Source organism: Mesoplodon mirus (genome assembly GCF_964341445.2).
Source record: "Mesoplodon mirus genome assembly, chromosome: 17".
NCBI lineage: Eukaryota > Metazoa > Chordata > Mammalia > Artiodactyla > Ziphiidae > Mesoplodon > Mesoplodon mirus.
In genome coordinates, this window is record NC_138993.1 from 76419650 (window position 1) to 76491738 (window position 72089).

The 72089-nt window shown below is 45.5% G+C and overlaps 1 protein-coding gene and 1 long non-coding RNA gene across 3 annotated transcripts; both read right to left on the bottom strand.

Moving 5' to 3' along the window:
- Positions 1-19778: 19778 nt before the first annotated feature.
- ANKRD10 (ankyrin repeat domain 10) lies at positions 19779-53514 on the bottom strand. Of its 2 annotated transcripts, none has more exons than XM_082602325.1 (6): positions 53127-53514; positions 49492-49644; positions 45441-45532; positions 33711-33946; positions 24923-25163; positions 19779-21390 (listed from the first exon to the last, which is right to left on the bottom strand). In XM_082602325.1, the coding sequence occupies exons 1-6, from the start codon at positions 53334-53336 to the stop codon at positions 20931-20933; spliced, it is 1392 nt and encodes a 463-aa protein (XP_082458451.1). In that variant the 5' UTR covers positions 53337-53514; the 3' UTR covers positions 19779-20930. The 2 variants fall into 2 exon arrangements, with proteins under 2 accessions (XP_082458451.1, XP_082458450.1); XM_082602324.1 differs by having other exon boundaries at positions 19779-21406; positions 25074-25163; positions 53127-53512.
- Positions 53515-64974: 11460 nt separating this feature from the next.
- Positions 64975-69864, bottom strand: LOC309792512. Its single transcript, XR_014291722.1, has 3 exons — positions 69759-69864; positions 68745-68939; positions 64975-65099 (listed from the first exon to the last, which is right to left on the bottom strand). It is a non-coding gene; the product is annotated as an uncharacterized lncRNA (long non-coding RNA).
- Positions 69865-72089: the final 2225 nt, after the last annotated feature.

Below are 72089 nucleotides of genomic sequence, written 5' to 3' on the forward strand. Positions count from 1 at the left end.
AAAAGAAATTCTATTTTGGGGGGCTTCCCTGGTGGCGCAGTGGTTGGGAGTCTGCCTGCCGATGCAGGGGACACGGGTTCGTGCCTCGGTCCGGGAAGATCCCACATGCCGCGGAGCCGCTGGGCCCGTGAGCCATGGCCGCTGAGCCTGAGCGTCTGGAGCCTGTGCTCCGCAGCGGGAGAGGCCACAACAGTGAGAGGCCCAAATACCGCAAAAAAAAAAAAAAAAAAATTCTCTTTTTATGTTTTATAATATATATTAGCATGTTTCCCGTAACCTATAGATATGCATAGACTGGGGTGCATGCTCCAGCATCATTTGTTAATGGAGTGAACAATGAAGACAGTTTGGAGAACAGTGGTTCGTTTAATGCTTTTCTCAAGCAAAATGCTTCTGGTTTTAAAGCATATTCTACCAGGCTTCCTAATCTACTGCCAGTTCTGCTAACATAAGATTTATAGAGTGGAACATCTAAATCATAAACACAGTCTTATCTTGCTCATGTTTTGATCAGTGATAAGAGTCTTGCTGTCTTTCTGAATTTGTTTTCCATCGCCAAGAACTTCTGAGCTGCTTTGTAAAGATGGAGGTTCCTGGCAGGTGGCGAGGGAGGTACCCCAAGAAAAGTATGAATTGGCAGCTCCTCCCTCAAATCACATCAGAGAAGCTCAGACTGGGGTGGGCTCCAAGGGGCCTTCCTGCCTCCCAGACCTTAGGGCTGAAGAGTCTCTGTTTTGCTGCTTGGTTCTACCTCATTTGAAAATCTCATAAATGCCTGTACTATCGGTTCATAGACTCAGAGGTTTTAAAATCCCACCTCTACTTAAAAAAAAAAGAAAAAAGAAATTCTGTTCTTCTTTGCCAGTTCAGTGAGAAATACACTACCACATTTTACAAGTTTGATTTCAAGCTTGATTTCTTCTTTTGTTGTTTGTTAAAATTTAAAGTAATTGTTTTCTTTTTAAAAAACTTTGTTTTGTGTCTTTTAAGCTTGATTTCTTTATTTTGCATACTTGCTTCATTTTCAAAATTAATATCATGGCCCCTGCTATTATAGTCTAGGCTTGGTAATCTAGGTTTTTCATTCTATTTAAAGAGTAATGTGATTGGGTGCGATAAAGTATCTTCTCAAGTTCCGGAAAGGGTTAATGAAACTCTCCTCATCATTTTAAAATGTACTTAAAACTGAGATGTCTGCTTAAGGCCGTCTCCCTGCTGTTCCATGGGAAAGACATTTTGGAATCTAGACCCTTTGATAATTTGTGGTTTAAAATTTGTATCAAATGAAGAAAATGTAGCTCCTTAGTCCAGGTGCCTTTCTAACACAAGTCATTCCTAAGTAAGTTTTTTGGTCTTTCAAACATAGCTTGAATGTTGCCAGGTTTTATCTGACAAGTAAGCAAGTGTGGCCCTGAAGGCACTAGGCATAGACCCTAAGGCACGTGTGACCCCTCGGTGCCCCTGCCTCCTTGCCCCGCCTCTTCTGGTCCCCACCCAACGCCTTGCAGACATCTAGGGGGACCAGCACGCCTCTGGGAATCTCTCCTCCTACCGTCTTGCTGGCTCCTTCTTCAGTGAAGTTGGTGCAGTTTTCAGTCAACCAACAGGTGCTCATCAGACCCAGACATAGGGGCCCAACCCTTGGGTAGGAGTGAGTTCTCTGACAGTGGGGCTCCAGCCACGGAAAAGCTGGCTCAGCAGAAGCATAACTGGCCAGACTGTGAGTCCCCCAGCAGATCCACCAGGTCGTGGGCTTCCGGGCAGTCGCCTTTCTGCAAAGAATCGCAGCATGGTGTCTGAAACAGCCCGGCAGGGTTCCTCACCAAAGACTTGGTGTTTTCATCTGGAAGTGGGGACAGTGGGTAATATCACCTGCCACGCTTAATCTAATGGGGTTATTGTGAAAACCAAATACAAAAATGGGGACGAATACCTGCACTTTGTAAGTTACAAAGCTTATCCACTCAAGTTATTGCTCAAGTCTAGGAGGACTCCTCTCCCAGCCCTTCTCTGTCAACCCAATGCTGGCTGGCTTGGGTGGTGCCTCATCTTGGGTGTTTATGAAGCCGACCTACCCAGGGCTCCCACCTCCTTACTCTCTCCTAGCTCTTCCCGGAGCCCCGAGCAGGGACCTTCAGGTTCCTGGTCACCATGGTGGCTTCCACCCACACCTCCCACCAGTGTGCTCCCTCGACCCTCCCAGCCCTCCCCTTTCTCCCCCATGAAAAATCTCATCATTCTCAATGTCTTTTCCTCATGGTCTTACTTTCAGATTTTTCATCCAAAGAGCTCATTTAGATGCAATGGATTTCTAGATCAGTGAGGAGACACCTTTGAACTTGGGGAAAGAATCCGACCGTTCACTGACCTCCAGATGACCCGGCATCAGCTGCATTAGCCCTTGGATTTCAAGCGCTCAGTGTCCCCTGGATCCATAGTTAGCAAAATCCTATGTAGCCAGAATCCTATTTAGGATTTAGTTTGCTAAATCCTAGTTAGCTAAATCCTTTGCTAGAATTCTATTTTAACAAGCTCAGAGAAACTTTCCAGGTACTTCTCTGAAGGCACCCTCCTCTGAGGGGGGTGGGAGGTGGTAAGGGGGTGTAATTGGCAGACAGGGCAAGTGCCTTGTGAGACCTGTGGGGTGTGCTTCCTGACTGTCCCACAGCATCACTTCCAAGCACAGTCTCAAGGAAATAATCAGACATGTCTGGAAAAATTGACATAGGAAGATATACATGGCAGTTTTAGTTATAATTTATGTCACTATTTATAATTATTTTAGAGAAAAGTTATAAAGAACCGAATTATTTAGTAATAGGAAAATGAAGTAAATATGTATGCTTGGCTGGATAGTGGGAATACAGTGCAGCCATTGAGAATTTCTGTTTGGAGAACACTTAAAGGATGAAGAAGTCTATGTACTCTGGGACTTTAAAAAATGACAAAACATTATATAAACATTTTTGTTCCAAGACGAAACTTTCTGTGTGTGTGTCTATCTCTCCCTTCTCCTGAAGACCAGTTTAAATGACCAAAGAAACATGAAAATAAAATTTTAACTATCGTACGTACAAGTGACCCTAAAGCAAAAAACGTGTCAGGGCTTAACCTCCCCCCTCCCACCTCGAGGGTGGACAGGACTTAGCCACTTGCTTCCACACAACAGAGTCTGGAAACGGGACAAAGGTAACTTCACAGTGAAGACGTCCTGTACCCCAGTATGACGTGGGGAGAAAGAAGGCACCTTCCATATTCTTCCAGAAAACGCATAACCCTTGTCTAAACACAATGAAAACAGAGAAACCCACGCTAAGGGACACTCTACAAATTCCTGAGCATCGCTCACCAAACTGTCAAGATCACAAGGGACAAAGGATGACTGCAGACCTGCACAGACCAGAGGACACCGAGGGGCTATGGTGACCAGACGCAGTGTGGGGTCCTGGACCGGATTCTGACACAGAAAAAGGATGTTCACAGAAAAACTGGTGAGATCCAAATAAAACCTAGAACTTAGTTAACAGTAAGGTACCAATGTTAAGCTCCTAATTTTGACAAATGTACCATAGTTACGTTAGAGAAACTGGGGGAGGGGTATATAGGACTCGCCTATCTTTGCAACTCTTTCTGTGAATCTAAAATTATTCCAGGAGTTCCCTGGTGGTGCAGTGGTTAAGAATCCGTCTGCCAACGCAGGGGTCATGGGTTCGAGCCCTGGTCCGGGAAGATCCCACATGCCGCGGAGCAACTAAGCTCGTGTGCCACAGCTACTGAGCCTGCGCTCTAGAGCCTGCGAGCCACAACCACTGAGCCCATGTGCCGCAACTACTGAAGCCCGTGCATCTAGAGCCTGTGCTCCATAACAAGGAAGCCATCGCAATGAGAAGCCCACGCACCACAATGAAGAGTAGCCCCTGCTCTCCACAACTAGAGAAAGCCTGCATGCAGCAGTGAAGACCCAATGCAGCCCCAAAAATTAATTAATTAATTAATTAAAAATAAATTATTCCAAAATAATAAATTGCTTAAAAATGTAAATCTTAATTTAAGACAGCATTGAATTCATTTTATTTATTTATTTATTGTTTTTAAATTTTTTTTGGCCAAGCCGCAGCTTGTGGGATCTTAGTTCCCCAACCACGGATCGAACCTGGGTCGCCTGCAGTGAAAGTGCTGAGTCCTAACTTCTGGACCACCAGGGCATTCCCAAACATTGAATTCAGAATAGAAAGAATTACACAAGTTAAAGTGTGGTGCTTTATAATTATAATGGGAGCAATATCCGATGAAGATATAACAGTTGCCAATAAAGCAAAACCATAGCATCTCCCTTCCCCTTCTCCTGGGTCAGTGGCAAGGATCGCCTGGTGTGACTAGTGCATTTGGTGGGGCCGGGGGCTGAGAATTCAGTGGCTCAACCAGCAAGTTTGTCAGGGCTGGGCTGGGGAGGGCGTCTGTGTGGTTGGCCCAGCAGTCTTGATGCCAAATAGGTGGTCTGAATGGCCAGGAGGTTTGCCTTATAGGCAACTGAGCAAGTAAGTAAATGCATGTGGATAAGCAGAGCCATGTTCCAAACACTTGGAAGATTACAAATATGGAAAGGGGGAAGCTTAAATGATCTCTGTTGTATTGAATTAGAGTTAGTCATGTCCATAGGAACTCATGGCCTTTAATATGTATAGACAGGGAAATCGATACAGCATGCATATATGCTTCCTAGTTCTGCCCACTAAAGGGCTTAGAAGCAACGTCAGTCCAGTGGCAATGAGCACACACAGCACCCAGATCTTGGCTTCTAATACCATTGTCCACTGAAAGGAACTGGGGCTTCCAGAAAAATGGCTGATTCCAGCCTGCACAGGGAAAATACAGCTGAGCCTGGAATGCCGTGGGTCAGAAAGTAAGAAAGTACCAAAGATGTTGGGAACGTGTCAGAACAACACAGGAGCCATCTTGAAGGAGCTTCTGTGGGCCAAGTCCGAGCATCAAAATAAATAAGGATCATAAGAGATTATGACCCGTTGAATAGTAAGAATCCATGGATCTCTTCTGACATAAATAAATAAATGAATAAGTATATAAATAAATGTCAACCAGTAGAAGTAGAATGAGTGGTGGAATTAGAAAATCAACATTTGGCTTCATCGTGGTGATACTTCAGGAAGATTCATCACTGACGTGGAAGACGATACATCATTTCAGAGTACCTACCGCCAAGCTGTTACCTTCACAGTGGAGCAGCCTGGCAACCTCTTAACCAAGGGAGGAAAGTTAATCTCACTAGCAATGAGGCAGATTGGCACAGGCAATCCTGAAGAGCAGCATCAGTGCGGTAGGTCTAATTGCTGTATATCAAACTGTGCGTCTTGAAACAGAACACACCTTCCTGTTTAGTGTCTACCGAAGAGTCACAAAATTTGCTTGTGTTATATATTAGTCCCCAAAGAAAACCCCAGTAGAATAAGTATAGTTGATGGTGGTTTATTTCTGTGAGCAGATGCAGTTTTGAGTAAATGGGCTTTAGTAGCAGTTCTATCAACCAATTTGGGCCCCTTAAGCTGGTGGGCTACAAGCATTTTTTAGCTTTAGAGTATTTTGTCTCTGAAATAATGCAGAGATGGGCAGCCCTGTGTTTATCCCAAAGCCACTTTATTTCAAGTGATGTTCAGAGGTCCAGGGGTGCACAGTGTCAGACTGCTGGCAGAAAATGCCTCATTACATTCTCTGCCCTTGTGCTGGCTACGTGGAGGGTCATTAGTTTTCATCTTCATTTGTGTGCTGCTGTTTCTTTTGTGAATGTCATGAGTGTTTTAAAAGTGTATTTGTTGATTCTTTCTTCTTAACATTTAAAAAATACAGTGTTTATAATATTTTTATAAAAGGTAAATGTCTACTTTGTCATTTTCTATTTGTAGTTGCCTACAAAATATTACTAATTAATATATATGTTACTTTTATCATGAGAAACAATAATTATATTTTTAAGTCATTTTCTTAACCTTCTGTAAGTTTGTCCGTTACAAGGTGAGTCTGCAGGAACCTTGGGGGATGGGGCTTGGGATGATTTGAACAGTAAGTTCAGTGAGTGAGTAGAGGGAGGAGCCGTGTTTTCGACCCTTAGAGGCCAGACTCCCCCGCAGCCGTGGTCCTCGTGGTTCCTGAGGACGTGTTGCTTGCTCTCCTCCGGGAGGGATGCTGTCCGGTGAGTCTGGGAGCCGGCGGGAGGCCTCAGATCTGTGATCGAATATGGTCTGTCCCAGGCTTTCAAAATGGGTTAAGAATCAATTGAGAGTTACTCTTATGGGAAAAGGTTAATAGAAATTTTAACGAAAAATTTGACTTTGACGGGATTGGAACTCAGTGGCTTTGAAGTTTGAAACAAAGCCTTTTCCCGTAAGACTGTGGAGTCTCAGGTCAGTTGCTGTCCAAACTGTCACGTGGGAAAGCGCCCCAGGGGCACCAGGTTGGTCCCTGGATGCCGGCAAACATACTGAGCACGACGGGGTCGGGGGGGGGGCAGGGGATTAAGGGCTGTGTGCCCTGGAAACCAGAAGACACTTCGTACACGGTCACATCCGGGGACTTCCCAAAGGTCGGCTCCATAGGAGAACTTCCCAAACGCTGGACTCAGCATCTCAGCCCCGCCGGGCTCCACGCCTCCGCATCAATGTCCTTCCTTCCCGAAGTGCTCTTTTCTGCTCACATCTCCCTGCCTGGGCGCCTGGACAGCAGCCCAGAGCCCCGTGGGGACAGCACAGCCTCCTCCGGCCGCTGGGGCCTCGTCCGTCCCACGCGCCCGCCCGCCGAGCCGGGGCTCTGCCAACCCCTGGTGGGCCTCCCATTGCTGGAGAGAAACACACGGCTGACTCCTTTTTTGCCTGACCCCAGTTTCAGCATCCCCCGGCCACTTGGCAGTTGCCTCCCTGTAGGATGTACTGGGAGAAAGGAGGGCTCTCACCCCACCTGAGTCAGCACCGTCAGCCACAGCTGCCTCTGCTGTGCCATCCACACGCCGTGCCCTCACCCGACGGGCCCGCGCCCCCCTGCGCATCTCACCCCGCCTCAGCATCTGGTCTCACCCTCCCCTGCGTGGGCCCTCTCCCCCACACCTTGCTGACGAGTCCTGAATTACAGGCTGCAGAACTTGGGGGCTTGTCGCTTTAGAGAACCAGGCGGTGATGCTGGCGGCCGCACAGGAGGGTCCACGTCTGCTCTGGGCGGGTCCGCCTCCCGGGCTTGGCCTGTGTCAGGGAAGCAAGCTGCCTGGAGGGAACCAGGAGTCTTGGTCGACCTGAGGGCTCAGAGGGGTTCAGGGGCTTAGAGCAGGAGCAAGGAAAGGTGAGAGGCCCTAAGGACAAAGGTACAGGGGCCCAGCTGGGGCCTTCGGTGCTGGGGCCTCAGCAGAGCACAGAACACTGACGTCTGCTTGGACGGTAACTCCCCGGGGTGCGCAGGAAGTGAGGTGCTGGTGAGACAGAGAGGCTCGGGGAGAGGCGGCTCGTGGAAGCCGCCTGAGCCTGGCCTGCCCACACCAGTGTGGCGGGGAAACGAGAGGTGTGGACGGTGCTACGTTGCCCCTGGACCTGCAGCCACTGCTGGGGGTGGGTCCTTTGCCCCGGGCACTGGGTTAGTTGCAGACACTTGGGGAGGAGCCACGGAGGGGATTCAGGGGGAGTGGGACTTTTTTTTTCTTTTTAACTTTTTAAAAAAATTTATTTTTATTTATGTTTGGCTGTGCTGGGTCTTCGTTGCTGCATTTTCTGTAGTTGCAGCGAGCAGGGGCTACTCTTCATTGCAGTGCGCAGGCTTCTCATTGTGGTGGTTTCTCTTGTTGCAGAGCACAGGCTCTAGGTGCGCGGGCTTCAGTAGTTGTGGCTCGCGGGCTCAGTAGTTGTGGTGCACGGGCTTAGTTGCTCCGCGGCATGTGGGATCTTCCAGGACCAGGGATCGAACCCGTGTCCCCTGCATTGGCAGGCGGATTCTCAACCATTGCGCCACCAGGGAAGCCCCGAGAGGGGCTTTAGGCTCTCGTTCCCTTTTGCATTTTAAGGCCAGGCAATCCTGAGTCCGTCTGGTGTCCTTTTTCTTTCCAGTTTCCGCAAACGCACCTGCCTGTGAGGCCCTGGCTTGTTCTGCGTGTGCACTGTGCCTCCTTGGGCTTCCTGCGATGGGCCTCTCGGCCTTGACCTCGAGAACGCACTTCACAGACAAGAGCGCTTTGCCAATTTACACTGTGCTTTTGGATACACCTCTAATCACCAGGGTGAGCAGTCAGTGAAGCTAGTGGACCCTGGATGTCCAGAGTGAGGCCAGAGAAGTCCTTCCAAACATTCGAACCTGTGTCTGTAGTTAAAGGCCTGCAATCTTGCATCTTTGACCAATCGGGGCTTGAGGAAGGACAGTGGGAATGGACTGCAAGCCTCTCCCCTGTGGTTTTAGCCCGCAGGCCTCGGGGGTGTTCTGCTTTCCTGAAGGTCCTCATGAACACTGGCCCATTGGGCACTTTCAAACCACAGAGTGCGGTCTCCAGGGCCCACCAGAGGATGGACACGGTGATATAGATCATGGAGCCCAGGAGAATATGCCCTGAGGATCTTTATGAATTGACTGTTAAATTCTTCGCTTTTCTTTTTTGTTTGTTTTTGTGGTACACGGGGCTCTCACTGTTGTGGCCTCTCCCCTTGCGGAGCACAGGCTCAGCGGCCATGGCTCACGGGCCCAGCCGCTCCACGGCACGTGGGATCTTCCCGGACCGGGGCACGAACCCGTGTCCCCTGCATTGGCAGGCGGACTGCCAACCACTGTGCCACCAGGGAAGCCCGGCAAGTTTTTAAAGATTAGAATATCCAGCACTCAGATAAAGAGGCCCTTTCCAAAAAAGGTAAGTTGGTTTAAAATTTTCCCTAGGAAAACTTAGGTATGCATTTCAAAAGCCAAAAACTACCCTCCTCACTTGACTCAGCAGCTCCGTATCAGACATTTACCTCAATACTAATAACAGCCAATGTTTCTGGAGGCCTGTGAGCGCTGTTGTGATTGCTTTACGTGTATTTGTTAATTTAATTGAAAAGAAACACCATGAGGTAGAAATCTTTATTAACCCCATTTCCTGGTGAGGAAACGGAAGCCCAGAGCAGCGGGGCACTGGAACGAAGCAGTTGGTCAGGGTGCCCGGACATGACGGAGCGTGAAAGTGGGAAACTTCTGAGGCTCCAGCGTCGCGTGTCTGTGGGTGGGACCGCGGTGAGTGGGGGGTCACTTCCTCCTGGCTGTGCGCCAGCGCCTGGCGGGTGGGCACGTGAGCAGAAGCTGTGGCCGGCCCAGCCGTGTGTCCTTGGCCTGTAATGAAATGCTGACTCCCTGTCAGACGTGGTCCATGAAGTGCTTTCTGGTCCTCGTGGTTGAATCAGAGACAACATTTATACACTGAAGATTTTCCCTAGGGGATTCGTTAATTCAGTTGCCACCGAATGGGGATGTTCTTTTGTTTTTGTTTGCTTTTCATTTAAAACCTTGCTCCGAAGTGTTCGTTTTCTGCCGCCAGCTCTAATTTTACAAAAAAGATGTACTGGTTTGCAGCAAAAGGGATCTTCTGTTAACTGACTGGCCCAAGGCCGCCAGTTCCTAGCAGAGGCTGAGGAATAGACGTCTGGGATCTGATTCTGAGTGTCATGCTTTATTCACTGAGGAGTGAGCTCTATCTTAAAAAGGTGTTTTTCTTTAATAACACTTTAAAGTGCATATTTGCTCTGGGGACAGCAGAGGGCTAAAGCTTAATGAGCCGTTCGGCTCCGGCAAAATAACGGGCAGAATTTCAGAAAGAAACCAGCCGTCATGCATGTTCTGGGTTTGTTTCCGCCTCCTTTGTTAGACTCTGAGGACAGTGTCTGCCTTCTGCTCCCAGATTCCTCAGCTCAGGGCACCTGTCAGTGTCAAGTGGTGACACTTCAAGGTGCCCCTTGGCCCATAGAAATACCTGGCAATCCTGTTTGTTAAGTGGTAGCGTCCAAACAAGTCCTTGTATCCTCACAAGCAGGTAATTGTTTGAAAAAATAATACACATGCATCAAAATGAAAAACAATATTTCAGTCATCCTTATGTAAGAACAATTTCCAGCTAATGGGCGAGCACACCTAGTTGTTACCCCTCAGCTTCTCTGTCCTTGGCACTTGGGGAACCACCACCCTCTTTATCGTGGGGCACTGCCACTCCCATTTCCTGGTCCACGTTGATTTTTGCCTGGTTCCTGCTTCTTAGCACAGCAGCTGAAGGAAACCCAGCTCCACAAAGGCATGGAGCTGCTATCTGATGTGAAGTTGTGGACTCCTTCAAGCTCGTCGTTCCCTGGAGTATTATCGAGTATCCTTGGAAGTATAAAGCATCCCGTGGCACACTGGGGAGTGTGGTGCCCCCCAGGGTTCCTTGGCACACAGTCTGGGAACCACTGGCATAAGCTCAGTGTCAAATTTGCAGCCACTGATTTAGGAAATGTACAGGCGTGAAATCGGCCCCAGGAAGTCTCCTTGTCCGATATTCTGTGACTGTAAAAAATTTGTACATTTGTTGAAAACACTTCTCAGTGGCAACAGAGGTCAATCAAAATTCTTCACACCTTCCTTTGTATGAGCGCACATGATATGAGTTCATCGTCCAGGCCTTCCTTTTGGGTGAAGAAGGCCAAGTAAGAGTGAAAACAATATTCTGAACTGCTTCTTCCTTTTTCTTCTTTTTTGGCTGCACTGCACGGCTTGTGGGATCTTAGTTCCCCAACCAGGGATTGAACCTGGGACACAGCAGTGAAAGAGCCAAGTCCTAACCACTGGACTGCGAGGGAATTCCCTATTCTGAGCTTCTTAGCTGCATTTTCTTGTGTCTGGCTGGTCCTGAAAATCGTGCTCCAGCTTTCTTCCTTTTCTGAAGGCGGCTCAGGCCCAGCGACTGGACCTGACAGCTAAACCCCAACAGTGAGAACTGGACAAGACAGGAGGAGTCTAGGACCCTAGGCTGGACAGTGAGCATGAGAGTGTCCCCTACACTAATGACAGGTCCGTCTTCACCTAGTTCTCAAGCACCATGACCAAGTTCCTATGCCTATTGACATGGTGGGAAATTATCAAGCAGTAAAGGAAATTGACTCTATGGAAAGCCTCATTCATATTTTTCTTGACTGAAAATGCAAATGGGCCCCTGAGGGACTAAAGTTCCTGGAGCTGCAAAGATTTGATCATGTGTAGAAGACGGTCTATGTGAAAAAAAATACCTGAATTCCTCGCCTGGGTTTTATAAAAGGAGATTCGGACAGACGAGGCTCCCTCTCTCATATTCTCACTTGGGGAAAGAATTGATATTATAATTAAGCCTCAACTGGGTATAAGTCTCTCTTAATCCACGTCCTTAATTTGAACTTTGTATCATTCACCAGTTTTTTTAGCCTTTTTCAATTTTAGAAACCCTTCCTCTAATGCCCCAATGCTCCGTGATCTTGTATAAGTGTTTCTGCCCCCTTCCCCCAAGCTGGGAATTCAGAGCTCACCAGTGTGAGTGAGGAGGAGATGAATCTTCACGTAGACGTGTGGAACATCCCTTCTGCAAGGCACATATTCATGGTGGTGCCCAAATGTGAGATGACGAATGCATTTCCATGAAATCCCATTTAGTACGTGACCCATGATGTTGGCAAAGAGGGAGAGAGAAGAAAACATCTCAAGTTAAACCCAAAGGAAATGGCCAATTATATACAAAGGGATCCTCTTTAACCTGTTCTTAAAATGAACTTTTTTTTTTTTTTTTTTTTGCGGTACGCGGGCCTCTCACTGCTGTGGCCTCTCCCATTGCAGAGCACAGGCTCCGAACACGCAGGCCCAGCGGCCATGGCTCACGGGCCCAGCCGCTCCGCGGCATGTGGGATCCTCCCGGACCGGGGCACGAACCCGCGTCCCCTGCATCGGCAGGCGGACTCTCAACCACTGCGCCACCAGGGAAGCCCTGCCTAGTATTTTTGTATGTAACGCACCACAACTTACTGATCCATTTACTCCTGGTGGATCGATGCCCAGCTCTTCCCTCCCACCCACGGTTGGTATTGCCTGGCTTCTAATTATGAAGTGGTAGCTCATCTGGTTTTAGATTCTCTCGATTGCTAATGAGGTTGAGACCTTCACATACGTTTATGGGCCATTTGTGATTCCATCTCTGCAAACTGTCTGATAGTGTTTTTTGAGTATTTTCCTATGAGGTTATTTGTGTTTTTCTTGTGTGTGTATGTGAATTCTATGCATATTCTGGATATTAACTGTTTGTGAGTTACATGTGTCGCCAGCATCTTTTCCTAATCCTGGCTTGTTTTTTTATCTTTTTTTTTTTTTGTTCAAACAAAAATTTTTTTTTTATTGTGGTAAGAACTACCCTCTTAACAAATTTAAAGTGTGCAATACAGTATTGGCAACTATGGGCATAATTTTGTAGAGCAGATGTCTAGCGCTTAATCATCTTGTTTTTTAATCTCTTGATGGTATCTTTTGATGAGTAGAAGTTTTTAATTTTAACATAGTTCAACTTATCAGTTTTGTTCATGATTGTGTGTGTGTGTGCGTGTGTGTGTGTGTCTTCAGATCCAAATGCACCCCATGGTTACACAGAGAGTCTTTTTATTATCTTGTAAAAGTTTTACAGTTCTTTTTCGTATTTAAGTCTTTAATCCACGTGGAATTGATTTTTAATATGGTGTGAAATAGGGGTATAACATCATTTTCCTCTGTGTTTAATGTATTGCCAGGGTACTACTCATTAAATGGTACTTACTATTTATCAAACAGGGCGCACCTGCTCCAACACAAATCTGTTTCAGGTATAAAGGGGCTTGGTTCTTGACTCCCTGTGCTGTCCTGCTGTCTGTCTGTGTGTCCTCTTGCCCACCCCATGCTGTACTAGCCAGTCAGCTCTCTGAGTTGTCCTCCTCCTGGGAGGGTACCTGCCCCAACCTTGCTTTTCTTCCACACAGTCTCAGCTACACTGGGTCCTTCATTTTTCCATATAAATTTGAGAATCAGCTTTTCAAGTTCCATAAGAAATAAAGCTCGTTGTGATTTAGGTGAAATTCTATTGAATCTACAAGTCTGTTTTTACTTTTTTTTTTTTTTTTTGCGGTACGCGGGCCTCTCACTGTTGTGGCCTCTCCCGTTGCGGAGCACAGGCTCCGGACACGCAGGCTCAGCGGCCATGGCTCACGGGCCCAGCCGCTCCGCGGCATGTGGGACCTTCCTGGACCGGGGCACGAACCCGCGTCCCCTGCATCGGCAGGCGGACTCTCAACCACTGCGCCACCAGGGCAGCCCAGCACTGCTACCATTTTAATATGTCATTTTATCATCTTTTTATATATAGTCTATTATATACAAAATACCTACTGAATACATGTATACATGTACAGAACATATGTAAATATAACACATACCTATATACGCAGAATATTTATATATGCAGCAGACCACATGCTATCAACCCCACATGCCCACTTTTTTCTCTTCTCTGGACTCGGGACGCTCTGTCTTGGCCCTGTGTCGTGGCCTCTCCTGCACAGGACCTTGCAGGCAGAAGCACTGCAGAGGCGGGGCTGGAATGCCCGTCATTCCACAGACGCTGCTTCCCTGCGCTGGTGCCCTGGCGGGAGTGTCCTGAGGAGCCTGGCGTGTGCACCCCGGGGTGGGATGTGGTTTGGAAGACAGACTCTGAACGTGACAAAAGGCAAAGGAATCTTAACCACTTGGTTTTGCCTTATTCCCCTACTTAGGTATCCAAAGAAGTGATATTTGATCAAAACCCATGTCTAAATAAGACAAAAATAGCTCTTTTGACAAGTACAAAATGAAACTTCTAAATGTTGATACAGCATGCTTTTTCACTGAATTGTGAACACTTTTTTCCTTCTTAACTGGCCATAGAATGATGGGATGTACCATGTAGACTGTGGATGGGCTGGTGCAATCCACCGGCATTAGCACTAGGGTCAGTTCCTGGGGGGCGTGATCCATCTGCCCAGTCGCCTGGCTCACAGCAGGTGGACAGCTGGAAACCCCGTCCTCCCTCCCACAACTGGGAATCAGCTGTGCTTCTGTTTTGACTCTGACATGAGTCATCAGTGACTCCCCCTAATTATCACGCCCAGGCTGAGGGTTGGTGGTGCGTTTTACGTACCATGTGTGTTATCAAAGACGCACCCTGAACTCCCCTCGCCTTCTTGGGGATGGGAGTTCAGTGGACATCACCCGGTGGCCAGGAAGGTGATATGGAGGGTGCCGCTGCCCCCTGCTGGTGGAGATGGACATTGTCAACCATCAAAGCAAAGGCAACCAGAGTTTCCCATCCCAGGGTTATCTTTTTCCCACAAGCCACACAGCTCATTTGATGCAGAATCTGGGATTTTCCGGTAACACTGAAGTGAAAACCACCTGGGTACACAACTCCAGAGCAATGGTGGAATTGCTACTAGAGTTAAGCTAGTCTCAAGCAGAATTTATTTTTTTCCTACCGCTCACCAGGTATTAAATATTTTTGGTGAAACTTTGCTTTTCCTGGACACTGGACATTGTAACTGTTTCAAATGTATTATTTTGTTATATACTGTGTATTCACTTTTATTAGAGTATTTTTGTAACATGTACTATGGCTACCTTTTTAAAGAATCATTTAAGGTTTTTTTTAGTCTGCCTTACATTTTGTACCAGTTTTTAGTAGTACATTTTGCTCTGTCGATAGGAATTTTATATACATTTATTCTAATTTGTTTCACGTTGTGGCTTGCTTTTTATTTATTGGTATTTCATGAAGTACAATTCCCGCGATGGCTTTTAATGGCACGTGAAGCATTTGTCAACTTACTAGTACATTTCTTGTGTTTACTTGTGCCCTATTTAACAAGATTTCCAACACAATATGTTTATGTTTGGCTCTGTGGCTTTCCATTTCTCTTTTTCAGGTTTAAGTCACCGTGATTTAAAAGGTATCATCCCAACTGGACTCTAATGTCCAGTATAACTTTATGTAGGTTTGCTTCTGTCATAACCCTTGAAAATAGCGTTCCATACATAAATGATTAAAAAAATGCTTAACATATTGTTTTTCAAAAATGTCCTTGTTGGGTTAGGAGCCCATATTCTGGGTATGCGTGGACGGGCCTGTGTCTCCCTCCGCCTGCTGCCCTGTGGGGTTACGATGGGGAGGTGATGTGTCGCCTGAGTATGGGGCTGTAAATGACCTTTGCGGATCAAGGGCTTTGGGGGCTGCCTCTCTGCAGCAGATGGCCACGTCCTGCCACTTTCCCTAGGGAAATCCTCAGAAATAAGGAATTATTGTCTCCAAGAGTTTGTTCAATTCAGAGATAAATACATACTGGACTGGGAATACAGGCGTGCAAAGGGCCTGCACATCGCAGGGACCTGCTCTGGTTTCTCTGACGTGTGAGGTGTGCAGACCCGTGGGAGCGGCTTTCTGGCTCAGAGCTCCCGTTGCTGTTCTAGCCACTTCCCACCTGCAGGGGACGGCACGGGTGGACCCTGCTGGGGACTGGAACAGGGCTTCCCCTTCTGCCAGTTGGTCTCTGGCAGAAGAAATTGCACCTTGCCCTCCAAGCTGTGGTTGAACCGGTTCGTGTAAATCAGAGACCAGCGAAAAGCCAGTTTGGGGAGAGATGGAGAATCCAGCAAATGGGGAGAGCGGTGGAGACCGAACACTGAACTCGGAGAAACAGCTGCCTTCTCAGCAGTCTCTGGTTCCAGGCGCTTCCGAGGCTCCGGTGCGCCCCAGCGTTTGTGTCACCAGCCAGCCCTGTACGAAACGTCATTGCTGCCTCGTCTTGCTTCTGGGGGTCTGAGCTTGCTTCCAGGGGCCTGAGCTTGCTTCCAGTTCTGACACGAATGGATACAGTGACTGATGCTTGTCTGTTTGACGCTAAAGAAACATGCCTTGTGCAAGAAATCAGGTCGTTTAAACATCGTCAACTGCCATTATTAGATATCAAAGGTTATTTTCATAATGGATGATCATTTATTATAATTTGAAAAACTAAACATCAAACCCCCAATGAATTGACTCTAATATTAATGCAGTAGTATCATTGGGTGGGGAATATTCTGGAACCCTGGGCTGTTTGCTTTTTGTTTAACAGAAGAGAGCCGGCTTTAAAGCAGCTGAAGGATTACGGTATTATTCGGAAGATGGGCCGGCCGGCAAAGGGAGCAGAAACAAGGAGGTTCAGGGTCCCTCCAGTGCGTCCTGCACAGGTTCCCTCGGCGTGCTCCCCCTCCTCTGGACAGGCTCCCCTGACAACCCCACCGCCCGTCCTAGGGGAGCTCATCCCCCGTGGACCCTGTACTCCCCCCTCGTGGCACAGAATCATGATTCCCTGTTTACTCCTGTGTCCCAGAAGCAGGGTGAGCGGCTGGAGGTTAGGGGACACTGTGCGCCCTTTGCCCCGCCAGCCCGCACCCGTGAGGGCTGAGAGCAGAAGGAAGCCTGGCTTTGGTGCAGCCCTCCGTCCTGGCCCAGTTTCACCCCCTCATCAGCCAGCACCGGCAATGCCCCCCACCACTGGCTGCACTGACGCCCCCATCCGGAGCCTGTCCCTCCTCCCCCGAGGGTTTGCTGCCTGGATCACCCTGGCCTTTCACTCCGCTTGGGCTGTTTCACTGCTCACGGTGACTGTACCGTCTTGTCCCCGCGGTGCCTGACTAGCCGACACCATCAACTCCATCAGAACTCCCCCCGCCCCCCGGCCTCCCGTCCTCAGCTTAAATCCCAGCCACTCCAACCGCTGCTTCGTCCAGCTGGCTCAGCTGAACCGTAACGCGGTTCAGCCCAGTCAACTCGGCCCTTCTGCCCAGGATCACCGATGGCTGCAGCCACAGGTTGGGATGCCCGTGTCTCTTGAAAACCACCTGCCCAAGCTGGGGGCTCACAATTCACCAGAAACAGGAGCCATCAGGGGACCCACCCCTTCTCACGTGCTCACCTGGGCCTCCAGCCTTCCCGCCTGTATCTTCCATCTTCAAACTCTCTCTTGATGTCACGTCCGCTTCTCCCTACAGCCTACTTCCTGGCTCCTCTTTTCAGGAAGACTCTTCAGAAAGGTTTCAACATTTCTGTCTCCAGTTAGTCTTCCTCCGTTCTCTGTTGCTCTCAGTTGAAAAAATTCAATCTGCAGAAAGGCCTAAAGAGCCATTCAAAGAACCCCGTCTAGATCCCAGCATTTACCCCTCAGTTGCTGAGGTCTCATCGGCCCAAACGCTAACAGCACAGTTGATCCAGCAGTTCTCAAACTGGGATGAGCAGACTCCCCGGGACCCTGGGACCATTTCAGGGACCCAAAAGGTCACGGCTATGTTATCAAGATGTGAGTTGCTTTCTCCTGTGTTGACATTTGCACTGTGGCTCAAAAGCAATGGTGAAAGCCTTAGCAACGACTGTCCTGATTACCGTTATGTTCTTCACTGGTGTGCAGTTTAAAAAGGCCAATTTCACTTAAAAATGTCCTTGATGACGCAAAAAATACATATTACATCTCAACCACTGGGTACATGTCTTGTGTGATGAAATGGAAAGCATGTGGAACCAAGTACAATATTGCCTCCAGGAAAAGCACTTGCCTGGCTGGTTGTGTTACAACGTAACCAGTTGCTTTCTTTCTAGAAACATCATTTTTATTTGAAAAATAACTGACAATGGTTATTAAGACTTTAATGACTTTTTATGTTTGGCAGATGTGATTTAAAAAAAGATTAACCAAGTGAGCCTGCCACTTCAAGGAAAACAAATGACAGTATATGTGACGAATGATGAAGTCAGCTTCTGACTTCTATAGTTAGTGATATTAATAGGTTTTTCTAAATATTAAATGAAATGTTTCAACATCTGGACGATCTTCAGACCTCAGTTAAAGAATATTTTCCAGGAATTCTCTGGCAGTCCAGTGGTTAGGACTCCATGCTTCCACTGCAGGGGGCATGGGTTCGATCCCTGGTCGGGGAACTAAGATCCCACTAGCTGTTCAGTGCAGCCAAAAAAAAAAAAAAAAAGGAAGATTTAAAAAAAAGAATATTTTCCAAATAGCTAAGGCATGATGTTATAAAATCATGCATGGATTAGCTGCCATTCAAAGTACAAGATAAACAGGTTTAATGTAATTGAGTACAAGAAATTCATCCAGACGGTTTCTGATTCAACATTGCAGCAAACCTTTATGAAACCATTGCTGTAGAAACCACCTCTGTAGAGTTTTGATTTTGTATCCAATACCCGTGATCAACTGCAAAGGCTATTAAAATACCTCTCCTTTCTCAATTACTACATACTTCCACACATTTACAGAGACCTTTCTCTCACAAGTGTTTTATATTATAGTTTCCAGTGTAGAGGTCTAGAACACCTTTTACGACATGCTCCTAGGTACTTTATGGTTTTGATGTTACTGTAAGTGGACCTATTTATTTCACTTTCCAACTGCTTTGCCACTAGTATTTAATACAAGCACCTAAAAGGCTCTTCAGGCCAAATGTGAAGAACCAGTGAACTACTGTGAGTTCAGCATGAACTGAATTTTGGTGAGTTGAGCAAAATTTGAGCTTATTCTTGGTCAATGTGAAAATGACGGCTGCAATTTTTTAAAGTATTAGAACATCTGTTTTCTTCTTAAAGTCCTAATTTAAAAAATTATTCCCCAATTATAGATGAAGTAGACAGAGTAACGAACCTTCATGCACCCAATGTTGATATCAGCTCAGCCCAGATCTTGTTTTTGTCCCATTCACTCTCCAGCCCTACATTATTCTGAAGCAAATTCCAGGCAAGATAGAACTCCAGCATAACAATCTTCTTATGTATTTCTAAGCACTTTGTCAGTGACTTTGAACCACAATGTATCACCCACCCACTGAAGCGTGGAGGTTGCCCAAGTATAGATTCTATGCAATATTCTTATCCCCAAGAAGCAGTCATATTCTCCCCAATTCCATGGCTAACCAAATGTTCTGATCTTTAGCGTATTTTAAGAGATTCATTTAATATTTTCCAGCAAATATTAGTTCACCATGAAGTCTTTGAGATACTTTCAAATATAGTCCACGCAGGGAATGAGGGAACGGCATTAGGTTTCCTCTGTCTTGAAACTCGGCCACTTGGGTGGCTTCATGATCAGTCCCTTAAAAAGGTTTCCGAGGTCACCTGCGTCCAGGCGTGATGACTGACCCTGCACGGGAGAAGGCGGAGGTGACACGGCAGATGTTCTGACTTCTGGTCTCAGCACAGAGTAATTTTTGTGACACTTCTGAAGGCTCGTGCTCCTTCACTTGGTCAGTAGGTTTTTCCATAATGTACAAAAATAAACATTTTAAATAACATACTAGGCATGCCAGAATGGCTATTCTGTTGCCGTTATTAACTATAATTTATATACTTAAAAGGCTTACATTTATTAATACGTACCAGCCCAAAGAAGTTTGGGAAACTATGGTTGTGGTCTTTTATGAAAATAAGCATGCAGGGACAATACTGTTAGCTGACAGCAATTTATACCTCCCCCTACCCCCAAGAGAGATCCAGTCAGACAACGTGTTCATAAAATTAGAGCATGTGAACCAAAAGCAGTGAAAAGGACTACATGGGAGGGTCAGAAGAGTAAATGGAATCTTACAAGCAAAATGAAAGGCAGCGGTAAAAGTCTACCGCTCCAGTTCCTCCCACGGACCACCCTCCCGCAGGGAAGCATACCCAGAGACACATCGGGTGTGAGCTTTTGTTTATTCCATGTGTAAAGGACAATTTAAAAACAAAATGTTAGTAACACTCTGAGAACATTGGTTTTGTTCATCTGACACATCCTCTATCTTCACCAATTTTTATTACAAAAATCAGAAAAGTAAAAATTCATGACAATATTTGCACAGTGTAACCACTAGTTGCCTAAACAAAAGCTAATTTCTATAAAACCATAAACTTAATGCAGCTTTATTAAGAGAGATTCAAAATTCCCTCAGTTAACTGGATATATATAGTGGTATATATTTTAAAGCAGAAAACCCCAAAAAACAAAAACAAGGAAAAAAGAAAATATAAGTGAAAAGAGTCAGTTAAATATTTTGACCTGACACTCCCCTACAAAGAGGAACTTCCACTACATATAAGGGAAACCATTATCTGTGGTAACAATCCTAGAGTCCAAGTAGGAAATGTGGAATAAAAACACATCAAATCAGAAGTCAGTCCCAGGCTGCAGGTGCTTTCAGTGAAATCCAGGGCAGTGAGCTACACCATTAAAGAAGGGACCACTCATGTCCCCAAACCAATACGTGTGCCTACAAGTAAGACCTTCACCACACGGCCCGTAGCAAAGTTCCAATGAAAAGACTTTGAAAAAGGCAAACGTTCTTTTCTTCATACAAATCACTGCAAGAAATCTTTGTAAGGCTGTACCTTGCATAGGGAAAGAGTTGTCTTCTGTCAAAAATTCTACTGGAGAGAGTAAAAGCGAGCTCTTCAAAATGATGCCCACGTGCAAAGGGGTAAATTACCAGGCACCTCATTTACTGTCTGCAATTTATCCTGATCAGATACAATTTAATTTGACAGAAGGAAAAATGGCAATTTATGGTGATAGTATTCAAAAGAAAATATTGAGATTGGCAGCAGAAAAATTAAATTTCAGAAGTGCATCCTGAAAGAGGCCCACTATCCCACGGAGAGACACCTGTGCGCTAAATAAGCCTACTTGTACTCAAGCTCGGACTCAACGAGAACCTGCCAGATAAGAGTGCACTTTTTCAGAAAGCTGAAGTATAAAAACATAGTACAAGTTGGGGCATTCCTTCAGGTTGACGCTACACTAGTATTCGGAGTTGGTTAGCAGGAGGCCTGATGTGTCCAAGAGGCGGCCTCGGCCCTAAGAGCCGTGGAACAGGTGCATGGTGCCCAGGATGGCGCCGTCGTGCCCCTCCTCCGGCTTCACCGAGTTGGAGCGCTCTATCACGCCGCTCAGCTCTGGGATGCTTTCGGCCGTGTCCCCAAACCCGTGGTAGTGTCCATAGTGCAGGTTCTCCCCGATATCTTCCACCCAGGAAGGCCTGCTGGCTACGCAGCTGCTTGGACTCCCGTTCAGGTGCAGAGAGCCGCACATCTCGGGGTTAACGCTCGTGCCCTTTTCTGGCTCTTCAGTCCCATGAACACAGGGAGAACCCTGGCTACTCGGAAACGGCGGTCCTGGAACTAGTCCACCGCCAATTCCATTAAGTCCTGTTAAGCACTGGTCACTCCTGCTCTCCATCCCACTGAGCTGTGTCATGGAGGGGAAGTCCAAATGTCCATTGATGAGACATCCATTTGTCAGTGTATTCGATACGGAGCTACTGTTTTTCGTATCTGCATTAAGAAATACACCTGTCACCAAAATTCAGAACCAGAGGGGAGGAGACAGTATAAAATGCTTCATTCCTGCTACTGTTTTAAAGGATTTATTTAGTTTCCTTTCTTTAAACAAACCAGTTCCTCTTGCAAGGCAAAAAACGGTGCATAAGTGATTTAAAAGTAAAACACAACAGAAGCATTTGCCTGGTAAGATAGGAAACATTTATAGATTTCATTAGTGTTGGGGAACCAAATGAAAGAGCTTCAGCTGACAAACATACTGCATGAAAAATACCAGCAGCACGGAACTGTTCTCAGTTTAAGACTACTTTGGAGAGAGCAGTTTTAAAAATCATCACCTGTGAAAAAGTCCATCAGAACTGAACGTGTTCCCACAAAGGGTTAAAATAAACCAAAAACTTCTCCAGCTTTTAAGAAATGAAAAAAAAAAAAAAAAGAAAACAAAGGCAGTTGATGAAGCATGTGAATTAAGGAGGCTCCCGGGACAAAGTCTGACAGTGTCACAGGAGGCTCCTCAGAGCGCTTCCTCCGAGCCAGGGATGCGCACACAGGAATAGGAACAGGGAGCGCTTTCCTCAGCAACGCTCGAATCACACGGCACTTCTGCAAAATGCCACAGAGCAGCACTGGCAGACTGCAGGAAGAACCATGAATCCTAATGATTCCATGCATACAGTCTTGGGCCAAGAGCACAGTTCTGAAGAGTTTCTTCTCAGTTCAGCAATTACAGTGGCTATGATCTCCAAGGTTCCACTTTCAAAAACCATAATCTGCACATATAGACATCTGTTAAGAGGGAGATGTCTTACGGGAAAAAAACGTCAATCACAAAACGTTTGGACACATGGGAATAGGCAATCACAAGGTACTTTCTGTATAGTGAAACTCAAGGGTTAATATTCACGTTCACAGGAATTCACAGAACAGTACAGAGAGTGATCTAAAACTATGACTTGCTTAATGATGTTAAAATTTACCCCATGTTTTGCACTATTCAGGTAAAGTGTGACACTAAACACAGAAGCACTGACTCCGGAACCTCTAGAATGAGGAACACAGCTGTGTGTCCCATGACCCTAACATCCCGCACACTATGACCCCCGACTGGCACCCAGGCATAGGTTTCTGTGTGTCCTGAAAATCTTTCCGACGACAAAAAAATCACATCTTGTTCAATGAACAAAAACATCTTCTAAACATTCTATTAATCATCAATTTTCTGGCAGTTTAAGTGACACAGTTTAACAGCCGCTATAAATTCTTCAGCAGATTATGGATTCTTTCTTTTCAAATTGAACGACAGATTTTCTATTCAGTTAAACTTAAGGCTGGAGAACAAGTGTTTCAAGAACTAAACATGAGGTAAAATTAAAAGTAAAACAAGTTATTCCCAGGGAAATATTTATTTTTTTCCCCCCAAATAAACAGCTTTTCCTGGGTAATAAAACTCATGAGTAGGAGGTTGACCTTCATAGTTATTAAGACAACTATACTACTAATAACAAAGATAGAAATTATATTTTTAGGTGACTCTGGGCCTCAGGAATCCGAGTTAACTGGACTGATTTTTTTTTTTTGTTTTGTTTGTTTTGTTTTTTGTGGTACACGGGCCTCTCACTGCTGTGGCCTCTCCCGTTGCGGAGCACAGGCTCCGGACGCGCAGGCTCAGCGGCCATGGCTCACGGGCCCAGTCGCTCCGCGGCACGTGGGATCCTCCCGGACCGGGGCACGAACCCGCGTCCCCTGCATCGGCAGGCGGACTCTCAACCACTGCACCACCAGGGAAGCCCACAGACTGATGTTTTATTGTTTAATGTTCACTTCATGTGTATCATTCTTCTCTGGTGCCCAGCTAAAGTAAGTTAGCTCCATTAAGCATTCTCAAAATCAAGGCTAGTTGTAACCCCATGTCATTATGAAACATCTAGTAAAACTGAGCATGAGAGCAGCAAACCTCCCAGAGACTGGCTAAGACCTAGGGCTGCTTGGTCAGACCCGCACCTGCTGACGGTCTGCAGGACCGCCCAGGGCCGCCCGTACACTCTGTTCCAACGTGCCTTCCAGGACTCGCCTCTTCCATCCCATCCCCTCGCCCACCTACTGCAAGTGATCTCTAGCAATTCCATACCTTTTGTTTATTCAGTCAGAGAGTGTTATAAACGAAGTGATGAAAAACATGGGGAATGCTTACTTGGCACCTATCGTATGGGATGAGTTGAGTTTAAATAATGGCCTTTTCAATGTTAGGTCCAAGAGCGGCATTAAATTTAACCTGAAAACCGAGGGAATTACTGTTTGAAGATGAAAGAGTGATTACTTCTGCCTTTTTAAAAGCATGTAGCAATGCCATTTTAAAAAAAGCTGGCTTTGAGTTCTGTTATTTATCTTTAGCCAAGATCTTTAAATGTATTATCCAATCAGAATTTCCCTTGGAAAATCTACCCATTTAAGTATTTGGCAAAATGGTGACTCCATCTGTAACAATTCTGTAGCTTCTACAAAGATGTACACATTTTCTTTTCATCTTAGTGAACAAAAATGATTTTTTTTTTTTTTTTTTTTTTTTTTTGCGGTACGCGGGCCTCTCACTGCTGTGGCCTCTCCCGTTGCGGAGCACAGGCTCCGGATGCGCAGGCTCAGTGGCCATGGCTCACGGGCCCAGCCGCTCCGCGGCATGTGGGATCCTCCCGGATTGGGGCACGAACCCGTGTCCCCTGCATCGACAGGCGGACTTCTCAACCACTGTGCCACCAGGGAAGCCCTATATATAATCTTTTATCCCCAGTAAAGAATTTAGCATACAGATATAATAATAAAACTTTTTAAAAACCAGTATCTATTTCCAAATATATTAACACACTAAGAGAATGGCTAAAACGTTTTCATGGTCACCTAGATAAAAGAATGGTAGAAAAAAGCATTAGCTAAATGGCTAAATCTTTACTCTAAATAGTAAAAGAAACAAAGCCCTTACCTTTTAAAAACCAAAAATGACTATCAACTGTTTTAATATACTAAAAATTTTAGTGAAAAAATGTGTTTTGTGAGACACAGTGCTCAGCATCTTAGTAGATTCAGAGTGAGCCCCACACAAACCAAAGCAACCAGGAATGCTGAGTTAGAGATTTCACAGTGGCCTGACTGGTTACAAGTCAAAACCACAACATCTACTAGTTCTCAGTGTTTACAGCCAGACATTCCTTTTGCTGTTTATCACTTTGAAATTACTAGCAATAGATGTTTGTTTGGTACAGTCACCCCAAGGTCCTATGTCAGAAAATGAAAAATGTGAAAGAAACCTCATTAAAATTAAACAAGGCACATTAAGCAAAAGCCTCAAATCAAAATAGGAAGATTGCACTTATATTTTTCATATCCATAAAATGCACCAGAACACTTCTCCTTATAGCTACAAGCTTGTCCAAGATATGCAAATTATAGCATAACATTCTTTAAAACACTGGACAAAGTGCAAAGACTGCTTGAGCGAACGCATGTTAGAAATAACACGCATACTGGTTCTTGCAGCGGCAGGGGGTCTGCATTGCTGAAACAGTATAGATTTCTATTTCTTTCGGTCCAACGGAACCACCCTCCTGCTGTTTGGTGTCTTCGACCATTGGACCGCTGCTGTGGCTAACAGGAAACTGTCCACTCCCACCTGTTACAAACTCTCTATCGACGTGCATGCTGTCAGCATCGTCTTCCGCCTCGCCATTCAGGAGCGGCATGGGGTCATCCGAGCTTTGAGCTGCACAGAAAACAAAGGTAATTTTAGGTTCCCTACACCGCAGCAGAGGACTTTGACACAGACGCTTCTTATGCCTTGTTGTCAGAGCACTGGAGGCTCTCAATCTGTCAGATAACTTTACAACCTACGGATTATTAATGGACTTGGCACACTGCCGAGAAACTTACTTTCCCCAATAGAAAACAATTCCTCAAATGTGCAGTTTCGATGAAAAGTCATGGCATTTCACATACCTACTTGAGATTTACTTGTCGGCATAAATTTTCATTTAGGGCTGTTATTTGGACAATGTAAAGCAGTTATACAACTCACAGACATTTCTAAATAGTTTTAAAGATTCAGGACACTCTATGCTATGCCCCCAAATTAGTTGTTTTTCATAAAGAAATGACAATTCTTGAACAACATAAAAACCACTAAAACGGTCCTCAAATTTTAAAAAAAGTTAACTTACTTCATTAACAGAAAATAAAGTAAAAGCCAAGATCCAGACAGGTTTGTCCAGTACCGCCCGAGAGCAGCTCTGACCCTCTGCACCAAGATGCAATGCAGCTGGAAACACCCACTAAACGTCTGGGTTCCAAGACATTTGGAAAGGACGCTACGGACGCATGTTTCTTATGAGACTCCCACTCCCGCACCTTGGAGAACAGCTCATGTGCACACCTGGCCACTCCTTCAGGGGTCACATACTCTGTGCAGCAATACCTCCTGCAGCCCCGGGCAGCCTACTTCTCGGGAGCAGCCATTCTCACGCAGCGTATGGCTCACCAGTCTTAAGCAGCACGCATTTTTTACAAAATTGAATCCAAAGATCACTTTCACGTCTCGCCTTTATTCATTTACCATGGCATGAATGCATCCCATCAACTAAACTCAAAAGGATCTTTCAAGTTGAATAATAGCCCACTGTATGGCTGGAGTACAGTTCACCCACCACCCAGCTCCCCACTGTGGTGTGGGCGGCTCCTTTTCTTTCCTATCATGAATATACCATAACTAACATCCCTATAAATGCACCTTTGCACACACTTCTGGTTCTTTCCCAAGATAAACCAGAATGATTTCTGGGTCAGAGGGTATATACAACAAATAAGTAACAACTTTCAGTGTAATTTCTTTCAAATAAACATTTAAAAACAGAGAGACCTGAACTGGGCAGCTTCAATTACTTCTAATTTTAGACACACACGAGTTATTTTCAATATAGGAATGAGCATATCAGTTCCAGAGTATTCTCCAAACTGTTGAAAGTTTTAAATGAAAAAAAGTCTTAAAAGAGAAACACAAATTCCCAATGATCAGTATATGGAAGAAACAGAAACAGAGCCGTGTGATTTGTGCAGCTGAGAAAAAATCTGCACAGGTATGAAGCCAAAAGCACTCTACAAAGAGGTGATTTAAAGCCAGAGGCAACAAACTGAGGACTTCAGTCTTTTGTGAAGCTTTTCTTAATCCTCCACAGGCCCCAAATCAGTGATAGGCTAGGCTCCATCTTCGCTATGAAACAAGGTCCTTTCAAAAAGTCAGTGGTAAATAGGACATCTTAGAAAATGGCGGGGGGGGGGCTGGGAGAGGGATGTTCCAGGTACCAGTTGACAAAAGCCTCACAACCTTCAGGAGTTCTCGGTCAGTCACTGCAGAGATGAGGGGCCTACATTAGCAAGGCCCACGTTTGATGAGCCAGATCAGGCAGTTTACTGAGAACCAGTGCAGGTGATCGGGGCAAAGCCACAAACGTCCTATCATACAAAAGGTCAGACTTCACTGGGGATACAGTGCAGATAGCTTTATGTAGCCATACTCTTAATGTCTGGTTTTGTTCTGGAATTCAGGGCCAGTATTCCTTGGGGAAAGTGACATCTAGGTTACAGTGGCAAAAGCAGGTTTTAAAAAGAAAGCTGACAGGTGAGACACGAGGACCCGCCTCCTCCCCCAAAAGTGCAACAAGAAAACAGCTTCATGAAGGCAGGGAATGTGTCTCTTCACTCGCCAAGCCCAGTGCCTGGCAGTGTTCCATCGATGAATGATGCCCAGGCTCCAGCCAGAAAAGGCACACACACAGAAAGCAAGCAAAACTATTAAGAGTAACTAGAGGAGTCATCTCAGGTCAGACTAGCTATAAAATGAAAAAGGACAGGAGGGCAGACCTGCCACTAGGGGGCCAGACGAGCTGGTGGCAAAGGGAGGGATTTTCAAAATAAAAGCGGGTATAGAGGAGAGGGCACAATACCACCTTGAAGCAGACTGATCCCTTAACCAGAGGCCTATGCAGTGCACTAGGGACGCTATCCTTTTACACGTGTCTTTTGTTCATGCAGGTAGTTGCTCACCAATAGAGTGGGACAACAACGCAACAGACCAAAGCTTTCAGATTCTAGTAAAGAAAACTCTTGAACGTGGGAGGCATATGTTAATACAGACAGCCTAGAATTTAATTACTCTCTCCGTAGATAAGCAATCTTTGCAAGGCGTTTTTCCCATACAGGATCCATCTGCCAGGATGTGCAGCCACCTGGCTGCTAACCTAGATGCCCAGAACCCTGGGTGATGTATTTTATACCGACGCCTTCATGTCTTTATTTCTAGCACCTGGAAACAGGAAGGGCTCAAGCAGCTCAATGGGAGCACTGAGGTTGTAATCATTTACCTTTTAAAACTGAACTATAAGCCATGAAATTAAAATTGGCCTTTCAGAATTTTGAAGGACACTGCATCTGGACTCGACTCCTTTCCCCACAGCCACGGAGCACATCACCTGCGGCATTTTCTCCCAACACACGTATCGCCATTGCCAAAGGAACTACCGAAATATTCCACGCTGCGTCTGAGAAAAGTGGCTTGTAGACATTTCAGAAAAAAAATTTTCTTCCAAAAGTATCCATTTTGGTTCTATTTGTTTTAGAAAAGAAGCACTTTCCCTTCCCGTCTTCCTATTCCAGTTAAAAGGAAAAATTACCGAACATTTGTAAAAAGCGTCCTTATCTTTTACGTTGACTGCCAAAGCAGGTATTTGTTGACTAGACATGACTTCAATACACGTTAGACAATGCGTATTTATGACAGAAAATCACCTAGGATTGGCTCAAAATAAACCCTCCCAGTTTTCTTCCCCCAGAGGTGGAGTCATGACGAGGTGTGACCACTGCCTAAGAAGCCCCTCATCCTTGACCTTGGGGCCAGTAAAGATGCTCCATTCGGGAAGGTGCCCAGGGCAACACAGAACTCCGCATCTGAATTTTCATCTAAGACTTGAGAGTTGAAAAAAACTCCTAAAGCCAGATACCAGTGAGATTCTAAAACTATATAAGCTATTTCTGATCAAGGAGTTTTAAAACATAGGAAAAGCCTTCCTTAACTTTTAGACAGGGAGGCGTCTGCAGCATTACAGAAACTGCCATCAAGGAAGCTTATTTTCGTGCTGGCTAGGTCTACTCAGGAAGATGTGCCTTTACTGTACAAGTGGCACCCCACTCACCCCAAGATGTAGAACGTGCACACACGGGATTTTGATTGCCAGGCACATTTACATTGCATATCTAGGGCTCATGAGAAATGCCTCATCAGACTTAACTTTTAGGGAAAGGAAATCTCTTACTAGGCAAAAACCAGTCTACACAGTCCTGTGCTTTAAGACGTAACAGGGCACCACTACCTAGACGCAACCCACACAGCTGACACCACACGACGTGCGGACACTGTCAAGCACTCTCACTCAGCGTGTCGAGTGCAGCCTAGGGCCAGGGGGCCGACTGGTGGTTCACAGTCCTCTGCGCCTCTTGAGGGGGCCAGTGCGGGAAATCCTAGGTGCTGACCCACAACCAAGGTTACCTCACACCCCTCTGGCCTTCCCACTGAACTGGGAGCTCTGACCATTGGGGAACCCTATTCCCCATGAAACGAACCAGGAAGGAAATGTTCCCTTCGTGGTTTCCCCGCATTACTAATCACAACTGTTCTCTTCTACTACACAGTACATTTTACCCAAATAACTACCTTTGCAAAGAAAGGTCCTGTTAAAATCACAACGGCACATAAAGCCAGTAGGAAGGTGGTTCTACCACACGGTGACCTTTCCTGGGACTCCTGCCATGGCCCCAACTGCAGCAGTCTGGGGGTGGGGACATTCAAGAGGGCAGGTTAGTGAATATGCCAAGGACACGGAGAAGCAGTGACAGTTGTGGAAACACTAACGAGGGATCTGGGGTTCTGTTAAAAGAACACGGAAGGGAAGGTGCATGTGACACAAACCACCCGGAACAAAGCGCGCCAGGGCCTGGCCTTGGCTGATTCCCGCTGCAGCTGCCACAATGTGCAGAGGAAGAGGTGCGTGAGGTTTGCTGAGCTCAAGACTAAAACAGAAAATCACCTGGTTGTTAAATGTCATTCATTCAGATTGTATTTATAAAATGCTGTGTCTTTGGGGACTGAGATAAAACAATCATTTGTTATTGCAACGCAATTAGGAATGTTCTCTGGTCAAATTTTTAAAAGCAAATACAGCCATTTACTGCAAGTTTGAGAACACTAAAGATACACCAGAAGTTACTAAGGTCTTTTGTGTATGTCACATACATGGAATTACATTACCAATTTGATTTCTATCATCTGAAGTTTTAAGTCATTAGCTAACCTGTATCACTTAACAAGCTCGTTAAGCCACACCCATCCTCCTTTCTCCTTGTCTTTTTAAGCCTGGTCAAAACGAACAATTCAGAGCAGAAAGTGGAGGGAGATTCTCTATGTTAAGTTCATCCTGGGGATCATCTGCTGAGCAACTTCCTACTGCTGACTTGAAGCTAATTCATGATGTATTTTTCCTAAACGGTGTTTTACATTAAATACCTAACACGTGACATATGAGATGCTAAGCTCAGTAATACATCTATTTGACTAAAACAAAACCGTGAAGTCAACTTAACACGTGAGGTCTGGTACCACCACAGCCTCCTACTGATGGCAACTGTTAACCCAAAATAAAACTGTAGGTCCCTGGGTCAGTTTTTTTTTTTTTTTTTTTTGCGGTATGCGGGCCTCTCACTGTTGTGGCCTCTCCCGTTGCGGAGCACAGGCTCCGGACGCGCAGGCCCAGCGGCCATGGCTCACGGGCCCAGCCGCTCCGCGGCATATGGGATCCTCCCAGACCGGGGCACGAACCCGTATCCCCTGCATCGGCAGGCGGACTCTCAACCACTGCGCCACCAGGGAGGCCCCCTGGGTCAGTTTGTAACTCACACTGCCTCTCCCCAGTGAACACTCTGGAGCTGCACCCCAACAATTATGGATTTCATTAACAAGATGAAAAGTTTCTCTCATGGGTGAGAGTGGCATTCTTCTCTATCCTGGATCATTGATAATTTGGACAAGTTTTCCAGGAGTACATTTGTGAGTAATTGCAGTTACTCCTGAAGATTAACTAGAATGCTAACAGACCTAACACAAATTTTACTGAGCAGCTGAAGTCCCGAGGTCCACCTGTCATTCCATCCTGAGCAAATGGTTGGTAAACAGGGAGGAAAAGAAAACCCAACCAACCCAAAACCTAGTTATATACTGATACTTCCTTGCACCATCCTAAATGAACAAAATCCATACTGGGGAAAATATTACCCCAAAGTACTTTTCATTTATATCAACCACCCACATAGCTTTGGATTTTATTTCACCTTCGAGAGGTTGTGGCCACAACTATCACATCTGTGTTCTGACCAGAGTGCATTCTGATACTGGTGTGAATGACCACATGAAAGGCATTTAAAGTATGAATGTCTGTAGTACAACTTGCTTCCAAGGACAGTCTGTTATTTGAGCAGAACAATTTATCACTGCATTGCGTTCTCTTACATCAATAAGGTTTCCATGGGAAAAATTACTCCGATTACCTTAAAATATCTGAGAACAGTTTATTAAGAGAGAGATCCTACTCTCTATGGAGAGGATCACATTCGTGATTCCAAACTTAAGAAAAAAGTTAGAGTCAAATTTACAGGACACATACATCTTTAAGAGTTGGCTTAGCCAGAAAAATTTCTGGAAGTGATTGCTTTTGTGAATATATATTCCACACTAAAAACATCAATATGTGTAGTTATTAAATTCTAGTAAGACAGAATAGACTCAGTTTATTGATAAGGTCCATGCTATGCATTTATGTAGCCAAGATATTATTCCAGGCATCTATTTTTAAAACAGCAAATTTAACTGCCCCCCCAAAAAGATTTAAAATTTCTCTAAATACTTTTACATGTGAAGTTATTCAAAAATGTATTTTATATGCATATGTTACACAAGGGGGTAAACACATTTTTTTACTCTGGCATGAGAACTAAAAACTTACCTACAAAATGAGCAATTCAGAATGAACAAAACCTCAAGCTCATACATTTATATAGCAAATCAAAACAAGATGTCAGAAATTAAATGAAAATGAACTAAAGCAACATACAAAAAAATAAAACCCTCACACACACAAAAAAAAACCCCAGTCACAGAATGTAAATAACTATACAGCTACTGAAGCCAACTATTATTTCACTTAGAAAGTTCAGGCAGTTGGGAAGAAAAACCTTGTTTTAGTCATTGAGAATTACTGCCCCAATACCCCATTCACAGTGAGTATGTTATGGTAAAAAGAAAAAAAGAGAAACCTTCTCCCAGAGAAAAGAAAAAGGAGTGCAGGGGCAAGGGTGGGACGAAGGCCCATCTGTTCTGCATGCACATTCACACACATGCACAATCTTGAGTGACATGTGGGATGAACCTCAGGGGCCAGTAGCCAAGCGAGGGCCCGGAAACAGGAGCTGAGAAGTCAGGTGCATGTGCTGAGGGTGAGAAGACCCCCCTCTCTCCACGTGCACCGGAGCAGCACTCAGGCAAACTCAAATGCCAGGCTCCAACCCCATTTTCTTCTCAACTGGCATCCTCGACCTGAGCACTAGGAATGGGCACTTTGGGAAAGCTGCACTGTTGAGTTTAATGTGCAAAACACCAATCTCTAACCCAGTCAACCAAGATGAATCCCTGTCTAGAGGAGGAAAATAAAATCTCCCAAATACCTGCATGATTATTCAAACCCAATTTGTGCACCCACGGGGGCTAGGAAACAAGTTCTTAAGTTTTAGGAATCCTTGGAAAGGCTTGAAAGAGATACTTCAATAAGAAGATACTGGCCAATTCAACCGAACTTAAAACCTGATGAGACTAGTTTAAAACTCTTTACGTACATTTGAGTCTTCTTAGAATGTTAAGTGACATCTTTTTTAAAAAACTAAACAGAATTTAAGATTTATCCTATACACTAACATGATATGGACACCCGTCCAATTCTTGCATGAGGTCATAGAGTGAAGCTAACAATACCATCCCAAAATTATTAACCAGGCATTAAACAAGGAATATGTTTTGAAGTTTAGACATACCTTCAGGTTGTGCATGTGATTTTTATACCTTTCTAAAAACTATTAGGCCCGTAACTTACAAAAGCTATGAATTTGAGAAACCATTAAGTTCATGCATTCATTTCTATAGAAAAGTCACATAATCACAAGTTTTTATACGGACCAACATTTTAAAAGTTGTGAAGGAGATGATGCAGTTTTATTGACTCTGTAGGAAAAATGTTTTTGTTTGGACAGACTCCAGTTACACAAAAGAGGCTGCGTGCTGGAAAGAGGATGAAGCTGACACATTCAAGTCAACTGAAACCAGCCACTCAGGTTTTTCTCAGACTATACATGTACAGTTGTTTTTTTTTAAAGCCAAAGGGCACAACTTTGTATTTATCTTCAGCAACACTTATCTGAGCACATCATTTCACCACGATAACTTCTCACCATCATCTCTAAATTACCCTTTCCATGTCAGCTCGCTAAATATTCCTGCCATGCTAGTAATTAATTTTTTTCCCCCTAAATGAAAGGGAGATTTTTTTCCCTCAACCGTAAAGAGTGACTAGCTGACTCTGCTTATTTACAAACCCCGAAACTATCTAAAGATAAAAAGGTGGAAGAACACTTAAAACTAAAATAACTTACCTTAGAGACTTAAGTCCTCAATGTCAAAGTGGCACACCGGGCCTTGCTGTGACAAACACACACCACACTGTGTCCAATGCAAACATCTACCTTCCCAGATGTGAAATTATATTTTACTGTCAGACTAACAATTGTTGTTAAGCCCAGGAAAATTCACAGGAAAAAAAAAAGGAGGCACGGGGCAGATTTTTTTTTAATAGTTGTATTTCAAACAGGTACAACAAATGAGAAAAATCTAATTCATGGCAGGTAAACCTGGGTGTGCAGAAAGTTATATACACACATTTACACTTCAGCTGTCAACACTGCCCTCTCATATCCTCCCCTTTCGTTAAATGGCCAATCTTCAAAGTGGCAACACAGGAAAAACTCCTCCATCACTGCACCAGAGTCCTCCGGGCACAGTACCCCTTACGTGAAGGAGTCATCTCGAAGGCGCTTTCAGCCATAAAAAAGAAAACACGTTAAAGAAAGGAAACAAGTTTGCTCTCTCCCGCCCACAAAGTGGTCTCACCTGTGGTTCGAGCTTTCTTTACTCCAAAGGGTTCCGAATCTTCCAAGCATCTCTTGCGATTTGTTCCCACACTAATGTGATTAGGAAATACATTCGGGTGGCCCCCATTTAAGGGGCCACTGTTATAGAAAGGATTCAGATGACAATTCTGGAGGTTCAAGAGAAACTGGGTACACTCTTGGAAACCCTGGGTTTGAGCAATGTCTGCTGCCGTCAGGCCACTGGCATTTCTCAGGCTGTACGACACAAAAACACTGAATTACATCCCATTACCATTTTCATCGGGTCTCTGTTCCTGCTGAACTGACTAACTATCTGCAGGTGATATGAAAGAGCATACAGATTTACAGCAAGTCTGAATTAAAGAAGGAGTTACTCATCCTAGCTCTGTAACTAACTTCTCTCTTATGCACATTTGATTACTAAGCAAGATTTGGGAGATAGTAATTTAAAAATCAATATACTAAACTTTAAAAAAAAAGGCATCTTCCTATTTAACTTCTCAAAATCATTTGTTATGTAAGTCTGAAGAATGTAAATTTATGCTAACTTCAGACTTAACCTGAAACTGAATTCTATATTATCTGCACTTAATTTTAATAATCCATTCCTTTAGCTCGAGTAAAATCATAACAAACAAACATGTACTGAATTGTCCATGGCATTTATAACAGTTGGCTTCCTAAAAACAAAGGCAACTGGCTTAACAACAAGCCAGAATTTGTGCTAACATGTGACACTATAAGTGGAAGTTTAGAAGGATGTCCTGAGACTAATTTATCATCAGACTGGAGATCTGAAAAGCTGAGTTTTTTGTGTTTTGTTCTTTGGCCTTAGGAAAACTTGCAGAAGTTCAGAGCATTTGAGTGGGTGTTTCCTTCTAATACTGTCCTAGGAACTCATCTCCCTAGGCTTAGTCCTACCATCAAAAAGAATCAACATCATCCTACGTGGCTAATAACATTAACAAGTAAAGGTCCGATGTCCTCTGCATTAGCTAAGAGTCAGACTAAATCAGAAGTGGTGGCAGAATATAAATGAAAGTTCTAAATAAGATGAATATGAAAGAACCAGTTGAAATTGTAAATCTTAACTAGGAAACAATAAAAACCTGAGCGAACAAAAGCAACTCCACATTGAAGTTCCCCTGGAAGACAAGAAAATACACTGCTCTGTGAAATAAATCTGTAAAAAAGCAAGACAGCTTGTCAGCTGCACGCTGATCCACTGAAACTGGAGAAGCACTGAAGGGCCAAGGCAGTACCACACCTCCCAGCGAGCTGTGCCACACACAATGCAGCTGTGACCAAACACAGGCTCGTCTTGTTCCCTAAAGAACAGGGCACAACCCTGGATGCTTTTTCCCTAGATTAACGTGAATGAAAAAAAAAGCCATTTCAGGGAGAAAACTACAGAATCAGGGACAAATAAGGATTTTTCATTTTAAAGATAATGATAACCCCGGTATTCCTATTTCCAGCCATCATACTCAGAAGGTTCCAAACTCAGAAATGAAAAATCTATATACTTTTGGACAATCACTAAATATGTTTCCACTTTTAAAAGCATGAGATAAAGAAATGTATCACACATTCTGAAGAAAGGCAAAAAGCCCAAACTCAATCTGATCAAATATAAAAGAGACAAGACTTGAAAATCCCCGAAACCAACAATATTTTCTTAAAAATATAAGGCAGCTGTGTGCAGGGCTACTGGGAACTAAAACTGACATTTTATTTGATTTATGGCTATGATTTCTGATAAACATTATTCTAAAATTTCATATTTTGATATATGAATTAAATAGAGAGGAAATATCAAAGTTTGGGTAGAGTGAATTACATTAGTTATGTGTACAGAAAATGATCACATACTTGATTTTTAATATCAACATGTTATAGAAATTTAACATTCAAGCAAGTGTAAAACTGGATAATTTTTTTAAATGGTGTATTTCATTTTCAGAAGACATCATGAGTGAATGGTCCAAAAAGGTCTACTCTATAAAGAATGTGAACAGAATAAGTAGCCGCAATAAAATTAAAAAAAAAATTTAACTCTACACACTTTGAAAAGACAAAGACCCAGAACATATAAGCAAAGTTTAAAAAATGATCATTTCTATAGATAAATATGAACTTGCTCTCCAAAAATTAAAGAATATAGAAATGAGAAGCTGCTGCTTAAAATCAGGACAAATAACGCTGACAATAAAGATTACTCCTCAGTGGATGATAAAATAAAGAACAGCACACAGATTTTTTAAAAAGGCATTTACCACCCTGAATGCCAGTTCACTGAAGAAAGCTGAGATGCTCAGGGAGCACGCCAACTTTTCTAAGTCACTGAAAACGAGAACATCCAAACTACACTCAATTCCTTTACTCTTAATTCAGAAACTGAACAGCAGACTTAATCTAAGTTAGAATAGCAAGTTTACTGTTCTTCCAAGGAAATATAGCCTTAAAGAAAAAGAGCAAGTGCGTGCCAATATCCGGAGACCACGGAGACTGTAAATGTCTGAGTGGGAGCACCTGCCTGCACCTGAGAGAACAGGCAGTGTCTCCTGCCCCGTCTCCCACTACCACGAGTGCTCCCAACACTTGCACATCACTCGGCTTGGACGAAGCCAGTCAGATTTCCAGGTGGTGTGAAGTATTATCTTCAAAACTCGAAAGAACAGTCACTAGAGTCAACTCATGCTACGTACTCCTCATGCGTGGACCAAGCAAGTAAGAACAATCACAAGCCGAACTGAACTTCAACTGGTTCCTCATATAACTCTGAGGGATCTAAAGAGTGATCCAAAGGAGAGTTCAAAACATTCCAGAAAATGTATGGACAGATATCAGAATCTGGGACGTAAGGTAACTGGAAAAATTAACTGGGAGATTATAATCTTGGCACTATCCCTACAGTAGTAGTATTAGAAACAGGGACATGCAGCATCCCTTCTCCACTTCTGGTGAAACTGCAGAAGTCTTCAACTATATTATTTCTCAGTGACTAAGGACTGAATGTAACATTCAGTTTAATAGTGTTTACGTTCCTCTAAAGCAGAAAGATCCGTTAATACCTGACTCTGGTACAGGACAGCAGAACCTCCCACTTCCCTCTCCCACCTCCAAATGCTTTCCTTCCTATCTCCTTTCCTACGTACCCCCATTCATTCCTCCTTTCTTTGCCCGAAGTTTAACATGCTAATTCTGCTCTGCTCGTATTTAAAAGCTTGCAAGTGGCTCTGCAAGCGTATGGTGCACAAAAACTGGGTGGGAAGGAATGACTGGGATCACCAATCCAGGGCAGGCACTTTTTCTGTAAAGGGCTGGACCACAAGGACTTTAAGCTCTACAGGCCACAGTCTCCATTCTCTCGTTGTAGCCTGAAAGCAGCCTTAGATGATGTGTGACCACAGCACTGGCTATGTTCTAATAAACCTTTAGTTACTGGCACTGAAATGTGAATTTCATATATTTTTACATGTCATGAAATATTATCCTTTTGATTTTTGTTCAACCCTTTAAAAACATAAAAATCGTTCTTAGTTCATGGGCCATACAAACACAAACACCGGGCTGGACCAACTGAGTAATATTTAACCAACAGATGATACTGGTAACTAGTCCTCTACTTTTTAAAAAAATTTATTTTATAGAAGTATGTTGATTTACAATGTGAATTTCTGCTGTACAGAAAAGTGATTCAGTTATACATATATATATATACACATACATACACACACATTCTTTTTTATATTCTTTTCCATTATGTTTCATCACAGGATGTTGCGTATAGTTCCCTGTGCTGTACGGTAGGACCCTGTCGTTTATCCATTCTATACATAACAGTTTCAACTGCTAACCCCAAACTCCCAGTCCTTCTCTCCCCTGTTCCCCCTCGCCCTTGGCAACCCCAAGTCTGATCTCTGTGTCTGTGAGTCTGTTCCTGTTCCGTAAAAGTTCATTTGTGTCATACTTTAGATTCCACGTATAAGTGGTAACACATGGTATTTGTCTTTCTTTTTCTGACTAGTCCCCTACTCTAAATAACAGATGCCTATGGGTTCCTGAAAACTGTCTCTCTGGAAATTTTATGCACTATTCAATTCAAACAAAAAAATACTTTTTAAAAGTTGCCAAATCTGTTAAATCACAAAATGTTAAATATCAAGAGAATATTTAAAGGTAAACTTTAAAAGAATGTAAAATAAAACACCTTGAGAGAGCATGCAGAAGAAATAATCATTCCTACTCCATCTGAGTGTTTTCTGTTAAAAGTTCTAAGTGTCTTACGACTGAATTGGGCGACACGCTTAATATAAATGGGGCGGAAACTGTCTTTACAGGTCTGAATTCCTCAAGTCACTTCTTAATACTTAATAAGTAGAAAGGGTTTTCAAACGTATTTCACAGAGGCTGAAAATCACGTGCGTTTCTAGGTGAAGAGCAGCATAAAGAATAACTAAGCGGTATAGTTCTTAAAACACTTTAACAAAAGAGGCTCAGGTCTTTAAATGCATTTTTTAATATATGCTCTCTTATTTGTTAAGCATGTTTCAATTTTAACGTTTTAAGAGCTGAAACAGTTATCCTGGTTAAAACGTATCATCAATTTATTAAGCCTTCAGCTCTATTTAGTGTTACAAGTTTAAGCAGATATTAAACCTAAGCAACCCTCCATGATTTTCCTAAAATCCAATGGGAGCTGGGTACATGAATGTGATTTAGGATTTACAGGTTCTATGATAATTTCACATTTGAATTTGGTCTTTTCTTCTGTTACAGTACTTTTTAAAGAGTCAAGCCTTCACTCTTCAATCCCGAGATATTCACTGCGGGTGTGATATGGCCACACTGCACTCACTGCTGGCTACTCCTAGCAACTCCAAGTGAGGGGCTGCTAAAGACAAAGTTAATCTGAACTGTGGTCTTCACACACTAGTCCAAATGGAAATTTTCAGTATCTGGAAGATACTGTTCAAAATTACTCTCAAAAACTGTATTTTGCATGAAAATTGGGGTACTAATGAAAGTGTACACAATATTTTTAGACTAAATCTTTAAAAAACACACACATGAATTTCCTGCCTTTGGTTTACTGCACTTGGGCAGATGACGCCTGATCTAAAATGTACCTGTCTATTTCGCACAGCAGAAAGCCCCATGGGGGACGTGCTGTGAGCTAAAAGCTCCAGTTCACCTTTCTGGTCCCCTCTGGTATCCGTTTGAAAAATCTTTGAAAATGGGCAGAGATTTTAAAAAATCAGACACCAGTCAACTGGATGTCCAAATTGGGTCTAGTCTGTTGAAGTTTTAAAGCTGACTTTCTTTAAAAGTTGACACGATCAGGTTCTTAGACTAGTAAAAATCAACTTGCTACAGTTTGTCACGGAAGCTATGACAACCTTCCCCGAGACTATGAAAAGTCACTTTGGGCAGGCTACCCATTTTCTCCCAGGAGTTCCTAGTGTTCTTTCAAAATTGCAATATGAAAACATGGGAAGACATAGATTAATATTTACTGTGAATTATTCATTCTGCTGAATAACTGGCAAAATAAACTTTTTAAAAACTTTACTAAAGTTAAAACATAAAGGCTCATATACTATATTTTCTGTAATAAAATTCTGAATAGAATGTTAAGACTTATTATACCTAAGACTGTCTCCCCAAAGAACTTTAAAACAAAACTCCACTCTGCTGCCAGCTAATCCCCCATCTATTTTCCACTTATAGTGTCACAACATCAGGATATGAGAAGCCATTCTCGTAAGCTTTTCTTTTTTTTTTTAATTTGCAAAACCACGGATCAGGAAGTATCTGAAATATACTTTTCAGAATCTGAGTTGTCACATCACCTTCAGGATGTTTTCTGTTTTGTTAATGCCATGTGACAATAAAAGATAACCACCAAAAGATAATTTTTATATAAATAATATTTCTGTTAAAATTCTGATCTCAACTTAACTATTGTTAGTTTACACGTAAATAGGTAGATATCATAAATTAGGGTAAGCAAAGCATGCAAATCTAAAGAATCTATATCTGAACTCCTAGATTAGCATTAAAACCAATCACCGCAACAAATACCTCAACAGTATGCCTCGAGTGGAGAAAGGAAGCCATACTGAACATTCAATGCCACAACTGTAAGGTTTTCGGAGAAGCACCTGTGGCAGTTTCAGCAGTTTCTATATGGAATGCTCCCCCTTTCTAGGATTACTTGAAAAAATCAAGTCAATTCGAATTACGTAGCTGTAAAACATTGACATGTGTAGTTTTTACAGATTCAGAATCTTCTGTGTGATTTAAAACGGGCAATGGTTCATAAAACAGGAAACTTAAATAATAAGGGATCACATATTTGCAGGCAACATTTTGATTAAAAATACATATACATACATGAGGTGCAGAAGCACATTTACTGAGCGTAAGCCATTGTCATGTGACCACCTTGACCGAGAGCTATTGCTCTAAAACACTGCCTTTTCAATTACTTCCAGTAATTTTTAGCATGAAGCCAATTTAATTATGTCAGTTATTTCAACAAAAGTTTAACAGTATGGACTAAAAACCATTAACTCACGATTCTGGTTACTTTAAAATTTGGTATGCTGTATCTCAAATACATTAGTAACTATTCCTAGATGGAAATAAGCAAATACATGGAATCATTAAAAAAAAAAAGATAAAAAAACATTACTAAATGTCCATTTGTACAGACAAAACATTACAAACATCTAAAATTTCTTCAGTAAAAGGAAAACGTGTATCTTTAACCCTTTGGTATCCAAACTCTTAAATACGTAATTATGAAGACTTTCTTAAATATATTCTTCAGGTAACAATAGGAAGAAACGATTTTTTAAAGTTTCTACTTGAATAAATTTGGTGCCAAGTTTTCAATTCAAGTTCAACATTACTGAGAATAGTTTTATGTTGCAACTGAACTCCAGCTATGTTTGCATACATTAAAATATAACAGCATCATTCAAAGAGTCTGATGAAATATTTAACCTGCTCCCACTATAATTTAGCAAAGGAAAAGACATCTGAATTTGGAAATCATTGGTTTTACTTGAAAGCACTATATAAAAGCAGTGCTTAAACAAATATTAAAACCTATATATTATTCAAGCTGTTATGAAAAACAATCAAAATTCTAAACTGAATTTGTCAACAACTCTAGAATACTGTCAGCCTGCCATCTCTCTGCTCCTTCCCAGCAGGCAGAACTTCATCAGCTATCTCAGGAAGTTAATTCCTCCACCTTGCCTGCAACAGTTTAATAAAAGGAAAAAAGAGCCAGGAAATTGCAAGATCAGACAAGACTGTGTAGTGACAAGTAGGTCAGGGAGGGAACACTAGGTCAGGACTGGAATGCACACGATCCAAGATCAGAAACCACTAATTCAGAGTTACACTGCTAATAAATTTCATGGTTGGACTATTATTCTGAAGGGCAAATAGGTGAACAAATGAAAAGAAACCACAAACTTCAAACACGAATAAATGTCTAATGAAGTCTGCCAAGGGCAAAAGCTGCAAAACAACTTCCGACACTAATATTAAATATGCTCATCACACGATTTGCCCTAATGAAAATTTTGCTTCTAGACAGAGCTCTACGGGTAAGCAAATAAAGGTGGGTCATAAACATGGACCAAACTAAACCAATTCCATTTCAATTAAGAATTTTTAAAAGTTCAGCAAAATACTTTTTTCTGCAACATTCAAAAAAGTCTATTATGATCACATTTTAAGACTTCTGTTACTAAAGCCAACTGTGTCTATTTTCTAAATTAGGCAAGAAAGACTTTTTCAGAGTGAATCACTGAACTTGCTTATATAAGGTTATAGACGCTTCTCCAGCTATCTGATGATCATAGTTAAGTTCCTCTTGGGATGAAAATAATTAAGTTAAAATATATGTAACCCATTGGAAGATCTGGTTACCACAGAATCAATGGCTTCTACAGAAATGCTCTCCTATGGGACTTTGCCACAACATAATTAAACACTGGCATCTGGTATAATGTGGTATTAAAATGGACTAGCAAATTGGCCTTAGATGCAAGCAATTCTGAATCTCTAAATCCCACTAAATCCCTTTATTTCTACTCTGAGCCATCAAAAAAAAAATCTACTTTTATATCTGGTTGATATGGAAACATTCTCCACTACATCTCTCAAGAAAATAAAGACAAAAATAACCAAAATCAGTCAGTGCCAAAATACTAAAAGGAAAGATAATCCAAGGCTAGAAATGTGTACTTTACAAAAGTTGTTCGTAAAAGGTCTTTTTAAAAAAATTTATTTATATATATATATAAATTTTTCTTTTGTAAAAGTAAATGCAACACATAAACATTCAGGATGGATGCCAATCTTTTGGAGTCAGGGAGGAAATGTTTGATTGAATCACCGCGCAGGTTACATTCATCTTCCACTGGCATGACTAGAGCCCCCAGGTCACCTGAACAGAACAGTGCCCAGCTGGCCTGTGGGAACACAAATAGGCTCTCTTGCTTCTCTTCATTGGTCACAAAAAAGGTGGTCTTAATTATCAGCAGACAGCAAATTTTCAAGAGTCCTTCTCTGAAATCACATTAAAACTTAGTTTTATATTGTTACTTATTTGATCATCCAAAAGAAAAATAAGGCAACAACTTTTCCGTGTTACTATATGTCCTTCTTCCAATCAAACACCCTTTGTGTGTAGCAAGTAGCATTCAAATCCTGGCTGCAATGAAGAACTGAACTGCCATATAAGCAAAGTTAAGGATGATGACAGTTTAACTTACTTCATGAGAACTCCCTACTTGAGAAAAAATGAGAGTGAGAAGCATCTGTAGAGGTTTAGATCCTTTAAAGTATACAAACATTTAGTCTGGTCACAGAACTTACACTTAATCCTGCGTGTTTTTATTTTTAGATGTAAACAGTGGCAAGTAACAATGACAATCATATAAGGAGAAACAAAACCTCACATGAAAAAGAAAACTTGGCACCAAAACTCAAGATGTGAAATAAGAGAAGAAAAAGGAACTCCATCAACATACTCACGTGTGGTGCTAGAAAATGTGCTACGATGCACAGCAGCTGACATGCGTTATCTTACGGATGCAGCCTACATTGACAAGTAGGTTATGTAACAAACGATTCTAGCCACAGATGCCTGGTACACTTGCCCTCACCATTATCTACCCCATGACCAAAAAAAGCAGCAACTTCAGATGTTGGCCACTTTACGTAGCAAATATATAAAAAGCAAAGTAGGAATTAACAACAAAATTATTAATTACCACCAAGTGTCAGAAAATACTGATACAAGACAGCTTTTAATCTGGTCACGGAAAAAGGAAAAATTTCCACCAACTCCTGAACACTATAGCATGTAATATTAAAATTAATAATCTGGCTCACTTTGAACTGGAAACAAAATAAGTTAACTTCAAGTAAGTAAATTAATTCTGTGCCCCTTGATGACCTTAAAAGAAAAAGGCATTTTATTTGCTAGGACTACACTTTACCATATGAGCAACATAACAGGAAACAAATAAGAGAGATCTAAGTACCATAATTTGGGGGAATCAAACTATTATTTGTCGGTAGACTACAAGTGTTAAACTATAAAAATGTGCAGAATAGATATTAAAAAGCAACGTACAATTTAGCTTACTGGCGAAACTGACATTTTATCTAGATGTTAAAACTAAATAACCACATATACAATAGCAATAGATAATGATTACTTGTGCTCTATCTCCAGGCCAAAGACATATAATTTTAAAAATTGCTTTTGGCTAGGTGGCTCAGGCTAAATATTTCTTCTAAAAAATATCTGAAAGTTCAGTCAAGGGAAATCACCATATGCAGGGTCTTGAGGGAGTGGCTCTTATACTGAGAAGGAAAAACAAACTGGCACTCGAGGCCATGCTCAGTCACACTTGGTGGGAAAGAGACACTCGAGGGTCCTGTAACAAGGACAGAATTGTAAATAAAATGATCTCATTTTAAAAAGACACCTATTAAAAAAAGGACATAGTGCAAGAAAGATATTTATTGGTTCAAAGGATTAAGCTATCCATTAAAATGAATAAAACTAACATCTTAGTAATAAAATGCTCAGGACCAATTAGAGTACTGTTTAGAAAAATAAAGTCACTGAAAAGATCAACTTCTAATTATTCATTATTTCAATAAATGACAATTAAGGAATTTAATCAATTATTTTACGACTCTGTATTTTATAATCAAAGCTTCTGTTATTAAAATTAAAGATTTAAGTTTTAAATCTAAAAAACAGCTAAGAAAACTGCATCTACAACTTTGCTTTAAAGCAATGCAATGAGAATCATCTTGATGTTTTCTAAACTGTGTAATATATATTCATATTATCAATTGTTTTTACATTACCTTAAATTATAACTACATATGAAGTCACAAGGTTCCCTGCGATGTAACAGTTAACACAGGTCATATTTGTAACACTAAATGGCTACACAGTAAATAATCCAAGCCCAAATGAATGTCTAATCTTAATAATAATACTTAATGAAACAGAAGCTAAGATACTAAGAGCCTAATGATAGCCCTTGGTGTCAGACAGGCCTTTCATTAACCTATATGGTTCTGCTGTCCAGGATCTGTTTTCAATATTTATTATAATACAGAGTCAAAACAATGAAGTGGAAACCAAAGGGTTAAACTAAGTCAGTTTTCTGGGTTTTATTTCTCCCAAAGTCTAAATTTTCACATTTCCAATGAGAATAAAGTGGTTTGTAATTAATTTTTATGAAATATTCAAGACACTCAAGGTAAAACAAAAAAGCTGATATTATCATAGTTATTTTAGTTATTACAGCTCTGTAGCTTACACTCAATATTTAAGGGTGAAAACCGCATCCATTTTGTTAATGCTGTGAACTGCAGAAGAAAAATTTTTACAATGAATCTTTAAGAAAAAGTTAATACAAATGAATTAAATACTGAAATAAATGTATAATGCCATGGCTAGCTAATGATTTGCATACAAGATCACATTTTAAAATTAATACACTTAAATGTTAATGCTGTTCTCTCAAGCTAGAAATAAGCCAGTTGATGTAAACTGGGCTAAAACAAGGATATTCTAAAATAATGCCATCAGTATCAAAAACTCAGAGTGAGTTTTTAAGTCTTTAATGTGTACAGTTCCATTTTACAGGGAATTATAAAATCATTAAAGAATCATAATAGGTTTTAAAACATAAGATGTTCTCATATCTGCTAAAAGATGAGGAAACCATCTTTTTAGCAAAATTAAGAAAAGCTAACTGTCGGCAAGAATTTTTTTGAGCCAGAGAGGCCTGAAAAGATATTCTAACCCAATTCGAGGCACTCATTCTGAAATTAAAACTTGGCAAAGTTTGTAGACTTGCCCACAGGGACACAACTAGTCAATGGTACAGTCAACAATGCCAGGCTCCAAATTTAATGAGTTAACTGTTCCTTCCACCCTAATGTGCTCTCTCTCTCACGGCAAGAACGCTGAGGCTGCTGGGATTCAGCCCCTTCTGCTAGTGGTCAACTCAACTCACACAACAACTTGCTCACTAACGCCAACTGATCTAAAAAGCAAAACTCTTGAAAACAAAGCTCAGAACTTTTGCTTGCTCTAAAATCCTGTCTCTAAACACGACACCCTTGACCACATCTTTGGTTGGCAAGAATAAATGAAGATGCTTACTCGGCATGAGCCCCGTTAGCCACCAGGGCATTAATGCAGTCCAGGCTCCCAGAGCGAGCCGCCTTGTGAATAGGAGTCTCGCCCTCACAGTCCTGAAACAACAAGAAGGAAAGCATTCAGATCCATACAAGACTTCCACATTCTAAAGTAATTAACAAAGGCCACGTACCGTCTCATTCCTCTGAAATAGAATAAGGTGAGTCGAATCGGAAGCAGAACACAAAGAAGTGTAGACGTGAAGAGAAAATAAAAGCAGACCAAGGAAGGAGCACGTTCCCCTGAATTCTTAGGTCAAGAACAAAAATATCATGGGGCCTCTCCAACCATGACAGCACGTACACTCTAGGTGGCAATTTTGAAATAATTTTTATGATGGATCACAGCACAGATGCATGTAACACCCAAAATTATTATCCTCAGACCAAAAAATAGTAATCAAGGCCTAAGAGCTAACGTCTGGTCTAGTCCACCCACAGGAGAGCCTGAGTCGAGACACACCAGTGCCTCCCCTGGTCTATTTTATCTCGAGCCTGAATTAGGACTATACTTTAGACAAGACAGCTAAGGTTAGAGGGTCAAGAAAAAAATGGGAAGGGAGAACATAGGGTCAAACACAGGCGGCTCTGTATACAACTCAGGCTGTCTGTGACGGGGGACTTTGTTCAAGGACTTTTAGAAAGGATGCATTAGAACCTGACTGACCCTTCAGGAAACAATGTTGAAGGAAGCATAGGAAATGAGCAGACTTGGGGAAATGACTCTGAAGACTCATACAGGAATCAGAAAAAAAAAAAAAAAAAAAAAGAATTACTTTACACTGTATGGATGGACCAAAAAAATTTGTGAAACACCATTTCATTCACAGGCTCTCAGGTAAAAAAAAAAAAGGTAAAGAAAGATACAGCGATTAAGAGAAGGAAGTCGTTTCCATTAGAAAAACTGATTTAGGACTTTCTGCCTCAGAAATGCCAACTGACTAAGCAGCAACAGTTCCTGAATCACTCACATCCCATCGTCACTGAATATGAACTTGGCAGTAGAAAACTACACATAATTAAGGGATAAAGACATAAAGCAGGAGTGGGGCAATGGTGCACAGTGCATGGCACTTGGAAATATTAACTCACGGGGGGGAAACTGAGGTGAGGACTAAACTAGAAAGCAGCAGTGGTAGAGCATTTCACAGAAAAATATAGTATGAAAGACTCAACCGCTTACTGGAGGGAAAAGTTATGTATAAGCTCAAAAGTGAGGTAAAGTTCCAAACAGAATAGTCCCAATTTTGAAGAAAGAAACAAAATCATGATGCTATACGGGGAACTAGCTAGTAAAATCAGACTTAAAAAACAAAAGAAAAACCTACTCTATTGTCTGAAAAGGGGAGGGAAGGGAGAGAGGAGGTACATAATAAGGACAAATAAAAATTACGTACACGCATTGCCAGGGAAAGTAGAACTAAGATTTAGGTGAGATTTTGCCAAACACCACAAAAACTCAAGGAAACCAAAAAGGATTTTAAAAGCTATCTTTGGTACAAGAAGGAAAAGGTTTTCTATACTATTTCGAGAACAGGGTGGGATAGCAATAGATGTCAGAGAAAAAAGCAAAACTACCCTGCTCCTGTTTTGTGTTATACGAGGAGACTATTTAAGCTGGGAAGGGCAGAATAAACACTATTTAAAGAAAACTGCAACCAAGAGAATGAGAGTCAAGAGCCATTTTAAGGTTACTCACATCTCAAGTTCAGACCAGTCATCTTTCAAAAATACCAAATAGTCTGTAATGTGATTCTAGAACTATTGCTGGCAAACTCTTGAGTCATAAAGGACAGTGGGAGAGGTGCCAGAAATCTGAAGACGGACAAGTCACCTTGAATTTTAATTAAAAAAATCTTACTTCTAATCTAGTTACAAGAAACTAAAGGCAATATCAAATGCCAGCACCATTCTAGAAGGGGTATTAAAGAGATGACTTACAAAAAGTGACACCCATGGGTAGCCACTATGGGCTTACAAAAATAAACCACTTAAAAACTAACTTCACTTCCTCTTTGGGTAAACTTAGAACACTGAGCCTCCAGACAGCACATCTGAGCTTCAGTAACCCCTCATGCCAACCTTAGATATGGCAGTGAAAGTCTCTATTAAACTTGAGGAAAAGGAACTTAGAATGGTAAGAAACTAACATGCCAAAAGGAGGAAAAGGTACGCTAAGGTTCAAAAAATTATAGGCACGCAAAGAATAAGAAAAACCTGCATCTAGCTGCATAAGTTTATGTGGGAAATGAGAAAAACTGTCTACCCTGAGATGAGCCAACAGAAAGCCTACTGGGGCCTCAGGGTCACTGGGTGCCTGTCGCAGCAGTCCAAACCGACAGCCGAGATTCGGACGGGCCGAAGCTCCGCACTTGAGACCACAGCCAACCAAGGCCCTTCCGGGAGCGGTGCCAAGACACTTAAGAAACCCAAGCGATACCCTCGTACATGAGAGGACGTGGGGATGCTGAGCCTGGTGGGCTGTTTAAACACAAGAGGAGAGCTGTAAGGAGAGTGGGATCTGGGGACTCTTGCCCTGGGAGCAGGGTTGAGGAGGGATTTCCACGTGGTGCTGTCGAGAGCAGCTGGGGAAGGAGGAGTCTGAAACCTTTCACCTGTGGGAAATACTGAGCTCTAGCTAGAAATCATTACATGAAAAGGGGGCTTCTGGGTTTAAAAAGATTTGAAAAGCAGCGTTAGACAATTTCTTTAGATCTAAATGTTATGTAACAATTTAATGAAAATCATCATATAGAAAATTTATACTTAAAACTCCACATGAATACTAAATATTAATTACTGCTACTCATGGGCTATCTGTATTTTACTGACAGGGAGACTGAGTTACAACCAGCAAACCACTTGTCCAAGGCCAGACAGATGAGGAAGCAGGCGTGCCCCTTCTACCAGGAGAAAAGGGGGGGCGGGGGGGAGAATCCCCGAGCAGGAAGGAGACTAGTGGGGACAGGCGACGCCTAGCACCACAATGGTACAGAGTCGCCCACTTGTAACTCCTGAATTCACGGACCAAAGCAACAAAGCAGTAGACGAGCACGCGTGAAAGAAGGAAGAGTGGAGGGACCCAAAGAGCCGTCCCACATCCAGCTGGCAGCTTAGTAACAGAAACAGGCCTAGGGCTTCCCTGGTGGCGCAGTGGTTGAGAGTCCGCCTGCCGATGCAGGGGACGCGGGTTCGTGCCCCGGTCCGGGAAGATCCCACATGCCGCGGAGCGGCTGGGCCCGTGAGCCATGGCCGCTGAGCCTGCGCGTCCGGAGCCTGTGCTCCGCAACGAGAGAGGCCACGACAGAGAGAGGCCCGCCCACGTACAGCAAAAAAAAAAAAAAAAAAAAAAAAAGAAACAGGCCTAAAATCCAGGGTTCTCCTCATGCGCCCTTCCCACCCAGTCTCTTAAAGAGAACAAACTGCCCCCTTATCCCTCACCCCCTCCCCCTTCTCACTGACCCTGGTTTTCAACCACCGCTAAAACACCTTTCCTCAATTTGGTGTCCAGGAGTCACTTCCTACAGGACACCTGGCTACTTCTCTGCGTCTGGTCATCATCCCCAACCCGTACCTGAAGCGACAACTCGTGCTGGTCAACCTGCTGATGCTACCTGAACCACACAGATGACTGCAGACGACTTAACTGCCATTCTCTTGCTGGAACACATGTGTTCTCACAATTATCTGTGGAAACGGAGCTAAGGCAGCTGTGAGCAGAGGGGCCAGGAAACCGAGGCTCGAGGCCAGGCTCCTTCAATCGCCAGCTGTGACCTTGGGCAACTCACTGTGGGGCACAGTAAGTCACGTAACAGGCGAAAGCACTCTGAACACAAGGCATTGCTATGTGACAGGCCGATTGCCCACCAAGAACTTCATAAACATAAGTTCCAGTTGGCCCACAGGTAAAGATATCAAACTCTAATTAACGCCTCGATTTAAAACTCAACACCATGTAATTAGAACTGGAAGAAGAAAACAAAAACCAGCCCCGTCCATCACGGGCACTGCCTTACCGGTTTGTTAATGCTGGCTCCTGCTTGGATCAACCAGACGAGGCACTGAGGATGTCCCCCAAAAGCGGCGATGTGGGCTGGGGTCTGTGCGTAACGGGAGGTGGAGACATCCAGCGTGGCTCCGGCTCCCACCAGCTGTACTAAGCACTCCAACTTGGAGGGCAGCAGGAGGGGGAGGAAACAGGCATGAACGTCAGTACACTGTCGAACGTTACACAGATGATCTACGTTCTGTAATGGGGACGAGTGGCATCGTTTGTTAAACTTTTTCTTCTGTTTAAGAAAACAGAGTTAAGTCATTCCTTCCCAGTATCATACAAAATTTAAAAGGCTTATTTAAAAGAGCATTTTCCCTCGTCCTTGTAAAAGAAAGGTGGACACAGGAAGAGAAAGTCGAAACAACTGACACTATACAAGTTCCAATATTTTGTTTTTCCTACAACTGAAAAAGCCCAAATCAATAGAATATTGTAAATCAACTATACCTCAGTGTTTAAAAAAGCCAAAGTCAGAAAAGACTAGATTGCATCTTCACAGACTTTTGTCAGAGTTAAGCTTTGCCGCCTGCAGGCGCTATTCTAAAGAAGAAAGATGTTAAAGTGATGGGTCGGTAAACCCCTCACGGTCAAAGACGACTTTCTGCAGCCTGCACTGGCCGCACTGGCTGAACACTCGATTGAGGCCCAGCTCCAGATGAGCTCCTTGGGGAGAAGATGTGTGGAGCAAGTGAGAGGGCAGCGCTTCGTCTTTTCACACTGTCTGCACAGAACCCCTCCCCTGCCCCACCAAAGACAAAAAGGCCTGGAGCACAGCTGAGCTCCGCCCTAGCAGGTGACTAAACCACGAAGGCACAGGAGCCAGGACAAGAGTGTGCAGCCCGGCGTCGGTACCATACTAGCTTCTGGAAGAAGAACCAGCGCACTCAACACGTATTCAGCAAGTGCCTCCCGTGTGCCAGGCACGGCGGGAGCAGGCCTGCTGTCCTCAGGGGTTTACACCGCTCCGCCCAGCGTGTGCTCGGGGCCCAGCGTGTGCTCGGGTCTCGTCTCCCTCCCGAAGCACCGCGCAGCGAGCGAACAAGCTCTCACTGCCAGCAACTCTCCTCCTGAGAACAGACCTCGAGCGCAGGACAGCTACACTCGGGTCTCAGCCCACGTCTCTCACCCTCTTCCAGCCACTTAAACCTTTCCCTGTAAAGGCCAGACCGCTGCCATCAACGTGCTCGTGAGACGAACGCTCACAGTTGGCGGCACACTGAGTTTTAAAGCGTGACCTGTCCTCCAGGACTCTGAATCGGAGGGTAATGGCTGATAAAGAGGTACCCCTTCGGCCTATTTTTATCTATCGCCTTCATCCGTGTACTGAGCGAAAAATGACGGCCAGGACTCGTGATACGATGAGCAGGGCTCAAGCCCAGCAGAAATGAAGCAAGGAGGAAAATCGCCTGGCACGCCAGAAGCGGGTCGTCTTCGCATCAGCGGAGAGCTCCCTGGGCTTAAAACCCGTTACCCGCGGGTTGGGTGTGGAAAACCCGGTTTGCAATTCTGTACAGATACCGTTCGATGCGACAGCTCGCAAAGGCAAGGCGTCCTCAGAGCTCCTGAACAACGTCAGTCCTCTGGGAGCGAACAAGCCTCCTAAGGAGGTTAGGACCCTCGCGCCGCGCTGGCACGTGTCTAGGAACGCGGCCTGAGGGCTGGGAGGGGTTCCCGGCGCGCGGGACGCTCGCTCGGCTGGCTCCGCACACGCTGCGCACAGCGACCGCGTCCAGGCCCGCAAACGGAGGGAAGCTGGGGGCAGGGGGCAGGGGCACAGGACCGGCAGCCTCCGGGCAGGAGTGCGGCCCAACAGCCTTTTCGCACCGACGGGACGATACTTCCTGCGGCCCCTTCGGCATCCCAGACTCTGCGCTCACTGCGACTACAGACGACGGAACACCCCGAAGTCAATGCCTCTGGCTGCAGCTTCCGGTCCCCGGGGTTCACCTGCGGCTCGCGTTCCACGGAAGCAGAGACCCCGTGCGTTCGTGCCGTAAAGCACACAGGCGTGACATGGAGCGCTCTAAGCGCTCTGCGCTGCTGTGACTGCCCAGAGGTGCCCGAAGCAGCCTCGGCCTGGAGACGGTCTAGGGAGCCACCCGTCACGAGGCCGGCGCACCGGGTGGTCCTGCCGGGCGTCCTCCTCAACCAGGGCTGGGAGGGTCGGACTCCCGGAAAGCGGCGCCTCCTCCCCCAGCCACGAGGGCACAAGCGGAGCTGGGAAGCAACGCTTTGCGCGCTACCTACAGCTTTGCTCTAAGAGTGCAGCGGCGCCCTCGGCGGGGAGACCGCCCCTCAGCCTGGAAGCCTGCGTTCAAGGGCAGAGGGCGAAGGGCGGCAAGGGGGGCGCCTTCCGTTGTGGGCGTCGACGCTGCTTCCCCGAGGGCGCTCGCTCTCGGCGCCGGGCACCCGAGGGCGCAGGCGGCCGGCCTCTCACCCCTGCCGTCCCGACTCCCTCTCACTCCCTTCGCCAACGTAAACCTGGCTTCCCTTTGCGAGCGCGCTCGGCCCCCGCGTCCCCGAAGTTCTCCCTGTACTGTGAACGCAGCACCTCGAGCAAAGCGAAGCGGCCGCGTCAGGTGCGAAAAGGTAACTAACCACAACACAACCATCTCACCCCAAGACGGGAACACGTTTCACCATCATCCTGCCTGGGTCTCCGCAAAAGCGGTTCCTGACTTCAACCCAACCCCACCCTGTCAGGGCGGAAACGCCGTCAGAAGGCCCCGAACGAGGGTCTCCACGTCTTCGTCACGAAAGCCACTCTGGACAACAGCACGTGCACCCCCCCCCCTGCGGCCACCTCTCCCAGCGAATAACCCCCTTCACCGCACGGATGAGGAAAGCGCTGCCGCAGCTCGTCAGCAATCAGAGCAGCTCGCTGCCCTTCCAATCTCGTGACACGTCCAACAGCACAGGTTCGCCTAACCCGGGCGAGCCGAGTCCCCGGCGCACGGACGACATTCCACACGGAAGCCCCCAGCAGCTCGGTCCGAGCGTCACCTTCCCCCGGCCCAGCCGTCGGGGGGCGCCGACGGGCTGACCACGGAAACCCTCTAACGCGACCTTCGGGCCGCGGCGGCCTCCCGCCCGGGCGTCCCCGTCGGAGGAGCGTCAGGAGGCCCCGCGGCCTTCCGCAAAGACGTTTCCCTCAGAGGCTCCGGACTCTCGCGCGCCGCCCCGCGGACCGCGTCTCCGCACTTCGACCCGAGCCGGCCGCCGCGGGAGGCCCGGCCCTCAGCACCGCCGGCGGCGAGGAGCCCTCACCCGCCCGGGCGGCGCCTCCGGGAAGCCACCCGCGTTCGAAGCTTGCGCCGCCGCACATGCGCCCCGGGCCCCTCCGGGTGCCGCCGCCGCCGCCGCCGCCGCAGGGCCCGCTTCCGCCCGCGCTCCCGGCACTCCCCGCGCGCCCCTCGGGGCCCGGACGGTCCGCGCCGCCGCACATGCGCCCCGGCCCCTCGGGGCGCCTTGGCGGCCGACCCAGCTGGCGCCCCGCGTTCCCAACACGCCCCGCGCCCCCCACGCCTCGGCCCCCGCCTTCTCCGACACCCCAGGGCAAAACCGCGGAAGATGGCGCCTTAAAGCGCCCGCGCCCACCTTGCCGAAGTGCGCGGCCCAGTGCACGGGCGTCCAGCCGTAGAAGGAGTCCTCGGCGGCCAGGTGGGCACGCGGCGTGTGCTGCAGCAGCGAGCAGAGCGCGGCCAGGTCCCCGTCGCGGCAGGCGCGGTGCAGCGGGAAACGGAGCGACAGCAGCTCCTCGCTGGAGAAGCCCGCCTCCACGCCCGCGCCCGCTCCCGCCGCCGACATGGTCCGTCACCGGAGAGCGCGGGCTGGCGAGCAGAGAAGACGCGCCAGTCAGGACCCGAGAGGCCGCCGCCGCCGTCCGAGCACAAAGGAGCGAGGGCAGCACCACGGCCGCGTCCCGCCGGCTGCCGAGCTGAGCGCGCATAGGGGCGGGGCGGGGCGGGGCCTGCGGCGCCAGGACTGGAGCTGGCGCCGGGAGACGCCGGGCCGAGAGGCGGGGCCTGGGCCGTCGGGGGCGGAGGCCGTGGGCCGTGGGGCGGGGCCTACTCCTGGAGCGGCGGGGAGGGGAGGGGGGGCCGGGCCAGGAGCAGGGGGCGGGGCAGGGCGGGGTGTAGGGCAGGGCACTGTGCCAGGCCGCTCCCGGTGCCCTGCAGGCGGCGTGGGCTCTGCGCCGCGCCTCCTGTCCAGACCCCAGGCCCAACAGTGTCCCGACCCCCTTTTGATAAAAAGCTCCGGGAGGCGCAGGTTTGGGGTTTGGGCCCGGCCCTCTGAGGTTTTGGCGGCGCAGCTCTAATTCGCTCAATTAATCAGGCGGGGCGTCTGCGGGGACCTGAGGGCAGTTCCCGCGCTTTCTGTCCTGCTTGTCTGGCGAGGTGCGCTGCACGTTTTCGAGAACCCATGGCAAAAACACTGAGAAACATGACAGCATGCAAGGAAATACTAAATTCTCTTTCAATGATCGAGGATCACAGATTTTTTTAAGATATTCTTTTCTGATTATGAGTAATACGTCAAAATCATCAATAGTTTCACTGTCAAGGGATAATCACTATTAACGTTTATGGCTATTTCCTTACAGTACTTTTGTAACCTTATGGTCTGTTTCACTTGTATATATTCGTTTTCCTTGTGTATATTGCTTTCCTTTTTTCTTCTGCAAAATTCGAAATCACTGTAATTCAGCTTTAAGTAGGTAACCAGATGTCTGGGAAGATATTGATAAGTACGGTAGCACATTGCAGCATTAGTTAATAAAACAAGAAATTAGAAACCTAACGCCTAGCAAAGGGAAATTGTTAATTTATGGTATAAATATGCAACACGGTCATCTACTTATCACACAACAAACGTGGGTTGAATACAATAGTGGATGAAACACTGGGAAATGCTTCAGACACAGCAAAGGAGAAAACGTAGGGGGTATCTCACCTTAGTGAGCAAGTACTCATGGATGGGAAGTGTGAAGGAGACAGAATCTGTCTCCCATCAGTTAGATGAGGCAAGAAAGGAAATTTCAGTAATTCGAGCAATACTTTTTTGTTTGGACCAAAAAGGTAGAAGTATGCTATAAATCCATTTCGAGCTTGGTCCACTCCAGAATTCAATTATTTTTCTTTGTAAAAACCATGATGCTTTTAATCTAATTATCTCTTTAAGAGGTATACCTGGGACGTCCCTGTTGGCACAGTGGTTAAGAATCCGCCTGCCAGGGACTTCCCTGGTGGTCCAGTGGTAAAGAATCTGCCTTCCAATGAGGGGACATGGGTTCGATCCCTGGTTGGGGAACTAAGATCCCACATGCTGCGGGGCAACTATGCTTGTGTGCTACAACAAAAGAACCCACAATGAAGATCCGGCATGTTGCAACTAAGACCTGACCCAGCGAAAAGTAAATAAATAAAATTTAAAAATATTAAAAAATGTTTAAAAAAAAAAAAAAAAAAAGAATCTGCCTGCCAATGCGGGGGACACGGGCCCGAGCCCTGGTCGGGGAAGATCCCACATGCCGCAGAGCAGCTAAGCCCGTGCACCACAATTACTGATGCCTGCACACCCTAGAGCCCGTGCGCCGCAACTACTGAGCCCGCGTACTGCAACTACTGAAGCCCGCGCACCTAGAGCCCATGCTTGGCAAGGAGAAGGCACCGCAATAAGAAGCCCGCACACTGCAACGAAGAGTAGCCCCTGCTCGCCAAAACTATAGAGAAAGCCCGTGCACAGCAACGAAGACCCAAAGCAGCCAAAAAAAATTTCTTTCAAATAATTAAAAAATAAATAAATAAAATTTAAAAAATTAAAATTAAAAAAAAAAAGATATATACCTGGGCGATGACTTCCACCCTTCCTAGGAAAGAGGCAGCCCATTTTGCAGAAGGACATAAGCACACCTTGTCATCCATAATAATGAGAGGGGATAATATTCCTTACCCTACCTTCTGCGAATGATGAATCCGAGGCAGAGATAGGCCGAGGAACTTGCTCAGGGACAAGCTGCCTGCCTGTGGCAGAGCTTAGAATAATATCCAGACCAGTTTCCAACCCACAGTTAGACTTTTTTTAACCTTGAGATTTATTTTGCATAAAGAGTCCTAAGGCCTCGGAAAACAAAGCAGGTTACAGTGATAGGGTGCTTGGAGTTCGTCCTTCCTCAGCCAAGATGACTTTCCAGTTTCTCGGGGCTACTCGGACCATATACATATTGAAGTAGCTGTCTAGAAATAGATGAATATGATGATGGACCCCTAAAATATGCTGCATGGTAATTGTGGGTATGAGAATGATAAAGGACAGTCTAGGGAGTACTGCTAAAGTCAACAGTCCAATTGCTTGGTCCCAGGTTTTGTCCAACTCTTATAATGATTACTAATTACAGATTTTCTTTAGGACTGTTGTTTTGAAAGAGCTCTAGGGAAAAGGAGTGCCTTCATGACTCACATCCTTTGTTTTTTATTTGATAAAGCAACCACAAATAAATGACAAAGATTCTCTCCTTGACCGAACTCTACTCAGGATCCCCTGAGTTTCAATGAAGCCTCAACTTTGGGACTTGTGTGTCCATCTCAGCATTGTCCAATTCTAGCAAGAATCCTGCCAAGTTGGTTTGGCTAGAATCCCCTGGCCCCCATCTCTGCTAACCCTCCAAATCTAATTGGGTTCTTCGCCCTCCCACCACCCACCGATGACCGCTCACCCTGGCTTGCCTTCAGCAAGAGTCCTCTTAGGTCGGTTTAGCCAGAACCCCGGATGTTTAGTTGACCCTGATGGCTCCTCTTAGGAACTCTCCATCCACTGACACCCACCCTGCTCCTTGGCTCTGAGTTCCCGCTTGCCCATGTGGCATTCAGAGTTCAGTCTGAGCTCTTTCCTCGACTGCAAGAAAAAAACAAGGTCTCACCCGTCCCATTGCAGGGGTCCCTACACCCATATGAAGGCCCCCTCTTGGATCAAGTCTGCCTTTCCATGCTTTAACAAGTGTCTTTGAATAAGGTCTTCTTTAACAGCTTGAAATAATTTTTTTTCTTTAACATAAGCAAACTTGGGTATTTGAAGATATGATTCAAATACATGATGGAAAAGAGAAAGATTCAAAACTCAATATATGTATTAGAAACAAAACCTAAATCAAGCCTGCCTTTATGATTGGCATTGTGGGACTTCCCTGGTGGCGCAGTGGTTGAGAGTCCCCCTGCTGATGCAGGGGATGCGGGTTCGTGCCCCGGTCCGGGAGGATCCCACATGCCACGGAGCGGCTGGGCCCGTGAGCCACGGCCACTGAGCCTGCGCGTCTGGAGCCTGTGCTCCGCAACGGGAGAGGGAGAGGCCACAACAGTGAGAGGCCCGCGTACCGCAAAAAAAAAAAAAAAAGATTGGCATTGTATTTTCCAAAAGAGGATTGTGTGGTGAGGAATTGCTCACATGGGCAGCCCTCAGTGGAAGGAGGCTCCTGTGAGACATGCACAGAGGGGTCCGCACACTTGGTAGATGGCGGTGGGACTCTTCTGAGCGCTGTCGTCACCCTAGGACTGGTCACGGTGAGCAGTGTGTCACGGGAGAAGAGAATGGAGAGCGAGGCAGGCCCGCGCCGTCCGCCACCCCTGGAGCTTCCGTAATTCCGGAAAGTGCCAGCCGGTGAGGGCTGTGCTGTGCTGGGTGAGGGAGGGGCTGGGTGCAGAGGGAGAGCCAGGGGGTGGGAGTGCAGCTCGCTGGGGCGGGGCGGAGGGTCCACGCTGATGGTGCCCTCAGCCTGGCCTAACAGCGGGACCAGAGCCCAACTGCTCTGTTCTCTCTGCTGCGCCTTCTCCCCGCCCCTCCATCTCCCACCACGCTGCCGGATCCATCTGTGAAGAAGGCAAATCTGCTTAAAATTGGACGTAAGGGTCTGGGTCCACTCGGGCTACCATCAAAAGTACTGCAGACCGGATGGCTCAAACAACAGAAATGTGTTTCTCACAGCTCTGGAGGTCGGTGATCAGGGGGCCAGCTCTGTGGGTTCTGGGGAGGCCTGTCCTCCTGGTTCACAGTTGCCTTCTCTTGTCCTCACGCTGTGGACAGGGGGCCCCGTTAAACCCTCAGTACAAATTTGCTGAGTGATGGTGTGAAATGCAGGCTAGACTCAGATCCGTTGGCCAATGCTTTTCAGAAAGAGAGACACGCCCTGGACCAGGGATCTCAGCTATAACCAACTTTAAGGTTCTGGAATCTTACTGCTTGTCCTGTCTTACTTATATCTTGTTAGAAAAGTGATTAGCACAAACGTTCTTAAAATGAAATAGAAACAGAAGGTCTGCGCTCCCTTCAGAAGCAGACTGAAAGCAGAACCGTGGGGACGGAGGGTGAAGGTTTGCAGAAGGGAAAGGAAACAGCGGGCTGGCCGGCCGGCGCCCAGAGACGGGGGCAGCCGGGTTGGGCTGCTCCTGAGCAGGGTCCCGCTGGCCACTGAGGATGACCGCACGTGCCTCCTGACCCCTTGACCTTTAACTTGGCAACCACACAGTCTGTTAAAATGTTTTAGCTGATTCCTTAATTTCCCAGTGTTTTCACTGGAGAGAAAAGCCCCAGCGAGTCATGGCTAGTATAGAACGTGCCTGGCTGTCCCCGTGGGCGGGGTTGGTGGCCCCTCCGTGGAGCAGGTTGGGAAGTCCCTGCGTGGCCACCCTGAGGCCGGCCTCCCAGGCAGAACCACAGTCTTCGGGCGGAAGCTGCTGACAGCTGCTCGCTGGACCAGACCCAGGCACCTGGTGTGATGAGTGTTTGTCACGTCTTCCTCACCCACCCTGACACTCCCACTGTTGAATTTATTCTTTAAGAATGTTCCAGAAACAAGAGCATGTAGCCAGACAGGAATCCCTGTTACCGAGGAGAGTATAATCCTAGTCCCCTGAGGAAACAACAGGAGTTAGGTTGTCAAATTACAAGTACTCTGCCCAGGAGGCCAGGTGGGAGCAAAAAGCTCTGGTCACTTGGTCCCAAGGTGGTCTCTACCTGCAAGACCAACACGTGGGTGCCTCTTTCATCCTGCTTGCCTGGAGCCCTGCACCCCATTCCTGGGAGCATTGGGTGGAGGGGGAGGGAGGCCCAAGCAGCGGTGGCCCAGGGCACTGTGGCTGGTACTCCAGCCCTGCGCCCTTTCTCTGTGTCTGTGGGCAAGGATGTGTGAAGAAAGTATATTAACGGGTCTCCTTGCTGGGGGAGCATTTCTCAGCCTGTTGGCTTAATCTCCTCATTCATTAAAGAAGATAAACGTTACCCTAGCATGGCAAAAGGGTCTTTGTCGGGATCAGTGGAGGTTGTGGATGTGAAAGTGTTTTCAGATTGAGAAGATCTAGGTTACTAACTCTTCTCCAAAGTACCTTTATTATTTTCCCCACTGCCAGCAATTTATAAACATTTCAGTTACCAAGTCTTCCTGGTATGAGGTATTACCTACTGCTAGATGTTTTGTTTCTCTTGAAGACTAAATTACAGTGTCCAGGCCCCCAGGGGTCTTGTTGCCAGAAACTGGAGCCACTCAGAACGTGCGCCAGCTGCCCTGAGTGTCCCCTCGGAGCTTGCCTGGCTCCCGGGCACTGCTGTCCTAGGGCTGCTGGTGTGAGAGCAAACTGACCTGTGGTTGAGGGACACTGCCCTTCCCTGGCCCCTTCATCCCAAATGTAGGGTGGACCCTTGCTCTCAGATCCCCAAAGCACAGCAGAGAGCAGGCTGTCGCTGTGAGCAGCACTTGCCGAAGGTTTGGGGACACCAGCAAGTGCTTGCTGCCCTCCTGAGAACAGCTGGAGACCAAGGACTGTTGTCGCTGTTGTTCATGTGACTGGCCCCGCTCCACTGCCTGCCTGCCTCAGTGGATGAGGGGCGAGAAGAGAGGGGAATCAAAGAGCTCATACCACGCTCAAAAATCTAGTTCCTGTGGATTAGACAGAAATGCGAAAGCAAAAGCGAAAATGGCTCAGAAGGAAACAGCAGACCCTCTTTATGGCGTTAGAGTAGTGAAGGATTTCTTAACAAGACTCATGAAGCAACCCATAAAAAGAAAAGGACAGCTCTGACTATAATATAATTGCTCACTTCATTTTGACAAAAGGCACCAGAAACAAAGTGAAAGATAAGTGGCAGACGGAAGGAAATAGTTTGCAAGTCTTTCAACAAATAAAGCATTCGAATTCAGCATAAACAGTCTACAAATAAACAAGAAAAGGTGAACAACAAAGGAAAGCAGGCAAAGGGCGTGAAAAGGCAGTTCACTGAAAGGAGGTGTACATGTCCAATAAGCAAGTGATCAGGGGTTTCTCCTGTGCTGCTGCATGGATCAGACCGTCAACAGGTGAGCTGGCTCAGGAACGCTAGCGTGATGCTCTGCCTTGGGACAACAGCTCTCTTTCCCACGCGTACCTTTTCAGCCACTGCTCGTCCCTCTGTTTCCTTTCGTAACCTAACTTCAAAGCATTTGCATAGTTATTGCTTCACGTCCCCTCCTCAGCCCCTTCCAGCTGGGTGTCAGCCCCCAGGACCCCCTGGAATAGCCCTGGTCAAGCTCAGCACACACCTTCCTGTTGGCCAAGCCTGTCGTCAATCCTCCATCCTAATCTTGCCTACTTGGGCACTCAGCAGGTTGGCCCTCAGCGCCTTTTCCAATCACCCTGAGCTCCGGGCTTCCGTGACCCTCCAGATCTTCTGTTCCACCTCCAGATATTCAACAACCCCAGGCCTGGGTCCTAGACCTTTTGTTCCTCTCCATACTTCCTTCCTAGGCAATGTCGTCCCGTCCTATGCCTTCCTATACTGTTTATGTGCTGATGATCCCTAAGTTCACATCTTCAGCCCTGACCTCTCCCTCAGCCCTGTCTTATAAATTCTGTTCCCATCTGCATTTGGATCTCTGCTAGGCGTCTCCACGGATGCCCCAGATGTGATGCTCGGGTCGCCCCAGACCTGCTACCCCCGCTCACGCCCACTGGGTTCTCTGCAGCGGCTCACGGCCAGCACCCGGGTCAACACTCTCCACTCCCACACATGCCCCCACACGGGTCCTGGTGGCCCTGCCTCCAGGGCACCCCCTTCCTTCCTTTTCCCCTCCTACCACCCAAGCCACACTCTCTCACTTAAATCAGCGTGACAGCCTCTCCGCTTTTCCTGCCCAGCAGCCAGAGGATCTTTTCAAGATGTAAATCTAACAACAGCACTTCCTTAAAACCGGCCAATACCTTTTCCTTGAATTTAAAATCCAAATGGCACAGACTTGGAATGTTAAATTGTATTTAATTTATTTAAATTTGAAATCTTAAACTTGATTCAGTTATTGGGAAAACGCTGAGTATTTTTTTTTTTTTTTTTCTTTTTGCGGTATGCGGGCCTCTCACTGTCGTGGCCTCTCCTGTTGCGGAGCACAGGCTCCGGATGCGCAGGCCCAGCGGCCATGGCTCACGGGCCCAGCCGCTCCGCGGCATATGGGATCCTCCCAGACCGGGGCACGAACCCGTATCCCCTGCATCGGCAGGCGGACTCTCAACCACTGCGCCACCAGGGAGGCCCAACGCTGAGTATTTTTAAACAACCTGAAAACAACTTGGTTACGGGTAGCTTCTCTTTTGACTACAACTATCCTGAAATCTAAATGCAGATCAGATATTCCCAGTGAAAATCGAATTCTACAACTGAGATGTGCTGCAAATGCAAAGTGCACCCTGAACTGTAAAAACTTAGTAAAAGAATATAAAATATCTCACTAATAACTTTTAATATTGGGTACATATTAAAGTTATACTATTTTGGATACATCAGGTTAAATAAAATAGATTATTCAAGCTGGTTTCACCTGTTTATTTTAGTGTGGCTAGTGGAAAATTTTAAACTACATATATGTACCCTGTATTTCATGTCTGTTGGTCAGCTCTGGCAGGTTGGAAGCTAATACATCATCTAGCAATAAATCAACGGAACTAGTTGAGGATATTTTTCTACTGAGGGAAGACTACCGGTTCCTTTGGTTGAGCACCAGTCTTGACCGAAGGCCCATTTTCTTCTTTGGAAAACTGTCTATTCAGAGCCTTTGCCCATTTTTACTGGGTTATTTGTCTTTCTATTATTGAGCTGTAATAGATCTTTTTATTTATTTATTTTTAAATTTTTTATTTTATATGGAGTATAGTTGATAACAATATTGTGTTAGTTTCAGGTGTACAGCAAAGTGATTCAGTTATACATATACAAGTATCCATTCTTTTTCAAACTCCTTTCCCATTTAGGTTATTACAGAATACTGAGCAGAGTTCCTTGTGCTATACAGTAGGTCCCTGTTGGTTATCTATTTTAAATATAGTAGTGTGTATGTGTTAAGCCCAATCTTCCAATTTATCCCTCCCTCCAATAGATCTTTTTATATTCTAGATACAAGTCCCTTATCAGATATATATTACAACAAATTTCTCCTATTCTGTGGGTTCTCTTATTTTCTTCATGATGTAGCTGTAGATTTACATTCTAAGGTATTATTTTTTTTATTGTGGTTAGAAAAACCATAACATTGAATTTGCCATCTTAACCGTTTTTAAGTGTACATCTCCGTAGTGTTAAGCATATTTACACTGTTGGACAGCAGATCTCCAGAGGACAGGAGCTCAGCTCTCTGCCGGGGACCCAATGCACTGACTCAGCTGTTTTGGATGCTGTCAGTTAGATTGGGGACATTTTTGTGTGGTCAAAATATTAAATCATTACACTTTCAGGATTTGGAAACTGCTGTACTTACAGGAGTTATAAGGTTCAGAGGTGGACCAGGGGAAGGTCAAAGTCAAGCATCTCATTAACCTACAGAAGGTCACGAAAAGGACTTGTAATATCTCGTCTTACCTGGGGACAGCAGTGCTGTGTAACTTGATTACATCTATACATCCTGATGGGCAACGAGCGGTGGTCATGATTTTAGAACATTTAGTGAGAAGACCCTGGCCTCTGGATTAGAAGGCCTGCCAGGGTATTGGGTCCACCACAGGCCACGTGATGGTGTGACAACGAGAAAGTCACTTAACGTCTCTGAGTGGAGGTGACACCTCCCTCTCAAGCACTGTGGTGAGGGTTCAATGGCATTGTGCGCATGGAAACAATTCACAAATCACAAAATACTCTAAAAATGTTGGCGAGGCGTTCTGGGCAGAATGCTGTCCCCTTGAAATTCACATGTTGAAGCCCTACCACTCAGGAGCTCAGAATGTGGCTATATCCGAAGATGGGCTCTTAAAAGGATGAGTAAGTTAAAAATGAGGCCATTAGGGTGGGCCCTAATCCATTCTGACTGCTGTCCTCTAAGAAGAGATTTGGACACACACGGAGGAAACACCTTGTGAGGACACAGGGAGAAGACGGCTGTCTGCACGCCAAGGAGAGAGGCCTCAGGAGGAACCAACGCTGCCCTTGATCTTGGACTTCCAGACTGCAGGCTGGGAGACAATACATTTCTGCGGTTTAAGCCACCCCATCAGTGGTACATTGTTATGGCAGCCCGAGCAAACTAATACTAGAGTCAAGCAGGAAAAAAACCAGAAGTAACGACTCTGAAACCTCCACTTGTTGATAGGGAGCTGCAGAATGAAGCCGTAGAAATAGGAGAGGCTGGAAATCAGAGCTATTTGCTTCCTGCTTGGCCACTGAGTTACTTGATGACGCGCGAGTCTTAGGACCTCTCTGTGCCTCAGCTTCCTCGTCTGGGGTCTCAGTGTTGGATGAAAGGCCTCATTCTCTGATGCCAATCCCCCAGTCCTCTATTTTACAGTCATATTGATGACATCAGGGAACGAGGGGAGAAGGGTTTTGTCTGTCCTGAGAAGAGTACACAGCTGGCAATTACAAATAAGATGGTTTAGTTTGATCCAGTCTCCAGGTGCCTTTATAAGTGGGGTTTTAGAACAAACACCAATCCATTGCCAAGTCTGCACCTCAGAACAGAAGTTCTCTCTCCTTGGTTGTTTCTAAGGCAGGATTCACGACCTTCTCCAGACCCACCTCTCTGGAGGAATGGGGGCAATCTCACATTTTAACCCAAATATCACTTTCCAGCCTGCTCACCTCAATGTGCTGAGCTCATCCACAACCAGAGCCAGTTTGGATAAGAAGCTGTGGAAGACACTCTGACAGTTGCTGAACGAAATTTTTCATCTTCTCCCAGAAAACGCTGGTGGGCCAAATCCTCTGCAGCTAAAACACTGATGGTGCAAAGTCGGGGCCAGCTCCGAGAGCATGTCCCTCTCTCTGTGCCGCAGCCAACGTCATTCTGATAACCCAGAATTCCAGTGCAGTGAAAATTACTTGAAAATGGGTCATTCCTGGGGATTGGAAAGCTTTCTTCTCTGTAGAGATCTCGGTTTCGCTCAGGGATCAGATGCAAAATACTTAAGCACCCTCGGGGTCCGACAGTGGCCACGTGGCCCCGGGGAGGTAGGATGTCAGCCCCTCCTCTGTGAGGGTCAAACCACGTGGGTCCCTGGAAAGCTGGTTCAGCTCTTCAAGACAGAAACCCGGTGTGTGCTTTCTGAGCCTTCACAAAGCAATGGAACATACTCTGTGTGTCTGCAGACTTTGTACACGTGCTTGTGCACCTTGCACGATGCTGCAGCAGGAGGGGGGCACGGAAGGGATGGCTGGCAGGACTTCATAGGCTCTGGTTCTTCACAGACAGATTGGACAGATGTGATGGTTAATTTTATGTCTTTTTAGGTCCAGCTTGACTGGACCATGGGGTGCCCAGATACTTGGTCAAACATTATTCTGGGTGTTTCTATGAGGTTGTTTCTGGATGAGATTCACATTTAAATCAGTGGACTGAGTAAAGCAGATTGCCCTCCCCCATGTAGGTGGGCCTGATCTGAGCAGTTGAAGGCCTGAACAGAACAAAAGTCTGACCCTTCCCCGAGTAAGAGGGAATTCCTCTTGCCAGATGGCCTTCCAACTGGGACATCAGCCTTTTCCTGCCTTTGGACTTGAACTGAAACATCAGCTCTTTCTGGGTCTCCAGACTGTCAGGCTTCAGACTCAGACTGGAACCACACCATCTGTTCTCTTGGGTCCAGCTGGCCAACTGCAGCTCTCAGGACTGGTCAGCCTCCATAATCACGTGATGCAATTCTTCACAATTATTGTACAATCACTCTTTCTATATATATATGCACTTCCTGTTGGTTCTGTTTCTCTGGAGGACACTGATGACTGCACAGCCTCTGAGGTTATGTTTTTTCTCAGAGCTCATCCTGGTAGACAATAGAAGCTTGGACACTTATTTTTCAGGCTCAATTAGATTTTCATTTCTTTTTTTGTTTAAGGAAAAAAAACCACACTGCCTCTAACTTAATACTTAAATAGGTTCATTTTATTTGGCACTCCTTGAATAAAATGATTCTCCTTTACACAGAATGGTTAGTAATTCTATTTTGTTTTTCTGCCTAGAGGTGGGGCATGAGTGAGCAGTCCTGGTTTCTCAGGCTAGGTTCTGCGTCCCCTTGTGGTTTTTGCCTCCCTTGAACAAACGTTTATACTTCTTTCTCCTTTGCTGGAGAGAATTTCCTGTTTGGAAAGAGGAGATTTTCTTGAGAAATTCTAGGTGTCCCTATGAGCCTGCATTGCAGACCCTCCCACGGTTCACTCACCCCTGTGAGCCCCAGTGAGGCTGGGGAGTGCGGGACCAGGGGCAGCACTGGATCCCCTTTTGTGGTCCTTGACTCAGAACAAATGCCTTCCTGGGGTCGCTTGAGGTGCGGCCCTCCCACAGGTCCGGGTGGGCGTGTATGTGTGCAGACTGAGGGCTCAGCACTCAGCAAACATCACCTTGTTCAATCCCCTGCACCCCAATGAGACGGGTGCTCTGAATACCTCACTTTGAGGACGAAGATGCTGAGCCTTAGGATGTGCCGTCACTTGCCCAAGGTTACCCCAAGGTCACACAACTCACTGGGGGCCCGATGGGGATTTGAACCCAGCTTGGGGCGCTCTAAATCCTGCACTCTCAACTGTTACCCAGCCCCACCAGCTGGGAGTCAGAACAGCACCTCAGTGAGTCCTTCTCAGTTTCCCCAGAAGAGCCAGGGGACTGGAAGGACACGGGGGAGGTGAGCATCCAGTGGGGGACGGAGGCCGGCCGGGGCGTTCTGAGTTTAAGGTGCTGGGCGTCACCCCGGTAGGCTCAGAGGATGTTAAAGACACAGGACAGAGCCGCAGGCGACCCAGGCGTGTTTGCACGGAGGGAAGTGGGGAGCGTGGGCTGAGGGGAGACGCTCAGTGAGCCAGGAGGGGAGAGAGCCGGCAGCTCTGGGGGAAGAAGAGTCCTCGGCCAAGGTCAGGGGGGAGCCCCGGACCAGCTCTGGCTGCAAAGTCCAAGGCGGGGAGGCCCCACTTCAGAGCAGCTGGGCCTGTGCCTGGCGACACCTTGAGCCCCTGGGAGGTCCCAGCGCCGAGCCTGGAACCCCGCCCTCAGGGGCGTTGAACCCAGGACAGGATGGAGGCCCTGCCGTCTGAGGATGATGGGGGCCTGGGGGAGCAGCCGATAGGAAGCGTCAGGACCCAGAGGCTCCCACAGGCTGGGCCGCCGAGGCCCCTGAGCCTCCCCCACGCCCTAGGACGTGAGCTCGGTGAGGGCGGGGCCCTGGGTCCGGCTTGGAGGTGGTAAATGCCGGGACCCGAGACAGTGCCTGGCGTGAGGCAGGTGCTCGTGGCCCGTCAGGTGAGGCCGGTGAGTTGGATTCTGGGTGCTCAGGCTGAGCCCAAGGTGTAGCCAACAGGCCGCTGGGGTTGGTTCGTTTCCTAAGAAAGCGTGGGTGGCTGTGCATTGCAAAGCACCTGTGAAATGTGGGCAGAGAACCTGAGAAAGTCAGCCCCACCCAAGTCCAACACCCATCCCCACCATCTGCCCAAATGGCTGAGGTCCATTCCTTTGAAAGATTTTCCTAGTCAAGATTTCCCTGCTAGGGAGGCAATACTCACCAGCAGAACAGCACTTCAGCCGTAGCCCTCTGACGTATCAGGGGTTGACGGGCAGCGGTCCCAGGCCCAGGAAGTGGGACCCACCACTGACCTAAGGACATAGACTCGAGCCTGCTCTGTGTATCCTTCCTCCCTGGGATGAAGCCACTTGAATATTTAACTGTCTAAATGAGGTTGTTGGTTGGAAGAGAAAATGGAAAAAGGAGGAATCCAAGGAAAGGATGGAACACACATGAAAATGGACTTTAAAGCCATTGTTAAAGTTATCCTAGAGCCAAGGGTAGATTTGGGAGGTGGGCGCGCCAGAGAGCCTGCAGCCGGAGCCTGAACAAAGGCTCTCACCAGTTCCACCTCCATCTACCCTTAATGTCCAGGAGCCAAACTAGGTTGGGGGCGTCTAACACTTCAGCCACCTTTTCCTAAATTAAAAAGCTGACTCGGGGGGTTCCCTGGTGGCGCAGTGGTTGAGAGTCCGCCTGCCGATGCAGGGGACGCGGGTTCGTGCCCCGGTCCGGGAAGATACCACATGCCGTGGAGCGGCTGGGCCCGTGAGCCATGGCCGCTGAGCCTGCACGTCTGGAGCATGTGCTCCGCAGTGGGAGAGGCCACAAGAGTGAGAGGCCCGCGTACCGCAAAAAAAAAAAAGCTGACTCGGGCTGTGGGAGGAAGTAGGAGGTGGTCAAGCAGTAACCGCAGGTAAAAGGTCCCCAGGGGAGGTCACACTATGTAAGCTCAGGCTCCATTTTGTTAGCACCTTCTCATGGGTGGAAGGTCTGCGTTTCATGAAACTTTAAAAAAGCTCAAGTGGGAATTAGGTGTCCTCTTGGTGCTCTAAGTCCTATGTAAGGTCTGTGTCATCTCTTCCAACGATCACAACCGAAACCTCTGCAGAATTCACATAGGAACGACCTGAGGCTTCGGAGAAGAAAGCAGGTGTGGAAACATTACCCATGACGGGATGAATTTCATGTGTCTGTGTTTATTTCTCTCCTGGCTTTGCCCCAAGGCTCAGCCTCAGTGGTGGTGAGATGCTGTGTCATGAGAACCAAAACTCAGATAGAAATCCATCTTCCTGGCCGTAGGAAACAGGCTAGGAGTCCCTGGGAGCAGAGAGTGCCTCAGGGAATTCAGAAGGGGAGAACGCAGGAAAAGTGGATTTCCTAATTCTATGTGTGGAACCCTGCAAGTCCCAGCCTCACCCTGGAACTCGTATATACATAAGACACTCAAACCAGCAGAGCAAACACTTTGAGAAGTGAAAGATTTGTGGGACTTCCCTGGTGGTCCAATGGTTAAGACTCCGAGCTTCCACTGCAGGGAGCACGGGTTCAGTCCCTGGTTGGGGAACTAAGATCCCGCATGCTACGCGGCCAAAAAAATAAAAAAGTGACAGATTGAACCGCCACCTACGCATGGCAAGACAAAATATACCGTGTGATCCTAATCAGGCAGAATGATGGCTAAAATAACAACATCAATGGTTCTCCAGAGGATTAAATCAAAACAACATAATATTTACAGTGTCTAGGATTTGATACCCAGCATATAGGGAACCAGGAAAATATCACCTTGTTATCACAAACAGCACATTGTTAGAATGGGAGCAATGTTCTTGGTAGCTTTCTGTAACCTAAAAGTAAGAAAAAGTTCTGAAGCATGCTTATTCTACACTGTGAAATTGTTCCATTATCTGAGTTTCCTGTCTAAACCTGCTATTTTTATTCTCCCCCGTGGTGCACTGCTCTTTACATGTTTTGTATGTGAATTATACGCTTATCTCTGGCAGTGCTTTTGGCTGAGGAAATCACGTGGAGCTTGGTTGAGGCTGTTTCTTCAAAGTAGTTTTGCGTTTGTTTCTACCAAGTGTCTCAGCAGTGTCACTGCCAGGGCTCTAAAGCTATGTTTCCCAGCTTGACCAGAACATGCTGAAAGGACCAATTCAAACCATACCCCCCCACCGCCCGCCACAAGCCTGTGTTTATAAACTTTCAGGGAACATCAAAAGACAATTGACCAACTGGGAGAAAATATTCGCAACGTACATCACAGACAGAGACCAATATCCCTCACGTATAAAGAATTCTTTAAAATGAAGGTATAGAAGTATGGGAAAAGGATGTCAACGGATAATTCACAAAAATATATAAAAACGACCCATGACCACGAGGTGTTCCAACTCATTTATACGTAGAGAAATGTGAATTTAAACAACTCCGAAGTACCATTTCTCACCTGTCAGGTTGGCAAAGATGGAAATGTCTGATGATTTACTCTGCAGCCCAGGCTGTGGGGAAATAGGTTCTCGCATATGTTGCTGGTGGGGACACAAACCGGCACAGCCTCCCGTGGGCTGTTTGGTGGTTCAGACACAACCACACGCGTACTACACTCATCTTTTGACTCGGCGATCCACTGTAGCTATCTATCCTGAAGATACCATTCCAACAAAATGAAAACACACACGCTTAAGTTATCCATCTCGGCACTGTTTGCAAAATATTAGAAATAAGCTGAAAGCCCATGCATAGTGGGGTGGTTGAATAAACTATATTACGTCCACACAGTGGAGAACTATGCAACTGTAAAAAAAAAATAATGAGGACGCTTTCTACAAACTAACATGGAGTGCTTTACAGTATATATCGTTAGGTTAGAAGAAGGAAAGTACAAAGTATCTACAGTATGCTGCTGCCTTTCGTGTAAGAACGGAGAGGTTATGAGAAAACATACGCAATAAAGTGGCTTAAAAAGCACTGGATAAGAAGATATACACTATGATGGTATTATGCTAAGTGAAATAAGTCAGACTGAGAAAGACAAGTACTGTATGATCTCATTTTTATGTCGAATCTAAAAAACAAAACAAACAAACATAACAAAATGAAAATAGGCTCATAGATACAGAGGACAAACGGGGGGGTGCCATAGGAGAGGGATATGGAAGATGGCAAAATAGGGGATTAAGAGGGACAAACCTCTCGTTATAAAATAAATAAGCCACGGGGCTGTAATATACAGCATAAGGAATATGGTCAATAATACTGTAATAACTGTTTAGGGACAGATGGTTAATAGACTTAGCCTGATGATTGTTTCATAATGTATTCAAATGTCAAATCACTATGTAGTACACTTGAAACTAACATAATATTGTGTGTCAACTATATTTCAATTAAAAACGAAAACACACAATATAAAACAGTAAACAGAATAATCCTGTACCCAAAAAGGAGCATGTGCATGTACCTGCTCATTTGTGTCCAAGGCGATACAGGAAGGCCAAGCCAGGAAGAAGTGAGGCTGCTTAACCACAGGAGCAGGGGGTGGGGTGGAGTGAGACTTCCCAGTGTACCACGTTTTCTGTTAGAACCAGGGTCACGTTTCACACACTCCAGAATAAATAAGTGAGATCAACCATGATGGAGAGGGACCCAAAATGGAATACAACCCCCAGATGGAACATTATAGGTAAATAAGAGAACCCTATGGAAGGGGATGGGAAGAAAGGAACCAGTAAGGCACTTTGGAAAGCAGTACACGACGGTATACTGTAAGGCTGAGAACAAAAGTCTGTACACAGCTCTTGTCTGATAGCAAATTTGTTTTTCACAGGGGTGGGTATACGCTAGGAAGTCAGCAACTATTTCCCGTGATTCTAGGACTGAGCAAGGGGGTCAGCTCTTGTGACGTCTGAGAGCCAGGTTTCTCACCGTTAAAAGGAGAGGAGGAAGCTCAGAATGGCCCGCTGGTACAGGCCTGGGGTCAGCGGGCTCATCTGAACAGACAGATGTAAAATAGATGGATCTGTACGCACACATATCTTCCTGGCGCTGTCCGTGGGAAGGGCCTGGAAACAAGGACACGCCAGGAGCAGTGAACACTCCCAGCCCCAGATGTTGACTTCTAACTACCATTCTCCAATACAAGAGACCAGTGTTCTTTGGAGACATGGCTGGTCCCAGGGCTGGGCCAGGGAAAGTGAGGGAGGGGTCTGGAGTTTCTTGTGTTGCCAGAAAGCTGGAAAGTACTCAGAAGCGATGGCAGCATGCCAAGGCCCCAAGAACCAAATCTGAGAGTCTGAGAGACTAAGTATTAGTGGTTTGCTACCCACTATCAGTATCAACTATGAGTAAGCTCACGCTGATGTAAACACATAATGGAATAAACAAGTAAATAAAGGGCGGAGAAAAAACAGTTCTTCCTACAGTAGAATTCTAACCAATAAATGTAGAAGGAGAGATGGCGATAGAAAATCACCTTGTGGCAAATACTACAGTGATAATTTTTGCAGGTAAGAAGCAAAGGATGCTAAATAGGTGAAAATAGGATGAGAAATAAGATATTTTCACAGTCTGAAAGTATCTCGCCACAAGATACTAATTATTTACAAACGCAAAAAGTATTAATTTCATTATGGAGAAACGCGGTATTCGCCACCTTAAACAAGTGATGAGGTAAACATCCCTGGTAATGAGATATGTCTGCATCACATCTTTAACATTCTTGACCAAAATGCGTAACCTGGATCTAGTCATGGGGAAATTGCAGACAGACTCAAATTGAAAGAGATTCTATGAAAGAACTAGCCAGTTCTCTTCAAGGTCATGAGGGACAAAGATAGACTAGGGAACTTCCCAGATTGGAGGAGGCTAAAGGGACATGAGAGGTAAATGCAATGTGGAATCCTGGATGGATCCTGGAGCAGTAAAAAAATAAAATAAATTTAGTAAGATAATTGGCAAAATTTGAATCAGGTCTGTAGGTTATTTGATAGTATCACATTGATGGTAATGTCCTGGTTTCCGTGACTGTATTTGAGTTGCTTAAGATGTTCACAGCAGGGGAATGCTATGTAAAGGGAGCACAGGAAGCTCTTTGCACGCATTTGCAGGTTTTTTATGTCTAAAATGATTTCACAATGGAAACTGTTTTAATTGCTCACATTGTCCTTGTTTTACCCGTGCTATTGTCCCCCAGACACGCTGCTGCTCATGCCTGGACACTCGGGATTACGGGCGCACCCACAGCAGCAACCCACTTCCATTTATGAATAGCCGGAGACAATCTGCCTATCGCCGAGAGCATTCTGCAAATAACTATCTTGGTTCAGATGCACCATCACAATCTCTGCTGAGGGTGACAGCCCTCCATCCTGCTCAGCAATCTCCTTCTGTTTCCGCTCCAGCCAGGGGGCTCTTCCATGAGCCTCGGAGACCTCACCTGCACCCAAGGGTCACCCACACCCCCTGCCCAGGGTCACCCCGCCCTTCTTGGAGCTCTCCAACCAGACTTCTATTGTGACCAAATTAAAAGGCTAATAAGGCTTTTATCTCCTCTTGCAAACCTCCAACTACCTCTTTGCACCGTCTCCCGTCCTGCCGGCGGGCCAGTTCCCCGTCTACCTATACCCGCTATGGATACAGGGTAATCCCTCACTGAGCAGTGCCTCCTCTTCCCCACCTGAAAAACTCAGGATACAACTGAATAATTTTATTCTCGAGCTGGGAGAGGCACAGTCTACTTTCGCCACACCCAAGCTCTTGCTAATGTAGGAGACCTTCACTAGGTGAATCGCGC

Excerpts from the sequence above, each read along its gene's own strand:
- ANKRD10 (XM_082602325.1), bottom strand. The coding sequence starts at position 53,336 with ATGTCGGCGGCGGGAGCGGGCGCGGGCGTGGAGGCGGGCTTCTCCAGC. Across the intron at positions 49,645-53,126 it reads GGGCCGCGCACTTCGGCAAG|TTGGAGTGCTTAGTACAGCT; the intron begins GTGGGCGCGGGC and ends CTGCCCTCCAAG. Across the intron at positions 25,164-33,710 it reads AAAGAAAGCTCGAACCACAG|CTCAAAGCTCGGATGACCCC; the intron begins GTGAGACCACTT and ends TTTTCTGTGCAG.